The sequence below is a fragment of the Thalassophryne amazonica genome, chromosome 6, assembly GCF_902500255.1.
Source record: "Thalassophryne amazonica chromosome 6, fThaAma1.1, whole genome shotgun sequence".
Classification (NCBI taxonomy): Eukaryota; Metazoa; Chordata; class Actinopteri; order Batrachoidiformes; family Batrachoididae; genus Thalassophryne; species Thalassophryne amazonica.
Window position 1 is genome coordinate 123,410,863 of NC_047108.1, and position 72,089 is coordinate 123,482,951.

Genomic DNA, 72,089 nt, shown 5'->3' on the forward strand with positions numbered 1-72,089 from the left:
CAAAGAATTTGCTTCTGTTGAAAAGACCATTCCTCAGAGTGTGCTTGAGTTAATGAAGTGTGATCTAACGTATCAAAAGACTGAGATTCAAACACCTCTTATGATTGGGGGAGGATTGACATACTTGATAGAAAATGTTCATACATGTTAGGAATACACTTCAGAGCTATAACAAGATCCCCCAAAGGAAAATTCTTCTGGAATTCACAACTAGGTGATACAAATTGGCATAAATCATGATTGTGCCAAAACCCTTTACAGTTTTGCATTTCAAGTAAGAGAACTTCAGTTTAAAATACTATACATTTATCTTTGCAGTAACACAATTTCCAGGTTCACTGACTTGGATGATAAATGCATATTTTATGGGATTGAATCAAAGACAATCACATATGTATTTTGTATTTGCCCTGTGTCATCTAAGTTTTGGAGGGATTTTGAAAAATATATTATGAAAAAACTGGACATATAGTTGGATATCATTACAAGATTTGTATGTAATAAGCGTTTTTCCTTGTAATAGATCTTATGTTGCTTATTGCCAAATTTTACTTACACAAAATGAGAATCTCCAAATTTCTGCAGTTTTCAAATATTTCTGGCAATATTAATTTGTACAAATACTTTGGAACTAACACATAAGAAATGTGACTATACACTACAATACCGTGGTGACTTATTAATAGACCTCAGCTGAGTTTACTGTGCCTTACACCCTCTTACATCTTTTTGTTTTTACTGACAAGATGATATATCCATCACATTGATGTTTATGCATTATGTGCCAACTGTCTCCATTTATATGCTTGTATATTTTTTGTATATCAAAATCTCAAAGGTCTTGAAGGAAAAAAAATAGCCTCCCTAAACAAATAGAGTTGAAAAAAAATTCTAATTGGAATTAATAAACTTCCCTTTTGTGATGAAACTGAAACATTTGCAAGTAATGTAAAGGACATCAGTTTTATTTCAACTCAACTGTCAAAATCTTACATAGAAATAACTGCACATGAATTTACACCATTTCCATAAACATTTTCTTTTCCTATTTCTGCACTTCTTATCAACAAACTACTGTTCCCCAAATTGTCATGTGAAACTGAAGAACTCAAAATTTCAAACATCACAGAAATGTTGTGTTATTGGCAAATATTTATTTTGAACTTCTGAATGAAATTTCATTTGACACACATCATTACAACATGTTCACCTTAGGAATGCTGACTTCCTGAGATGACAAAATACAATTTTGGACAACATACAGTGCCCAAAATATTCATAAGATGAAAATACTAAAATTCTCTTTTTAATGTTACTATTAAATACAGAAGTGCCACCAGTTGGGGACACTTAATATACATCCTGTGCATCCACATCTGGAATTTTGGTTTTAGACACACAGAATCAAAGTGCTAAACATGGAAAACATGTTACAACATGAAGTCTGCAAACACATCGACAAAATGTATCAAATTCATAAATGTACAAACAATCTACGGTCACTCATGAGCAAGCGGGTCGTCTGAAACAGACGACCGTCCAACTGTGACCGAAACACTCAGTGGTGGAGGTTTTGGGCGTTTTACACTTTCTGATCTCATGTGACCAGAAAAAAAACTTACCAAAAAGGCAGAAAAAAAAAAAAAAAAAATCTCTTTGGCCAAAAAAATAAAACTACTTCACCTATCATTGCCTTTACTCCTGTACATCTTAATTTTCCTCTTAAAATATATAGATATATTTTGTCATTAATATGTCACCGCAACACAAGTCATGGCTACTTTGGAAATCTCTTCGAAACAAAAGCGTACAGGAAAACCTACAAAAGTCTTACAGATTCTCCTGCAGGGAAACACGTCTGGCGGCCGCACTGATGATTTAAAGCGACTTTCACAAAAAAATACACAGGGTGCGATTGAGTTTCATGTCAAGTAAGTTTTTATGAAAACAAATTGACGCTGCCGTCAAACCCTGTTTCCGGGTCCTGCAGGGCGCGATGATGTCCAAACCCCAGAGCACACTGGTGTGGTTTCACTCGCTGGACTCTTTCTGACACGTCTGATCTTGCGTAGCCGCTGCGTGGATGGCTTCTTCTCTCACCGTCTTTATGCAGCCTTTACTGATTGTGAGGAGGTCTCTCAGCTCCTTGTTCTCGATCTGAACAGGACGACCAAAACCGCACATTTAGTAGGAAGAAGAAAAAAAAAAATTCAGATTAAAAACGTGGGCATTAATTCACTGCAATCAAGATGGCAGCTGTGCAAAGTACGAGGCAGCAGCTTAAAACAGCCAAAATGGCTTTTCCAAAAACCATTTTAACTGCAGCTTCTCAGATTAAAAAAAACTTTTATTTGTTGGTAGGGGGCATTAGAACAGAGGAAAACCAGAGCAGCAGGCACTATACAGCATACCTCAACCAATCCAGTTACTTGCATGTATTACATGTCCATGGCAGTAAATTGTTTGTGATGAAATAAATTGTAAAAGGTGGTCAAACAGCCCAACATGTAACTGACAAATACGAAACATTAACAAAAACAAAAGTCAAATGTTCTTCCTTTGAAGAACCGGGCTCAAATTATTTTCCTTCATTCATGTCAGTGTGTGCCACCACTGTGTGTCGTTTTATTGAAATCCGTAAACCGGTTTAGGAGGAGTTGCACTTACAAGTCTCATGGACAGACAAATGGACAGGATGATCTCTGTATGTGTGTTTAGATACTTTGAGAACAAAGAACAGGCCTTGCATGGAGAAATGTTCATAACTCTATCTTGTTATGCTACCTATGTTATGTTAAATTTTATTTATATATATACATATATAAATAAAGAGCCCGACCGATACATATTTTGGCCAAAAACATCAGCCAATAAGAGGCTTTCATGAATATCAGCATCAACTTTTTGCCAATATGAAAACTGTTATTTTACTGAACAAACAATGCACAGAAACACTTTGGCTGTTCGAAATTGTCTCATTGTATAGTTTGTCCAGCAGAGGGCACTCCACCTGCACTGTTTACAATGCTGTCAAGGCAGGCACCCCCATCACCCAATGGTCACACTGGCTACAAGAGAGACACAAAGCGACCAGCTGCCAATCATTTTCAATCAGTGTGGGTGTTTTACAGCAACAAGAGACAAGCTAGGTGGGGCCAAATACACAAGATGCAAATGCTGAGCGATGCGACACGGACAATGCCGATCCGAATGAAGGCTGCAAGATGTCAACGTGATGTACGTTTGTTGGCTGTTGGTTATATTTACAGTTATTTAAAATAAAGTTTAGACTTAAACTGTAAAACATCAAGCCTCAATTACATTTCAGTCATAAGGGTTTGATAATAAAATGGTAAGAATCATTTTTTTATGTATATATCGGCAGATATAACTGGATCATAATTTTTTTACTCCCTAAAATCAGCATCCCCCCCAAAAAAAAATCTGTATCAGTCAGACTGTATTACCGTATTTTCCAGAGTATAAGTTGAGAGTATAAATTGCCTCTTGAAGAAGAAAAAACAAAAAAATATAAAAATTGCACTTTAGTGTAAGTTTTTTTCTGTATTATCAACTCCTTAATTTGGGATTTTTTTGTGCATTGTTGAAGTGTATTTTTTTTTTATTATTGGCATTTATTCTTTATTTTGTTAGAGGTGTTTTTTTGTTCTTTGGTTCCTGGGAAAGCCTTACATAGTTATTTGAATTACTGTACTATTAACAAAAAAAAAGAAAAAAAAAAGTGGTTTCCTCCCAAATTATACTCTGGAAAATACAGCATACACATACACACACACATATATACGAGGTCTGTTAGAAAAGTATCAGACCTTTTTATTTTTCAAAAACCATATGGATTTGAATCACGTGTGATTGCATCAGCCAAGCTTGAACCTTCGTGCGCATGCGTGAGTTTTTTCACGCCTGTCGGTTGCGTCATTCGCCTGTGAGCAGGCTTTGTGTGAGCACTGGTCCATCCCTCTCGCTCCAACACATCACTAGTATTTTGTTGAACCACCTCTGGCTTTTTATAACAGCTTGCAGTCTCTGAGGCATGGACTTAATGAGTGACAAACAGTACTCTTCATCAATCTGGCTCCAACTTTCTCTGATTGCTGTTGCCAGATCAGCTTTGCAGGTTGGAGCCTTGTCATGGACCATTTTTTCAACTTCCACCAAAGATTTTCAATTGGATTAAGATCCGGACTATTTGCAGGCCATGACATTGACCCTATGTGTCTTTTTGCAAGGAATGTTCTCACAGTTTTTGCTCTATGGCAAGATGCATTATCATCTTGAAAAATGATTTCATCATCCCCAAACATCCTTTCAATTGATGGGATAAGTGTCCAAAATATCAACGTAAACTTGTGCATTTATTGATGATGTAATGACAGCCATCTCCCCACTGCCTTTACCTGACATGCAGCCCCATATCATCAATGACTGTGGAAATTTACATGTTCTCTTCAGGCAGTCATCTTTATAAATCTCATTGGAACGACATCAAACAAACAAAGGTTCCAGCATCATCACCTTGCCCAATGCAGATTCGAGATTCATACTGAATATGACTTTCATCCAGTCATCCACAGTCCACGATTGCTTTTCCTTAGCCCATTGTTACCTTGTTTTTTTCTGTTTAAGTGTTAATGATGCTTTCATTTAACTTTTCTGTATGTAAATCCCATTTCCTTTAGGCGGTTTCTTACAGTTCGGTCACAGAGGTTGACTCCAGTTTCCTCCCATTCGTTCCTCATTTGTTTTGTTGTACATTTTTCGATTTTTGAGACATATTGCTTTAAGTTTTCTGTCTTGACGCTTTGATGTCTTCCTTGGTCTACCAGTATGTTTGCCTTTAACAACCTCCCATGTTGTTTGTATTTGGTCCAGAGTTTAGACACAGCTGACTGTGAACAACCAACATCTTTGCAACATTGCGTGATGATTTACCCTCTTTTAAGAGTTTGATAATCCTCTCCTTTGTTTCAATTGACATCTCTCGTGTCAGTCCACTTGGTGCAACAGCTCTCCAAGGTGTGATCACTCCTTTATAGATGCAGACTAACAAACAGATCTGATATGATGCAGGTGTTAGTTTTGGGGATGAAAATTTACAGGGTGATTCCATAATTTATTCCTCAGAATTGAGTGAGTCCATATTTTTTTCCCTCTGCTTGGTCTAAAAAAGTAACCGTTACTGACTGCCACAATTTTTTTTTCCTGATTTCTTATAGTGTTTCTTAAAGCCACAAAGTTGCCATTTGAAATGACTTTAGTTTTGTGTCATGTCTGTGATCTGCTTTTTTTTCTACAAAATTAAACAACTCAATGAACATCCTCCGAGGCCGGTGATTCCATAATTATTGCCAGGGGTTGTACATATATATGTGTGTGTGTGTGTGTGTATATATATATATATATATATATATAATTATTAATTATTTCTAAAAAAAAATAAAAAATCCAGAAATCACAATGTATGATTTTTTTTTTAAATAATTTATTTGTATGTTACTGCTGCAAATAAGTATTTCAACACCTGTGAAAATCAATGTTAATATTTGGTACAGTAGCCTTTAAAAGACTTTAAAAGAAAAACATCAACAAAAGTCCAATGAGCTCCCTTTGAGAATGTTGGAATGAAATTATTTTCTGTCATGCACATCTTCATACAGTGTGCTACCACTGCATGAAATTTTACTGAAGTCCATAAACCGGATTAAGAGGACTTGTGCTTAAAAGACTCAGATGGATGATTTCTACCACCTCCCCCTGAAAATCTTTGTTTGTTTGCCGGGGATATAATTATCATTTCTGGACAATAAGCCAGCCAATACAAACAGTGTTCAAATTTTGTGTCAAAACTCACTGTTACTGTGTTCAGGGTCTAACAACACAAATTCAATTACTTAAAAAAATATATTTTAGAGATACGGTGAGGAGCTCGGTCACTCTGGAGGAGCTCGGAGTCGAGCCGCTGCTCCTCCAAGTCGAAAGGAGCCAGCTGAGGTGGCTCGGGCATCTTTTTAGGATGCCCCTGGACACCTCGCTGGAGAGATGTTCTGGGCACGTCCATTGGGAGGAGGCCCCGGGGAAGACCCAGGACACGCTGGAGGGACTACGCCTCACAGCTGGCTTGGGAACGTTACCCCGGAGGAGCTGGGGAGGGTGTGTGGATCGGGAGGTCTGGGCGGCTTTGCTTGAGCTGCTCCCCGCGACCCGACCTCGGATGAAGCGGAAGAAAATGGATGGATGGATAGATATATTTTAAAAATGGCGCTTGCATATTTTATGAACAATAAACAGAGATACTGTATATAGGTCTTGTCATAATGCACAGACTTACAGACACGTCTGAGTCTGCCTACCTCTAGCTGGGCGGCCTCTCTCGCACAGAGCAGTAGTGCTCATCATCCACCTGAACGCTCTTCCACACCCGGCCCATCTCACATATCCGCTCCACCTGACTTTCCACTTCCTAGTTAAGAAACCAATTTAAGTTTTTACCTCACATTTGTCACAGGAGAATCCAATCCCAGCTTGAGTAGTATTTTCAAATGTGGAAGGGAAAAAAAAATGAGTTTACTCTGGCGTGGTCTTCATGGGGCTGAGCACTGGTTTGGTGTCCAGCTCCTTTTTTGGCCATCATGAGGTGAGCATCTGCCTGCGGTACCGACCCATGATCAGCTCTAACGTGTACTGGTGTTCTTCCAGAGACAGCCACAGCTCTGTACACAAGTCATGACAACACCTCAAAGGATGGATTAAAAACAAAACATACACCACAAACAGAATACAAACTTTTTTCAACCTTTATTCTCCTCTGTAGGTCTTTGATTTGAGTATTTTCCTGAGTTAAAGAACATGAGGTCTGTGTTTGGTCACACTCCTGGAACTCGGAAGCCTCTTCTGAGTTCTGACAATAGAGAGAGAAATAAACAAAAAACATACATTCAACACCTGAGTATTACCAAACACCCGTGTTACAGTTTTCGAAGAAATAAGAAAGAACTAAGATCTATACATACGATCTATACAGGCCTGAAGCCCACTGACACAATATGTCTGGTATCTTTGTGGCTTCTCTCAGTCTCCTTCCAGCATGGTCACTTAGGTTTTTGGGAACTACCGACTTGTCACAGATTTACCATAGTTTTTTGAATTTCTTAATATTTTATGTAAATGAAGTTGAAGACAGTCAGCAATTGGAAGTGTTCATGTATTCATCCATGACCTGCCTCAAGAAAACCTGCTTTTAAAGTGATGATTTAATTTTGAAAGTGGCTATTCGCATGGCCGCCATGTCCATAACTCTCATTTGGCTATTCCCACGGCAAGACTCTGGTGGTAAAACTTGGAAGTACTTGTATAAACAAACATACTGCATTAAATGAGAGTTATGGACACGGCCGTCATTCGAATAGGGTCGGCCTTTTGCCACCAGAGTCTTGCCGTGCAAATACTGAAATGAGAGTTATGGATACGGCTGAATTAAAAAAAAAATAAATAAAATAATCAAAATCGAAAAGACATCTTGAATGCAGTATGTTTGTTTATACAAGTAGTTCCAAGTTTTGCCACCAGTCTTGCCGTGCGAATAGTGAAATGTGGACACGGCTGAATAAAAAAAAAACCAAAACATCAAAATCGAAAAATATTAAAGGAGTTATGACATCTTGAATGCAGAATTTGTTTATACAAGTAGTTCCAAGTTTTGCCACCAGAGTCTTGCCATGTGAATAGCCACGGCCTTTAATTTTTATACTCCATAAGTAGATACTGTGTGCAGGTTGTGGCCGGTTGTAGCCACAGCCTCTATACACAGCTCGCAGCTAATAGGTCGACATCACTAGATGGCTGATATATCTGCTCTGTAGTCATATATAACCACTCTATTTTTCCAGTGCCAATCCAGTCTATGCTTGAATGTTGTCACATTTGCTGCGTTCACAACTTCTGCTGGTAGGCTATTCCATGTCTGTACCACCCAGTGCATAAAAATATATATTTTCTGAGATCCAGCTTAGCTCGCCGTTGTTCCAGTTTTGTAGTCGTGCCCTCTAGTCCAGGTGGTGGTACTCTTTGTCAACAATTTTTTAGCTACCTGTTTGTCATTGCCACAAGTGGGGCTTAAGATTTTAAAAACTTCTAACATATCCCCTCTTATCCGCCTGTAAGCAAGAGAAGGCATGTGAGTTTTCTAAGGGGTCCCTCATATGACAGTCCTAGTCCTGGTATTCGTTTGGTAGCTCCGCGTTGCACGTTTTCTATTAAAGCAATGTGTTTCTTAAGATGTGGTGCCCAAACTGGTTGGCATACTCTATATGAGGCCGTACTAATGATCTAAATAGCAAGCAGAGTGTTTCAGAGTCCAAATACTCAAAAGTTCTCCTTATCAGCCCCATAATCTTATTTGTTTTAACTTTCTCTGCTATATGCTTATCAAAAGTGAGATCATTATCTATAACCACCCCAATGTCTTTCTCTGCTTCAGTGCTGCTCAGTAAATATCCTCCTCGGGTCCCATGTGGTATGAAAAGTTCATGCTCTTGGCTTTTCCTATATGCATAGCCTTGCACTTATCGGGATGGAACAAGAGAAGCCACTCCTGGCTCCAGAGTTGTAGAGCACTCACATCTCTCTGCACTTTTTCACAGTCCTGTACTGAATTGATCTGGCGGTACACCTTGGTGTCATCTGCAAACAACCACACTCTACTTTGCCTGGTCCACTACATCTGGTCATTTTATATATACACCACAAATAACAGGGGACCCAAAACACTGTCTTGAGGTATCCCACTGGTGACCAGGGCTGATGTAGAGGCTGCATCATTGACAATAACCTTCTGTGAACGATCTGATAAGAATGAAGTAATCCAGCCATGGACATCTCCCTCGATATCATAACCTTTGAGCTTATATAGTAGCCTTTGGTGTGGGACTTTATCAAATGCTTTTTGAAAATCACAGTAGATTGCATCTATACCCCCACCACTGTCCAAGATTGATGTCCATTCATCCAGAACCCACAGAAGCTGCAAGGTAGTAGATCGACCAGATATAAATCCAAACTGTTTGTCAGAGAAGAGCTGGTTGCTTTGCATATACGATATGATGGGTCTCTAACACCAGACTCCATGACTTTGCAAATTACACTGGTCAGACTCACTGGCCGAGTTCCCGACTTGTTGTTTATCCCCTTTTTTGAAAATAGCTGTTATATTTCCTTGTTTCCAATCTGATGGGAGTTGCTTGCTATGAAGGGAATTTGAGAAGATCATGCTTAATAGTTCTGCCAGTACCTCGCTCAACTCCTTCAAACTCTTGGGTGAAACTGATCTGGCCCAGGGGATTTTGAGCTATCTAACTTTCTAGTTTCTTACATACTGTTTCCGTAGTTATTGTTAATTCATCTAAGCTATGTCCATGTGTCTCAATGTTGAAATCAGGTATCTTGTCATCCTCGTGTGTAAATACACTAGCGAAGTATTTGTTCAGCTCCTCTGCCTTTTTCATGTCAGATGTGGCGAGGACTGGTTCCTTGTCCGGTTTTGTCGCACCCGTGATGATCAAGTCTCCTATGGCTGAGGTGGTATTTAGCTTGGAGTGCAAATATCAATCAATCAATTTTTTTTATATAGCGCCAAATCACAACAAACAGTTGCCCCAAGGCGCTTTATATTGTAAGGCAAGGCCATACAATAATTATGTAAAACCCCAACGGTCAAAACGACCCCCTGTGAGCAAGCACTTGGCTACAGTGGGAAGGAAAAACTCCCTTTTAACAGGAAGAAACCTCCAGCAGAACCAGGCTCAGGGAGGGGCAGTCTTCTGCTGGGACTGGTTGGGGCTGAGGGAGAGAACCAGGAAAAAGACATGCTGTGGAGGGGAGCAGAGATCGATCACTAATGATTAATGCAGAGTGGTGCATACAGAGCAAAAAAGAGAAAGAAACAGTGCATCATGGGAACCCCCAGCAGTCTACGTCTATAGGCAGCATAACTAAGGGATGGTTCAGGGTCACCTGATCCCAGCCCTAACTATAAGCTTTAGCAAAAGGAAAGTTTTAAGCCTAATCTTAAAAGGTAGAGAGGGTGTCTGTCTCCCTGATCTGAATTGGGAGCTGGTTCCACAGGAGAGGAGCCTGAAAGCTGAAGGCTCTGCCTCCCATTCTACTCTTACAAACCCTAGGAACTACAGTAAGCCTGCAGTCTGAGAGCGAAGCGCTCTATTGGGGTGATATGGTACTACGAGGTCCCTAAGATAAGATGGGACCTGATTATTCAAAACCTTATAAGTAGAAGAAGAATTTTAAATTCTATTCTAGAATTAACAGGAAGCCAATGAAGAGAGGCCAATATGGGTGAGATATGCTCTCTCCTTCTAGTCCCCGTCAGTACTCTAGCTGCAGCATTTTGAATTAACTGAAGGCTTTTTAGGGAACTTTTAGGACAACCTGATAATAATGAATTACAACAGTCCAGCCTAGAGGAAAAATGCATGAATTAGTTTTTCAGCATCACTCTGAGACAAGACCTTTCTGATTTTAGAGATACTGCGTAAATGCAAAAAGCAGTCCTACATATTTGTTTAATATGCGCTTTGAATGACATATCCTGATCAAAATGACTCCAAGATTTCTCACAGTATTACTAGAGGTCAGGGTATGCCATCCAGAGTAAGGATCTGGTTAGACACCATGTATCTAAGATTTGTGGGGCCAAGTACAATAACTTCAGTTTATCTGAGTTTAAAAGCAGGAAATTAGAGGTCATCCATGTCTTTATCTCTGTAAGACAATCCTGCAGTTTAGCTAATTGGTGTTGTCCTCTGGCTTCATGGATAGATAAAGCTGGGTATCATCTGCGTAACATGAAAATTTAAGCAATACCGTCTAATAATACTGCCTAAGGGAAGCATGTATAAAGTGAATAAATTGGTCCTAGCACAGAACCTTGTGGAACTCCATAATTAACTTTAGTCTGTGAGAAGATTCCCCATTTACATGAACAAATTGTAATCTATTAGACAAATATGATTCAAAACCGCACCAGCGCAGTGCCTTTAATACCTATGCATGCTCTAATCTCTGTAATAAAATTTTATGGTCAACAGTATCAAAAGCAGCACTGAGGTCTAACAGAACAAGCACAGAGATGAGTCCACTGTCCGAGGCCATAAGAAGATCATTTGTAACCTTCACTAATGCTGTTTCTGTACTATGATGAATTCTAAAACCTGACTGAAACTCTTCAAATAGACCATTCCTCTGCAGATGATCAGTTAGCTGTTTACAACTACCCTTTCGAATTTTTGAGAGAAAAGGAAGGTTGGAGATTGGCCTATAATTAGCTAAGATAGCTGGGTCAAGTGATGGCTTTTTAAGTAATGGTTTAATTACTGCCACCTTAAAGCCTGTGGTACATAGCCAACTAACAAGATAGATTGATCATATTTAAGATCGAAGCATTAAATAATGGTAGGGCTTCCTTGAGCAGCCTGGTAGGAATGGGGTCTAATAACATGTTGATGGTTTGGATGAAGTAACTAATGAGATAACTCAGACAGAACAATCGGAGAGAAAGAGTCTAACCAAATAGGCATCACTGAAAGCAGCCAAAGATAACGATACTTCTTTGGATGGTTATGAGTAATTTTTTCTCTAATAGTTAAAATTTTGTTAGCAAAGAAAGTCATGAAGTCATTACTAGTTAAAGTTAATGGAATACTCAGCTCAATAGAGCTCTGACTCTTTGTCAGCCTAGCTACAGTGCTGAAAAGAAACCTGGGGTTGTTCTTATTTTCTTCAATTAGTGTGTAGAAAGATGTCCTAGCTTTACGGAGGGCTTTTTTTATAGAGCAACAGACTCTTTTCCAGGCTAAGTGAAGATCTTCTAAATTAGTGAGACGCCATTTCCTCTCCAACTTACGGGTTATCTGCTTTAAGCTACGAGTTTGTGAGTTATACCACGGAGTCAGACACTTCTGATTTAAAGCTCTCTTTTCAGAGGAGCTACAGCATCTAAAGTTGTCTTCAATGAGGATGTAAACTATTGACGAGATATCTATCCCTTACAGATTTAGGTAATACTCTGCACCTGTTGGTATATGGCATTAGAGAACATAAAGAAGGAATCATATCCTTAAACCTAGTTCAGCGCTTTCTGAAAGACTTCTAGTGTAATGAAACTTATTCCCCACTGCTGGGTAGTCCATCAGAGTAAATGTAAATGTTATTAAGAAATGATCAGACAGAAGGGAGTTTTCAGGGAATACTGTTAAGTCTTCTATTTCCATACCATAAGTCAGAACAAGATCTAAGATATGATTAAAGTGGTGGGTGGACTCTTACTTTTTGAGCAAAGCCAATAGAGTCTAATAATAGATTAAATGCAGTGTTGGCTGTCATTCTCAGCATCTGTGTGGATGTTAAAATCGCCCACTATAATGATCTCTGAGCTAAGCACTAAGTCAGACAAAAGGTCTGAAAATTCACAGAGAAACTCACAGTAACGACCAGGTGGACGATAGATAATAACAAATAAAACTGGTTTTTGGGACTTCCATTTGGATGGACAAGACTAAGAGACAAGCTTTCAAATGAATTAAAGCTCTGTCTGGGTTTTGGATTAATTAATAAGCTGGAATGGAAGATTGCTGCTAATCCTCCACCCCGGCCCGTGCTACGAGCATTCTGACAGTTAGTGTGACTCGGGGTGTTGACTCATTTAAACTAACATATTCACTGCTGTAACCAGGTTTCTGTTAGGCAGAATAAATCAATATGTGATCAATTATTATTATTTACCAACAGGACTTAGAGAAGAGAGACCTAATGTTTAATAGACCACATTTAACTGTTTTAGTCTGTGGTGCAGTTGAAGGTGCTATATTATTTTTTCTTTTTGAATTTTTAGCTTAAATAGATTTTTGCTGGTTATTGGTAGTCTGGGAGCAGGCACCGTCTCTACGGGGATGGGGTAATGAGGGGATGGCAGGGGGAGAGAAGCTGCAGAGAGGTGTGTACTACAACTCTGCTTCCTGGTCCCAACCCTGGATAGTCACGGTTGGAGGATTTAAGAAAATTGGCCAGATTTCTAGAAATGAGAGCTGCTCCATCCAAAGTGGGACGGATGCCGTCTCTCCTAACAAGACCAGGTTTTCCCCAGAAGCTTTGCCAATTATCTATGAAGCCCACCTCATTTTTTGGACACCACTCAGACAGCCAGCAATTCAGGAGAACATGCGGCTAAACATGTCACTCCGGTCCGATGGGGAGGGGCCAGAGAAAACTACAGAGTCTGACATTGTTTTTTGCAAAGTTACACACCGATTTAATGTTAATTTTAGTGACCTCCGATTGGCGTAACGGGTGTCATTACTGCCGACGTGAATTACAATCTTACCAAATTTACGCTATAGCCCTTAGCCAGCAGTATCTCCAAAACTTCTTGGGATTTGTTTTGGCTTCAGCCCAATCACCTTTTCATGTTCTTTTGTCGCTTTTCATGATACTCTGCGTACTTGGTTCCGGGTTCGACAGTACTCCAAATAAGTCTGTCCATTCCTTGTCTGCAGATATCTTTTCCAAGAGTATGTTATTTCTTAATTTTGCCTGGACCTTCTTGTCCAGTGGAGTTGGTGGTATTTCTTTTTCTTTGGTCCAGTCTTGCTGACTGGTATAAACTTTTCATTGCTGCTTCCACTTTGGTTTTTGAAAGATTCCACTGACTTCAATATCCTCTGTTGGGGTCCAGTGATCTGTCCACTGTGTGGCAAGGTCTACCTTCATAGCTGTATAATTGCCTTTGTTGTATAGAAACTTTTCCTGGGTCTCCTTCCTTTTTGGAGGGTGGCAGCGAAGACTGAAGGATAGAATGGAGTGATCACTCTTCCAAGCAGTGGTTCATCTCTAAGATCGTGACAAGTTCTTCAGAATCTGAAAAAATCAAGTCCAGACACTTGGCTAGTTACTCCCCCGACCTCTAGTTGGGAATGTGACATGCTGGTGCAAAAACAATCGCGGATGCACTCTACAAATCTGAATTCCAAGCTATTATCTCCCGCTGTGGTTGTCCATGATTCCAATCAATCCCTGGTATGTTGAAATCTTCACAGAGTAGGACATGCTCATAATTCAGAGTGTCAATGTGGCGCAGCATAGCCATTAGATTACTGTTTTTCTAACTCATTACTGTTACAGTGACAATAAATACAGCCCACCAATAATTTCTTACTGCTCTTCATCTTGACTTCGATAAACACACAGTCCCGCCCTTTGAATTGTGGAAAGGTAACTGGCATGTATGAGTCCTTTAGTGAGTGGTGTACATATAACATGTTCCTCTCTCCTCCTGTTGTAAAAAGTGTCATTAAAGACAGCTATGTAGTTTTCTTCTTTACAGTCTAGCTCCCTTCTCATGTCTTAGGTTTGGCCTCATTTATCCCTAATATCAAAGGTTGTGAATCTTTCATCTCACTTTCAATTCTGCGAGTTGTTTGTCAATGTGTCCGCATTAGTGAACATGCATCTCATGTCTGTTTTGCATGGGAGACATGTTCTGTATTGCTATTGTTCATATTGCAGCTTGATAAGTCACCTCTGCCCTTTTCATTGTCACATAGCAAAGCATGTTGTACATTCAAAATATAATTTATTACTTGATGTTTCCTTGCTTTTAGTTATGCGTTGCTCTTTCTTTGCTGGGTTAAACACTTTTCTAGTCTCAAACGCGTCCTCTATTTAGATGCATCCGGATCACACTGTAGCACTTCATACATATTATAACAAATCCCGCGAAATATAGCGAAGATTCGTCCCATCCGTTTATGGCTGATGCTGAGACCCTGATCCATGCATTTATCTCTTCTAGATTAGACTACTGCAATGTTCTATTTTCTGGTTTACCGCAGTCTAGCATTAGGGATCTCCAACTGGTTCAAAATTGCAGCCAGACTTTTGACACGAAGCAGAAAGTTCGACCACATTACACCCATTTTGGCATCCCTTCACTGGCTTCCTGTCCCAGTGAGATCAGATTTTAAGGTTCTGCTACTAACCTATAAATTACTCATGGACTGGCACCCTCCTACCTAGCTGACCTAATTAAACCTTATGTACCCGCCCAGGCTTTACATTCTCAGGTGCAGGACTACTTTGTGTCCCTAAGGTGAATAAGAAGTCTGCGGTCACAGAGCTTTCTCTTATCGTGCCCCTGTCTGTGAATGATCTCCCTGCGTCAATAAAACAGTAAGATTTCTGTGGAGACTTTCAAGTCCAGACTTAAGACGCACTTATTTCCCTTTCATATGGCTAGATAGTGGTACAGTTTTGTTTTTACGTTTTTTCTCTTAATTCATTTATTAGTAATTGGAGCGTGCTGCGGCCTCAACTTTACCTAAATTCTGGGTCTTTTAGTGAAGTTTAGGGCTAGTGGCCGGGATCACCTTAGTATTTCTCTGTTTTTCTTGTTGTTTAATGCGGCAAATTATGCAGTTCTTGTCTTCTGATGCCTGATTCTGTTTTTTTCTCTCTGTTTAAGGTGCAGCTCCATCCGAGATGGGAGTTGTGTTCGTGTTGGCGATCCCCTGTCCCTGTGCACCAATAGCATTTCTTGTATATTCATCCGTGAATTGTTCTGTGAATTGTTCTGTAATTTATGTTTTTAGCATGGCCCAAGCAGAGGGTCACCCCTTTGAGTCTGGTCTGCTTGAGGTTTCTTCTTCCTCAGAGGGGCTTTTTCCTTACCACTGTTTCTGGGGTTGGTAAGGTTAGGACCTTACCTGTGTGAAGTGCTTTGAGGCAACTCTGTTGTGATTTGGCACTATATAAATGAAATAATTGAAACTGAAATTAATCCGGTCCATTATAACTGTAGGGTGTGTTCATTTTTGCAGTTATCTGTGTTGATTCAGTGCTTATCTTGCTGTCGTTTATACTCAGGCCTTCAGCTTGATTATCCTCGGGTCCCAGTGAGGCTGCAACAGCTTCCGGCCTTTGTAGACGTATCCTTCGACTTGGAGTTTCATGACTTTTCCCTGGCCTCAGTTAGCATCTCCTTTAGTTCATATCTCTCTTGTTGGGTCAGATCATGGCATACACTGATATTCCTATATAGTTCGGTCGCCTCCTTTAGTTCCACAAGTTATCCATCGATTAGTCTTGTGGTAAAGCTGCTTCCTCGAAACCGGAGTGGGCAGCTCCTACCCCCTCTCGTTTTCCTAGACGGGTGACTTTCTCCATGTCCATCTGCCTAGTCTAGTTCTCCGCAGAGACCCTCGATGTATCTAGCGTCATCTACTCGTTTTTTCTACATCCTTCTCGGTTGATTCCGGTACCCTGTGTATAATAACGTTGTACAACCCGTCTTCTTTATCTTCCTTTCCTTAGTTTCTCTATAATTGCTTTTTTTTAATGTCCTTCATGCTGAGTCTGTGCAACCGTATTTCCCCGTTGGTGTCTCTCCATGGACTGAGCAATGAATGCTATCTCAGCAGGTCGAGACCCCTGCGGAATTCTCAATTTTGTAGTCACTGGCCAATGGCCCCCTCAATGCTCTTGACAGATGAGGCAATATCGCTTATCTTCTCTGTCAGTGCTTTGTCTCGCAGGGCTGACTGGAACTGAAGCCTACAATCTTTACCGCAGATCCACACAAAGTCTGGCCTGGCAGCCACAGTGTACTGGGGATTTGTACGTTTCAAACACTTAGCACAGGTGTGTCTATGGCACACTTCGCACTCCAGTATCCTGGAGTTCTCATCCATGAAATTGAGCTTACATAGTGTGCATACCCACTTGTCTTGATCGTAAATTCCGTCCTCTCCAACACAGCCGTCTACCGTCTTGTTTGCTTGGCCACCATCTTTGCACTGGTCTCCGGCAGACTGCTCAAACTTTCTGCTCAGGTTACAGACCCTATGTCTGGTTTGATTTTCCTCCTCTTCCGGATCTTTGTTGGATATGGCTTGTGCAGTAGCCATTTCACCCGTCTCTGCCGGGGTTTTCATGGCTGTTGGTGCGCTTCAGTCACTTTTCCCAGCCGGTGTTAACTTTGAACACTTGACTTGGCTAACTAGCGTGTAGCCCCGTTAGCCATGGCTCCGCTCCTTCCTCCGGGCTTCTTCTCAAACGGCCTCTCAGCGGGCGGCAAACTTCAACGGCGGTGGCGGAACAAAAAGATGAATAAACGTCAGCAACGTCTGAATAATTTAAAAATATCCTCTAAAAAACGTTTAAAAACGACTGTCTGCGCTCCCAGCTGCGCTCTGATAGACCCTCCTAGATAAATATCTCTTCTTCACCTGCAGGTGTCGTGCTTCATTATTTTATACAACCCCTGGCAAAAATTATGGAATCACCGGCCTCGGAGGATGTTCATTCAGTTGTTTAATTTTGAAAAAAAGCAGATCACAGACATGACACAAAACTGAAGTCATTTCAAATGGCAACTTTCTGGCTTTAAGAAACAAAGAAATCAGGAAAAAAAATGTGGCAGTCAGTAACGGTTACATTTTTAGACCAAGCAGAGGGAAAAAATATGGAATTACTCAATTTTGAGGAAAAAATTATGGAATCATGAAAAACAAAGACGCTCCAACACATCACTAGTATTTTGTTGCACCACCTCTGGCTTTTATAACAGCTTGCAGTCTCTGAGGCATGGACTTAATGAGTGACGACTTCCACCAAAGATTTTCAATTGGATTAAGATCCGGACTATTTGCAGGCCATGACATTGACCCTATGTGTCTTTTTGCAAGGAATGTTTTCAGTTTTTGCTCTATGGCAAGATGTATTATCATCTTGAAAAATGATTTCATCATCCCCAACATCCTTTCAATTGATGGGATAAGAAAATGTCCAAAATATCAACGTAAACTTGTGCATTTATTGATGACGTAATGACAGCCATCTCCCCAGTGCCTTTAGCTGACATGTAGTCCCATATCATCAATGACTGTGGAAATTTACATGTTCTCTTCAGGCAGTCATCTTTATAAATCTCATTGGAACGGCACCAAACAAAAGTTCCAGCATCATCACCTTGCCCAATGCAGATTCGAGATTCATCACTGAATATGACTTTCATCCAGTCATCCACAGTCCACGATTGCTTTTCCTTAGCCCATTGTAACCTTGTTTTTTTTGTTTAGGTGTTAATGATGGCTTTCGTTTAGCTTTTCTGTATGTAAATCCCATTTCCTTTAGGCGGTTTCTTACAGTTCGGTCACAGACGTTGACTCCAGTTTCCTCCCATTCGTTCCTCATTTGTTTTGTTGTGCATTTTCGATTTTTGAGACATATTGCTTTAAGTTTTCTGTCTTGACGCTTTGATGTCTTCCTTGGTCTACCAGTATGTTTGCCTTTAACAACCTTCCCATGTTGTTTGTATTTGGTCCAGAGTTTAGACACAGCTGACTGTGAACAACCAACATCTTTTGCAACATTGCGTGATGATTTACCCTCTTTTAAGAGTTTGATAATCCTCTCCTTTGTTTCAATTGACATCTCTCGTGTTGGAGCCATGATTCATGTCAGTCCACTTGGTGCAACAGCTCTCCAAGGTGTGTTCACTCCTTTTTAGATGCAGACTAACGAGCAGATCTGATTTGATGCAGATGTTAGTTTTGGGGATGAAAATTTACAGGGTGATTCCATCATTTATTCCTCAGAACTGAGTGATTCCATATTTTTTTCCCTCTGCTTGGTCTAAAAAGTAACCGTTACTGACTGCCACAATTTTTTTCCTGATTTCTTATAGTGTTTCTTAAAGCCAGAAAGTTGCCATTTGAAATGACTTTAGTTTTGTGTCATGTCTGTGATCTGCTTTTTTTCTACAAAATTAAACAGCTGAATGAACATCCTCCAAGGCCGGTGATTCCATAATTTTTGCCAGGGGTTGTATTTAGAATAAATTGCCCCAGTTTTGTGAAATAAGAAAGGCTGTACAGCTTTAAACAGAAGTTTTTGCAGACCCAGTGGCTGCATGTATCCTATGTTTAGGGCATATGCAGTCTGGTGTTGTTGCTGTTGTTTTTTGTTGTTGTCTGACCTTGTGCGGCAGAGCTCCGCCCACCTCCCTCATGCTGTGGACCCTCTGGCTGAGGGCCCCCGACTGTTCGATCAGCCCCTCCGCCGCCGTATCGTGCTCCTTCAGCCTTTCAACAAGGCTCCGAGCGTCGCCCAACACTTTCTCTAACGTGCAGGCCATATACCACAAACTCAACAAACGGCCCCACTCTGCTAGTTCAGCGAAAAGGAGGGAAAACCAAAAAAACACGGACTGCAAGCTAACGTTTCAGCAACACCAAACACATTTAACGCTTTTTTTTTTTTAAACTAACGCAACATCTGCCGGAACTTCAAACAAAAATACACGCGTTAGCCTTTAAATATAGCTTAAATACAATGCAAAATAAACGACGAAGTTTGTCATTGAAAGTGCAGAATCTCAACCAAAACCGATAATGTAACTTCCGCGTTTTTCTTCTTCGTCGGTATTTTTGTAAATGGCAGTTGTCGTTTATGTGCTTTACCGCCGCCTTTAGTATGGGAGTGTACATCGAAGTGACATCTTTTGGTAATAAAATTATATCCATCCATTTTCCATATCCTCTTACTCAATTAAAGGTCACGGGAGCCTATTATATTTTATACACTCATACAGCCGAAGGTATTTTAGAATTGCTTTCATTTACATTAAATATAATGCAATGTGAAAATACCCTCAGCCATATGAGCATAAAAATAGGAAACAGAATGTGACCTTTTGACCTCTTGTCCAAGGTCTGTGTCCCAAGAATGCTCCCTGTGAATTTGAAGACCCTGGCAGTAACAGGACTGAACTTATGCTGAGCACAGACAGACTGACGGACCATATTTTAGCCTCGGGTAAAAAGCCCTTTTGATCTATATTTTATTATAGTTTAGCTTATGAAAAACCACTTCTCACAGGACTTTGACCTTAAAATTTATTTCCAAGGTAACAAGTTGTGGCATTGGAAACTAGTGTTTGCGTTCTATGAGTGCGGTACTCTAGTTTTAACTTGACATCACTGACAATAAGTTTTTGACATTAATCAATCAATCAATCAATTTTATTTATATAGCGCCAAATCACAACAAACAGTTGCCCCAAGGCGCTTTATATTGTAAGGCAAAGGCCATACAATAATTACGGAAAAACCCCAACTGTCAAAACGACCCCCTGTGAGCAAGCACTTGGCGACAGCGGTAAGGAAAAACTCTCTTTTAACAGGAAGAAACCTCCAGCAAAACCAGGCTCAGGGAGGGGCAGTCTTCTGCTGGGACTGGTTGGGGCTGAGGGAGAGAACCAGGAAAAAGACATGCTGTGGAGGGGAGCAGAGATCAATCACTAGTGATTAAATGCAGAGTGGTGCATACAGAGCAAAAAGAGAAAGAAACACTCAGTGCATCATGGGAACCCCCCAGCAGTCTAAGTCTATAGCAGCATAACTAAGGGATGGTTCAGGGTCACCTGATCCAGCCCTAACTATAAGCTTTAGCAAAAAGGAAAGTTTTAAGCCTAATCTTAAAAGTAGAGAGGGTGTCTGTCTCCCTGATCTGAATTGGGAGCTGGTTCCACAGGAGAGGAGCCTGAAAGCTGAAGGCTCTGCCTCCCATTCTACTCTTACAAACCCTAGGAACTACAAGTAAGCCTGCAGTCTGAGAGCGAAGCGCTCTATTGGGGTGATATGGTACTACGAGGTCCCTAAGATAAGATGGGACCTGATTATTCAAAACCTTATAAGTAAGAAGAAGAATTTTAAATTATATTCTAGAATTAACAGGAAGCCAATGAAGAGAGGCCAATATGGGTGAGATATGCTCTCTCCTTCTAGTCCCTGTCAGTACTCTAGCTGCAGCATTTTGAATTAACTGAACGCTTTTCAGGGAACTTTTAGGACAACCTGATAATAATGAATTACAATAGTCCAGCCTAGAGGAAATAAATGCATGAATTAGTTTTTCAGCATCAATCTGAGACAAGACCTTTCTGATTTTAGAGATATTGCACAAATGCAAAAAGCAGTCCTACATATTGTTTAATATGCGTATTGAATGACATATCCTGATCAAAAATGACTCCAAGATTTCTCACAGTATTACTAGAGGTCAGGGTAATGCCATCCAGAGTAAGGATCTGGTTAGACACCATGTTTCTAAGATTTGTGGGGCCAAGTACAATAACTTCAGTTTTATATGAGTTTAAAAGCAGGAAATTAGAGGTCATCCATGTCTTTATGTCTGTAAGACAATCCTGCAGTTTAGCTAATTGGTGTGTGTCCTCTGGCTTCATGGATAGATAAAGCTGGGTATCATCTGCGTAACAATGAAAATTTAAGCAATGCCGTCTAATAATACTGCCTAAGGGAAGCATGTATAAAGTGAATAAAGTTGAAAAAGATTAAATGGTTGAATGAATGACTGAATGAACCCTAATCAGTTATCCCATCTCTAATTTTTGTGTAATTTTTGAGTGCTGGAGGACTTTTGAAATCTGTGCAGCAAACCTTTTTTCATGTTTCGTAACAACTTACTTTATCGAGATTATTCTTCCCATAGCAACAAATGTTCCCATTATGATCCAAATCTACATAATTAAGTCCGATGTAGGCTTTACTTATTTATTGACAGCATTTGTTAAAATATATTCGTTTTAACGGCATGATTTAAATCTACCTCACAGATTTTGAATAATCATGCCGAGACAAACAGTCAATGCTGAAAACATGTTTTCAGTGTTTTCACAAAAAAAAAAACCCCAAATAAAACACAAACAGTCTGAATCCACTATATTGTGGAAAATTGAGGAGAAAATAAAAACTGTATTTGTTTGCTGTGAATTAAATACTCTGACTGAGGCAGAAGCAGCTCAGGAACTAAACTTTGACTGCAGATGACAAATTCTCTTCAGTACTGGATCAGTGCTGATTTATCCAGACGGACGAACATTTGAAATTCAAATATTTTCTTTCTGAAGAACTTTAAATATAATGTAACTACTACAAAACACATTAAGAATGAGATTCAGAATAAAACTTGTGCATTGTGTAGGAAAAGAAATGTCCAAGCAGCTGTGAATGCAATTAATAACCAACTGACCAAAATGTCAACTTGGTCCATGACCTCAGCTTTTAACCAATTTTCATCAAAATCAAAACATGTCATTTATTACACCAAGTTGGGACTAAATCTGATTTTATTTGTTTATTTATTTATTGTGGGGTTACGGTCAGGTGACTGAACATTAAGCCCTGCCTTTCCCGCCTTTGATTATTTCTTCTTTCGGCTTCCATTACGGGTCGTCACAGCAGATCCTCTCCATCTCACCCTGTCCTCTGCATCGTCCTCTGTCACAACAACCGCCTGCATGTCCTCCTTCACCACATTTGTAAACCTCCTCTGTGACCTCCCTCTTCTCCTCTTGCCTGTTGCCTTCATCCTCAGCATCCTTCTCCCTGTATACCCCGAGTGCTTCGTCTGGACATGTCCAAACCATCTCAATCTGACTTATCTGACTTTGCCTCCAAATGTCCTACCTGTGCCGTCCCTTTGATACGTATGTTCAGTACTGTTCTTGTCCGTCCTCTTCACTCCCAATGAAAATTGCGGCGTCTTCACCAAAAACATACCAGAGTCCAGTGGAACGAGACTTTTCACAGACACTGGGTAGATGATACATTTATTCTCTTACAGGACAAATTCAGATGTTGCATTGTTTTCAGTCAAGAGATGGATGCTGTTTGTCTGAGACAGATTTGCTTGAAATCTATAATCATATTTTTCAGACCAGCTCTTCTTCTCATGCTTGTTGTGTACTGATAAGAGAACTCCTGTGTTTAGACAGAACCAAGAGAGTCCTCAGTCTCTGTCCAAGCCTAAGAACTAAATAAATGACCTGTTAACTCTAAGAAAAAGCCACAAAACAATGAATATTTAACCATTTATTTTAGAAATATTAATGAATGTGGATTCCAAGATATTCACATTTACATGGTAAAAAAAGTTCTGTGTTTTGGACTTCCAACGTGGCTCAAACACACTCAGGACCTTTTTCTCTGTGAAAAATAAAAGAAAAAACATTCAGATTTTAGGTGTTCAAAACAAAGGTCACGTGAGAGGGATGTGAACATACAGCATGTTGATCTAACTGTTGTCTCACCTTTTTGTTGTTGGGCACCCAGTCGGGATGGAGCTCGTGGTGCCGTTTTGCCTCCATCCTTGAGAGAACAAAATACTTTTCTTTCTCTTCAGATGCCAAACAATTCCACTGCAAACAGACAACAACACACAGTCAGTTAACACATTCACTGACACAAATACAAGCCTGTGCACGTGCAGGAGCGTGCACACCCACGACTCTCCCAGGATCTTATTTACGTTACCTGACGCTGCGCCACAACGTTGGGCCGCTGCTCCTTCCTAAAAATCATGAATGCATTTGTTTTTTTGTTTTTTATGTATGGAGGTTTGGTTACAGTTTTCAAAGATACTGGAAAACTTTACAACAGCAGACTGGATAAATTTATAGATCAACACAACTTGCTTGATGAAAGTCAATATAGTTTTAGAGCAAAAAGGTCCACGACACTGGCATTGCTCGATTCCATAGAAGAGATCAATAAACATGTGGACCAAAGGGTAATAGTTGCAGGTTTATTTATTGACCTAAGAAAGGCTTTTGACACAATTGATCACAATATATTATTTCAAAAGTTGGAACTGTATGGGATCAGAGGAGTTGCTCTGAGTTGGATTAAAAGCTACTTACAAAACCAAAAGCAGTTTGTTAAACTCGGGGAATACTCTTCTTCATATCTGGACATCATTTGTGGGCTACCACAGGGTTCTGTGTTGGGCCCAAAATTATTTATTTTATACATTAATGATTTATGTAAAGTCTCAGATATGGTTAAAACTGTACTCTTTGCAGATGACACAAACCTGTTTTGCTCAGGGGAAAATCTGCAACAATTATTATCTGATTTAGGAACAGAAATGATAGAGATGGTTTGATATTAACAAATTATCATTAAATTTGTCTAAAACTAAATTGATGTTATTTGGAAATTATTAAAAAGACATACAAATTCAGTTAAATATACATGGGGTAAACATGGAACATGTCAAAGAGAATAAGTTTGACCTAAGCCAGTCAAAATCTGCAAACACTGTAGGCAAGTGATTGGCAAAGGAATCCAACATCCACAACCTTGTGGTATTTCTGATAGGAGGGAGAATCTGCAACATGTCATGCTTCAAGATCCAAGAGGTGCAGAAATGGCTACTTCTGCTCTCATTAGACAAAAAATAGATGCTGCGCCTAAAGACTCTTCCTCCATTAAGCTTGCCACAAGTGGCTTGCCAACAAATATCCCCATATCTGGTCCGTCCCGAGCCAGAAAATCCCTTTTTCAGGATGAAAGTGTTCCAGTTTCAGAGCTCCAGAGTTTGGTGACTTTGAACAATATGTCACAGAAGCAAACTGAGCAAACTGCGAAGATGATTCGATCTTGGAAAGGGAGAAATTTCTTTGAACCTGGAGCTATGGACACGCTCAGAGCAGCAGACAAGTCCCTAGAGCAGTATTTCACTTTGGGGACATGTGAAATGGATTCCTCATTAAAGGAGGAGAGGGCTGGAGGCAGAAAGGTCAATAGAACTGTTGTCTATTGTAACAACCTTATTGGTCTTATTGCCCATCTCTGCCAAATTAGAGGTTGCCATCCCCTGACTAGATATTTTGTCAAGGTTGGCAATGATGGCGGAGGGTCATTCCTCAAGGTTTGTCTCAACCTTGAGAGACAAGAAGATAGTTGTCCAGCCCAGCTAGCCAAAAGACCAAGTGGTCCTATGCAGCAGGAGCTTGCTCTGAAAAGTTTAAAGACTCCACCCGGTGTGACAGCTAAGGAGGAGGTTAAAGTCCCCCCAATCTGTCAGCGGTGCCTGAGGAGTACCATGATCTTGCTGACGTCTTCAGCAAAGATCTGGCACTCACTCTTCCCCCGCACCGTCCGTACGATGGTGCCATTGATTTGATCCCAGGCGCTGAGTACCCGTCCAGCAGGCTGTACAACCTCTCTCGTCCTGAGCGCAAATCAATGGAGACCTACATCCGGGACTCCTTAGCTGCCGGGTTGATCCAGAACTCCACCTCCCCGATGGGTGCAGGTTTCTTTTTTGTGGGCAAAAAGGACGGCGGACTCCGTCCATGCATAGACTACAGAGGGCTGAACGAAGTCACGGTTCGTAATCGATACCCGCTGCCTCTGTTAGATTCTATGTTCACGCCCCTGCATGGAGCCCAAATTTTCACCAAATTGGATCTTAGGAATGTGTATCACCTGGTTCGGATCCGGAAGGGAGACGAGTGGAAGACGGCATTCAACACCCCGTTAGGTCACTTTGAGTACCTGGTCATGCCGTTCGGCCTCACTAATGCGCCCGCGACGTTCCAGGCAATTGGTTAATGACGTCTTGCGGACTTCCGGCACCGTTCCTCTTCGTATATCTGGATGACATCCTCATCTTCCTCCCCGGATCCTGAGACCCATGTCCAGCATGTACGTCAGGTCCTGGCACGGTTGTTGGAGAACCGGCTGTTTGTGAAGGCGAGAAGTGCGAGTTCCACCGCACTTCTTTGTCCTTCCTGGGGTTCATCATCTCCTCCAACTCCGTCGCACCCGATCCGGACAAGGTTGCGGCGGTGAGGGATTGTCCCCAACCGACAAGCCGTAGGAAGCTGCAACAGTTCCTTGGCTTCGCAAAATTCTACAGGGGGTTCATTAAGGGCTATAGCCAGGTAGTTAGCCCCCTGACAGCCCTGACCTCCCACTAAAGTCCCCTTCACCTGGTCGGATCGGTGCGAAAGGCCGCGTTTAGGGAGGTTGAAAATGTCGGTTCTCGTCTGCACCCGTTCTGGTGCAGCCCAGATCCCAATCGCCAGTTTGTTGTTGAAGTGGATGCCTCTGACTCAGGGATAGGAGCCGTGCTGTCCCAGAGTGGGAGTCCGATAAGGTTCTCCCATCCTTGTGCCTATTTTTCCCGTAGGTTGACCCCGGCAGAGCGGAACTATGACGTCGGCAATCGGGAACTCCTAGTGGTGAAAGAGGCTCTTGAGGAGTGGAGACACCTGTTTGGAGGGAGCTACGGAGCCCTTCACGGTTTTCACGGACCATCGGAACCTGGAGTACATCCGGACCGCGAAGCGTCTGAACCCCAGGCCAAGCCCGCTGGTCACTGTTCTTCGGGCGGTTTTGACTTCCGGATTACCTACCGCCGCGGGACCAAAAAACCAACGATCTGACGCCCTGTCCCCGGGTCCATGAAGAGGAGGTCAAAGTTGAACTGTCAGATCCACTGGAACCCATCATCCCCGACATTCCGGGAGGGCCCTGGCACGGAACCCAGACCTGGGGACCGGCCCGAGGAACAGACTCTACGTCCACCAGAAGCCAGAGCTGCGGTCCTGGACTTCTGTCACGGTTCCAAGCTCTCCTGTCACCCAGGGCCGGGGTTTCCAGTATCTGGTGGACTGGGAGGGTTTGGACCCGAAGAGCGCTCCTGGGGTGAAGAGGAGCTTCATCCTGGACCCGGCCCTCCTGGCACCCGTCAATCCGGACAAGCCTGGTCAGGCGCAGGAGGCCCGTCCGTTGAGGGGGGGGTTCTGTTGTGTGGGCCGCTGAAGAGGAGGTACTGCTGGCCCATCACAGAGGCGCCCTGCCTGAAGTGCAGGCTTCAGGCACGAGGGGCCCCGGAGCAACCGGGAGGGGCAGCTGTCACCCATCAACAACACCAGCTGTCACTCATCATCATCAGTCACATCTCCATAAGAGCCGGGGCAGCATCTTCACCTCACTTGCCGAGAAATCGGCTACCGATCAGGTAACCGCTCAGCCTGTGTAAACAACAGTAGTAACGTATTTGCTTCTGAGTGTAACATTGCTTTTGCAGACAAACCCTGTTTGTTACGTAAGGAGTATCGTGTGTTTGGGGAGTGGCGTACTTCCGCCCCTCGGTTAGGACTACTAAGTCTACCAACAGGATCTGCACGTAATCTGGAACATTGTGATTAAGAGTGGAGGTGCTTTCCACCATTGTACTGACTGTTTGCTGGGTGTTCACACACCCACCATCACCTGTCTGTTCTTCCTGCCAGCAGTACCCGATCTGACAGCCGGAGGCAGTGGCCACCTGGGGACCCAGCGCTTGGTGGCTCCAGGGTTGCTTCAGGTCCGGTGGAAGTGGAAGGCGTGTGGGATCCGGCTCTTTTCTGGACGGGCGTCTTCTATCCTCGAGCCTGCCCACACATCACTGTGACTAATTTGACTGTTGATCTCAATTGTGTTGTCTGTTGCTCTGTTGTGCACATTCACAACATTAAATTGTTATATTTTGTCTTATTCCAAAGTCCGTTCATTTGCGCCCCCTGTTGTGGGTCCGTGTCCCTACACTTTCACAACACTCAGGGGTCCTAAGCTCATGACTGATTTTTCATTAGCTGTTAGATGTTTGTTCTTGTTTCTTTTCATATTTCAGAATTAATACCATATATGAAATATTAAAAAAAAAAAAACCTGTCTGTGATTGGTGCCTTGATGTGGTAGATAGGCTTAAGGAGGTATGTAACTCCTCTGAACTAAATCCAGTCAAAAACGAGAATATTTACACTAAGTTGTCCTTGAAACATCCACTTTCATGTCTTAAATGCCTATTTTGGGTCCAACATTTACAATACTGTGCCTTTGCGAAACCCTCAAAACCGCATTATTTGGATGAAAATAAGCATAATTTTCAAAATGCAATTTCTTGAGAATCCCTCATCAAAAAATTTATTTTTTTTACATTTTTTTTAATCCTCAGATTCTGAACTTTAATTTGGTACTAATCTTTTTTTCTGCACTTTTTTACTACCTTAACAGTACTTCGCAAGACCTGTGTGTTGTCAGGCTGTGATCACAAATGTTTCTTCCTTCTACCTTTGATACTCCGTGTGCTTCTTACCCTGTGTGCTACTGTCCAATGCTGCTTGAACCTTAGTTTCCCTGAGGGAGTCTTCCCAAGGGATCATTAATGTTCTATCTAATCTACACTCAACAAAAATATAAACGCAACACTTTTGGTTTTGCTCCCATTTTGTATGAGATGAACTCAAAGATCTAAAACTTTTTCCACATACACAATATCACCATTTCCCTCAAATATTGTTCGCAAACTAGTCTAAATCTGTGATAGTGAGCACTTCTCCTTTGCTGAGATAATCCATCCCACCTCACAGGTGTGCCATACCAAGATGCTGATTAGACACCATGATTAGTGCACAGGTGTGCCTTAGACTGCCCACAATAAAAGGCCACTCTGAAAGGTGCAGTTTTGTTTCATTGGGGGGGGATACCAGTCAGTATCTGGTATGACCACCATTTGCCTCATGTAGTGCAACACATCTCCTTTTGCATCATCCATGAAGCGAACACCTCTCCAACGTGCCAAACGCCAGTGAATGTGAGCGTTTGCCCACTCAGTCGGATACAACGACGAACTGGAGTCAGGTCGAGACCCGTATGAGGACGACGAGCATGCAGATGAGCTTCCCTGAGACGGTTTCTGACAGTTTGTGCAGAAATTCTTTGGTTATGCAAACCGATTGTTTCAGCAGCTGTCCGAGTGGTTGGTCTCAGACGATCTTGGAAGTGAACATGCTGGATGTGGAGGTCCTGGGCTGGTGTGATTACACGTGGTCTGCGGTTGTGAGGCTGGTTCGATGTACTGCCAAATTCTCTGAAACACCTTTGGAGACGGCTTATGGTAGAGAAATGAACATTCAATACACGAGCAACAGCTCTGGTTGACATCCTGCTGTCAGCATGCCAATTGCACGCTCCCTCAAATCTGGCACATCTGTGGCATTGTGCTGTGTGATAAAACTGCACCTTCAGAGTTGCCTTTTATTGTGGGCAGTCCTAAGGCACACCTGTGCACTAATCATGTGTCTAATCACATCTTGTATGCACACCTGTGAGGTGGGATGGATTATCTCAGCAAAGGAGAAGTGCTCACTATCACAGATTTAGACTGGTTTGTGAACATATTTGAGGGAAATGGTGATATTGTGTATGTGGAAAAAGTTTTAGATCTTTGAGTTCCTCTCATACAAAATGGGAGCAAAACCAAAAGTGTTGCGTTTATATTTTTGTTGAGTATATTTTAAATGGTTGGTTTACTAAGTTGCCATTTTTACTGTCACTAAATTACCAGTTAAACTTTCAAAGTTTTATCAGCAGGCCTTTTGTTTGATTTATTTGTAGGCAATGGCAATCTTTATAGTTATGAAAATTTCTTAAAAACAAAATCCTTTCCAGTCAAATGCAAAGAATTTGCTTCTGTTGAAAAGACCATTCCTCAGAGTGTGCTTGAGTTAATGAAGTGTGATCTAACGTATCAAAAGACTGAGATTCAAACACCTCTTATGATTGGGGGAGGATTGACATACTTGATAGAAAATGTTCATACATGTTAGGAATACACTTCAGAGCTATAACAAGATCCCCCAAAGGAAAATTCTTCTGGAATTCACAACTAGGTGATACAAATTGGCATAAATCATGATTGTGCCAAAACCCTTTACAGTTTTGCATTTCAAGTAAGAGAACTTCAGTTTAAAATACTATACATTTATCTTTGCAGTAACACAATTTCCAGGTTCACTGACTTGGATGATAAATGCATATTTTATGGGATTGAATCAAAGACAATCACATATGTATTTTGTATTTGCCCTGTGTCATCTAAGTTTTGGAGGGATTTTGAAAAATATATTATGAAAAAAACTGGACATATAGTTGGATATCATTACAAGATTTGTATGTAATAAGCGTTTTTCCTTGTAATAGATCTTATGTTGCTTATTGCCAAATTTTACTTACACAAAATGAGAATCTCCAAATTTCTGCAGTTTTCAAATATTTCTGGCAATATTTAATTTGTACAAATACTTTGGAACTAACACATAAGAAATGTGACTATACACTACAATACCGTGGTGACTTATTAATAGACCTCAGCTGAGTTTACTGTGCCTTACACCCTCTTACATCTTTTTGTTTTTACTGACAAGATGATATATCCATCACATTGATGTTTATGCATTATGTGCCAACTGTCTCCATTTATATGCTTGTATATTTTTTGTATATCAAAATCTCAAAGGTCTTGAAGGAAAAAAAATAGCCTCCCTAAACAAATAGAGTTGAAAAAAATTCTAATTGGAATTAATAAACTTCCCTTTTGTGATGAAACTGAAACATTTGCAAGTAATGTAAAGGACATCAGTTTTATTTCAACTCAACTGTCAAAATCTTACATAGAAATAACTGCACATGAATTTACAACCATTTCCATAAACATTTTCTTTTCCTATTTCTGCACTTCTTATCAACAAACTACTGTTCCCCAAATTGTCATGTGAAACTGAAGAACTCAAAATTTCAAACATCACAGAAATGTTGTGTTATTGGCAAATATTTATTTGAACTTCTGAATGAAATTTCATTTGACACACATCATTACAACATGTTCACCTTAGGAATGCTGACTTCCTGAGATGACAAAATACAATTTTGGACAACATACAGTGCCCAAAATATTCTAAGATGAAATACTAAATTCTCTTTTTAATGTTACTATTAAATACAGAAGTGCCACCAGTTGGGGACACTTAATATACCATCCTGTGCATCCACATCTGGAATTTTGGTTTTAGACACACAGAATCAAAGTGCTAAACATGGAAAACATGTTACAACATGAAGTCTGCAAACACATCGACAAATGTTATCAATTCATAAATGTTACAAACAATCTACGGTCACTCATGAGCAAGCGGGTCGTCTGAAACAGACGACCGTCCACGGTGACCGAAACACTCAGTGGTGGAGTTTTGGGCGTTTTTACACTTTCTGATCTCATGTGACCAGAAAAAAAACTTACCAAAAATGCAGAAAAAAAAAAAAAAAAAATCTCTTTGGCCAAAAAAAGTAAACTACTTCACCTATCATTGCCTTTATCTCCTGTACATCTTAATTTTCCTCTTAAAATATATAGATATATTTTGGTCATTAATATGTCCCGCAACACAAGTCATGGCTACTTTGGAATCTCTTCGAAACAAAAGCGTACAGGAAAACCTACAAAGTCTTACAGATTCTCCTGCAGGGAAACACGTCTGGCGGCCGCACTGATGATTTAAGCGACTTTCACAAAAAAATACACAGGGTGCGATTGAGTTTCATGTCAAGTAAGTTTTTATGAAAACAAATTGACGCTGCCGTCAAACCCTGTTTACCGGGTCCTGCAGGGCGCGATGATGTCCAAACCCCAGAGCACACTGGTGTGGTTTCACTCGCTGGACTCTTTTCTGACACGTCTGATCTTGCGTAGCCGCTGCGTGGATGGCTTCTTCTCTCACCGTCTTTATGCAGCCTTTACTGATTGTGAGGAGGTCTCTCAGCTCCTTGTTCTCGATCTGAACAGGACGACCAAAACCGCACATTTAGTAGGAAGAAGAAAAAAAAAAAAAATTCAGATTAAAAACGTGGGCATTAATTCACTGCAATCAAGATGGCAGCTGTGCAAAGTACGAGGCAGCAGCTTAAAACAGCCAAAATGGCTTTTCCAAAAACCATTTTAACTGCAGCTTCTCAGATTAAAAAAACTTTTATTTGTTGGTAGGGGGCATTAGAACAGAGGAAAACAAGAGCAGCAGGCACTATACAGCATACCTCAACCAATCCAGTTACTTGCATGTATTACATGTCCATGGCAGTAATTGTTTGTGATGAAATAAATTGTAAAAGGTGGTCAAACAGCCCAACATGTAACTGACAAATACGAAACATTAACAAAAACAAAAGTCAAATGTTCTTCCTTGAAGAACCGGGCTCAAATTATTTTCCTTCATTCATGTCAGTGTGTGCCACCACTGTGTGTCGTTTTATTGAAATCCGTAAACCGGTTTAGGAGGAGTTGCACTTACAAGTCTCATGGACAGACAAATGGACAGGATGATCTCTGTATGTGTGTTTAGATACTTTGAGAACAAAGAACAGGCCTTGCATGGAGAAATGTTCATAACTCTATCTTGTTATGCTACCTATGTTATGTTAAATTTTATTTATATATATACATATATAAATAAAGAGCCCGACCGATACATATTTTGGCCAAAAACATCAGCCAATAAGAGGCTTTCATGAATATCAGCATCAACTTTTTGCCAATATGAAAACTGTTATTTTACTGAACAAACAATGCACAGAAACACTTTGGCTGTTCGAAATTGTCTCATTGTATAGTTTGTCCAGCAGAGGGCACTCCACCTGCACTGTTTACAATGCTGTCAAGGCAGGCACCCCATCACCCAATGGTCACACTGGCTACAAGAGAGACACAAAGCGACCAGCTGCCAATCATTTTCAATCAGTGTGGGTGTTTTACAGCAACAAGAGACAAGCTAGGTGGGGCCAAATACACAAGATGCAAATGCTGAGCGATGCGACACGGACAATGCCGATCCGAATGAAGGCTGCAAGATGTCAACGTGATGTACGTTTGTTGGCTGTGGTTATATTTACAGTTATTTAAAATAAAGTTTAGACTTAAACTGTAAAACATCAAGCCTCAATTACATTTCAGTCATAAGGGTTTGATAATAAAATGGTAAGAATCATTTTTTTATGTATATATCGGCAGATATAACTGGATCATAATTTTTTTACTCCCTAAAATCAGCATCCCCCCCAAAAAAAAAATCTGTATCAGTCAGACTGTATTACCGTATTTTCCAGAGTATAAGTTGAGAGTATAAATGCCTCTTGAAGAAGAAAAAACAAAAAAATATAAAAATTGCACTTTAGTGTAAGTTTTTTTCTGTATTATCAACTCCTTAATTTGGGATTTTTTTGTGCATTGTTGAAGTGTATTTTTTTTTATTATTGGCATTTATTCTTTATTTTGTTAGAGGTGTTTTTTTTGTTCTTTGGTTCCTGGGAAAGCCTTACATAGTTATTTGAATTACTGTACTATTAACAAAAAAAAAGAAAAAAAAAAGTGGTTTCCTCCCAAATTATACTCTGGAAAATACAGCATACACATACACACACACATATATACGAGGTCTGTTAGAAAAGTATCAGACCTTTTTATTTTTTCAAAAACCATATGGATTTGAATCACGTGTGATTGCATCAGCCAAGCTTGAACCTTCGTGCGCATGCGTGAGTTTTTTCACGCCTGTCGGTTGCGTCATTCGCCTGTGAGCAGGCTTTGTGTGAGCACTGGTCCATCCCTCTCGCTCCAACACATCACTAGTATTTTGTTGAACCACCTCTGGCTTTTATAACAGCTTGCAGTCTCTGAGGCATGGACTTAATGAGTGACAAACAGTACTCTTCATCAATCTGGCTCCAACTTTCTCTGATTGCTGTTGCCAGATCAGCTTTGCAGGTTGGAGCCTTGTCATGGACCATTTTTTTCAACTTCCACCAAAGATTTTCAATTGGATTAAGATCCGGACTATTTGCAGGCCATGACATTGACCCTATGTGTCTTTTTGCAAGGAATGTTCTCACAGTTTTTGCTCTATGGCAAGATGCATTATCATCTTGAAAAATGATTTCATCATCCCCAAACATCCTTTCAATTGATGGGATAAGTGTCCAAAATATCAACGTAAACTTGTGCATTTATTGATGATGTAATGACAGCCATCTCCCCACTGCCTTTACCTGACATGCAGCCCCATATCATCAATGACTGTGGAAATTTACATGTTCTCTTCAGGCAGTCATCTTTATAAATCTCATTGGAACGACATCAAACAAACAAAGGTTCCAGCATCATCACCTTGCCCAATGCAGATTCGAGATTCATCACTGAATATGACTTTCATCCAGTCATCCACAGTCCACGATTGCTTTTCCTTAGCCCATTGTTACCTTGTTTTTTTCTGTTTAAGTGTTAATGATGGCTTTCATTTAACTTTTCTGTATGTAAATCCCATTTCCTTTAGGCGGTTTCTTACAGTTCGGTCACAGATGTTGACTCCAGTTTCCTCCCATTCGTTCCTCATTTGTTTTGTTGTACATTTTTCGATTTTTGAGACATATTGCTTTAAGTTTTCTGTCTTGACGCTTTGATGTCTTCCTTGGTCTACCAGTATGTTTGCCTTTAACAACCTTCCCATGTTGTTTGTATTTGTTCCAGAGTTTAGACACAGCTGACTGTGAACAACCAACATCTTTTGCAACATTGCGTGATGATTACCCTCTTTTAAGAGTTTGATAATCCTCTCCTTTGTTTCAATTGACATCTCTCGTGTCAGTCCACTTGGTGCAACAGCTCTCCAAGGTGTGATCACTCCTTTATAGATGCAGACTAACAAACAGATCTGATATGATGCAGGTGTTAGTTTTGGGGATGAAAAGTTACAGGGTGATTCCATAATTTATTCCTCAGAATTGAGTGAGTCCATATTTTTTTCCCTCTGCTTGGTCTAAAAAAGTAACCGTTACTGACTGCCACAATTTTTTTTTCCTGATTTCTTATAGTGTTCTTAAAGCCAGAAAGTTGCCATTTGAAATGACTTTAGTTTTGTGTCATGTCTGTGATCTGCTTTTTTTTCTACAAAATTAAACAACTCAATGAACATCCTCCGAGGCCGGTGATTCCATAATTATTGCCAGGGGTTGTACATATATATGTGTGTGTGTGTGTGTATATATATATATATATATATATATAATTATTAATTATTTCTAAAAAAAAATAAAAAATCCAGAAATCACAATGTATGATTTTTTTTTAAATAATTTATTTGTATGTTACTGCTGCAAATAAGTATTTCAACACCTGTGAAAATCAATGTTAATATTTGGTACAGTAGCCTTTAAAAGACTTTAAAAGAAAAACATCAACAAAAGTCCAATGAGCTCCCTTTGAGAATGTTGGAATGAAATTATTTTCTGTCATGCACATCTTCATACAGTGTGCTACCACTGCATGAAATTTTACTGAAGTCCATAAACCGGATTAAGAGGACTTGTGCTTAAAAGACTCAGATGGATGATTTCTACCACCTCCCCCTGAAAATCTTTGTTTGTTGCCGGGGATATAATTATCATTTCTGGACAATAAGCCAGCCAATACAAACAGTGTTCAATTTTGTGTCAAAACTCACTGTTACTGTGTTCAGGGTCTAACAACACAAATTCATTACTTAAAAAAATATATTTTAGAGATACGGTGAGGAGCTCGGTCACTCTGGAGGAGCTCGGAGTCGAGCCGCTGCTCCTCCAAGTCGAAAGGAGCCAGCTGAGGTGGCTCGGGCATCTTTTTAGGATGCCCCCTGGACACCTCGCTGGAGAGATGTTCTGGGCACGTCCCATTGGGAGGAGGCCCCGGGGAAGACCCAGGACACGCTGGAGGGACTACGCCTCACAGCTGGCTTGGGAACGTTACCCCGGAGGAGCTGGGAGAGGTGTGTGTGGATCGGGAGGTCTGGGCGGCTTTGCTTGAGCTGCTGCCCCCGCGACCCGACCTCGGATGAAGCGGAAGAAAATGGATGGATGGATAGATATATTTTTAAAAATGGCAGCTTGCATATTTTTATGAACAATAAACAGAGATACTGTATATATGGTCTTGTCATATAATGCACAGACTTACAGACACGTCTGAGTCTGCCTACCTCTAGCTGGGCGAGCCTCTCTCGCACAGAGCAGTAGTGCTCATCATCCACCTGAACAGCTCTTCTCATCACCCGGCCCATCTCACATATCCGCTCCACCTGACTTTCCACTTCCTAGTTAAGAAACCAATTTAAGTTTTTACCTCACATTTGTCACAGGAGAATCCAATCCCAGCTATGATTGAGTATTTTCAAATGTGGAAGGGAAAAAAAAAAAATTGAGTTTACTCTGGCGTGGTCTTCATGGAGGCTGAGCACTGGTTTGGTGTCCAGCTCCTTTTTGGCCATCATGAGGTGAAGCATCTGCCTGCGGTACCGACCCATGATCAGCTCTAACGTGTACTGGTGTTCTTCCAGAGACAGCCACAGCTCTGTACACAAAGTCATGACAACACCTCAAAGGATGGATTAAAAACAAAACATACACCACAACAGAATACAAACTTTTTTCAACCTTTATTCTCCTGCTGTAGGTCTTTGATTTGAGTATTTTCCTGAGTTAAAAGAACATGAGGTCTGTGTTTGGTCAACTCCTGGAACTCGGAAGCCTCTTCTGAGTTCTGACAATAGAGAGAGAAATAAACAAAAAACATACATTCAACACCTGAGTATTACCAGAACAACCCGTGGTTACAGTTTTCGAAGAAATCAAGAAAGAACTAAGATCTATACATACGATCTATACAGGCCCTGAAGCCCACTGACACAATATGGTCTGTGTATCTTTGTGGCTTCTCTCAGTCTCCTTCCAGCATGGTCACTTAGGTTTTTGGGAACTACCGACTTGTCACAGATTTACCATAGTTTTTGAATTTCTTAATATTTTATGTAAATGAAGTTGAAGACAGTCAGCAACTTGGAAGTGTTCATGTATTCATCCACTGACCTGCCTCAAGAAAACCTGCTTTTAAAGTGATGATTTAATTTTGAAAGTGGCTATTCGCATGGCCGCCATGTCCATAACTCTCATTTGGCTATTCCCACGGCAAGACTCTGGTGGTAAAACTTGGAAGTACTTGTATAAACAAACATACTGCATTAAATGAGAGTTATGGACACGGCCGTCATTCGAATAGGGTCGGCCTTTTGCCACCAGAGTCTTGCCGTGCAAATACTGAAATGAGAGTTATGGATACGGCTGAATTAAAAAAAAAAATAAAATAAAATAATCAAAATCGAAAAGACATCTTGAATGCAGTATGTTTGTTTATACAAGTAGTTCCAAGTTTTGCCACCAGTCTTGCCGTGCGAATAGTGAAATGTGGACACGGCTGAATAAAAAAAAAACCAAAACATCAAAATCGAAAAATATTAAAGGAGTTATGACATCTTGAATGCAGAATTTGTTTATACAAGTAGTTCCAAGTTTTGCCACCAGAGTCTTGCCATGTGAATAGCCACGGCCTTTAATTTTTATACTCCATAAGTAGATACTGTGTGCAGGTTGTGGCCGGTTGTAGCCACAGCCTCTATACACAGCTCGCAGCTAATAGGTCGACATCACTAGATGGCTGATATATCTGCTCTGTAGTCATATATAACCACTCTATTTTTCCAGTGCCAATCCAGTCTATGCTTGAATGTTGTCACATTTGCTGCGTTCACAACTTCTGCTGGTAGGCTATTCCATGTCTGTACCACCCAGTGCATAAAAATATATATTTTCTGAGATCCAGCTTAGCTCGCCGTTGTTCCAGTTTGTAGTCGTGCCCTCTAGTCCAGGTGGTGGTACTCTTTGTCAACAATTTTTTAGCTACCTGTTTGTCATTGCCACAAGTGGGGCTTAAGATTTTAAAAACTTCTAACATATCCCCTCTTATCCGCCTGTAAGCAAGAGAAGGCATGTTGAGTTTTCTAAGGGGTCCCTCATATGACAGTCCTAGTCCTGGTATTCGTTTGGTAGCTCCGCGTTGCACGTTTTCTATTAAAGCAATGTGTTTCTTAAGATGTGGTGCCCAAACTGGGTTGGCATACTCTATATGAGGCCGTACTAATGATCTAAATAGCAAGCAGAGTGTTTCAGAGTCCAAATACTCAAAAGTTCTCCTTATCAGCCCCATAATCTTATTTGCTTTATTAACTTTCTCTGCTATATGCTTATCAAAAGTGAGATCATTATCTATAACCACCCCAATGTCTTTCTCTGCTTCAGTGCTGCTCAGTAAAATATCCTCCTCGGGTCCCATGTGGTATGAAAAGTTCATGCTCTTGGCTTTTCCTATATGCATAGCCTTGCACTTATCGGGATGGAACAAGAGAAGCCACTCCTGGCTCCAGAGTTGTAGAGCACTCACATCTCTCTGCACTTTTTCACAGTCCTGTACTGAATTGATCTGGCGGTACACCTTGGTGTCATCTGCAAACAACCACACTCTACTTGCCTGGTCCACTACATCTGGCATATCATTTATATATACACCACAAATAACAGGGGACCCAAAACACTGTCTTGAGGTATCCCACTGGTGACCAGGGCTGATGTAGAGGCTGCATCATTGACAATAACCTTCTGTGAACGATCTGATAAGAATGAAGTAATCCAGCCATGGACATCTCCCTCGATATCATAACCTTTGAGCTTATATAGTAGCCTTTGGTGTGGGACTTTATCAAATGCTTTTTGAAAATCACAGTAGATTGCATCTATACCCCCACCACTGTCCAAGATTGATGTCCATTCATCCAGAACCCACAGAAGCTGCAAGGTAGTAGATCGACCAGATATAAATCCAAACTGTTTGTCAGAGAAGAGCTGGTTGCTTTGCATATACGATATGATGTGGTCTCTAACACCAGACTCCATGACTTTGCAAATTACACTGGTCAGACTCACTGGCCGACAGTTCCCGACTTGTTGTTTATCCCCTTTTTTGAAAATAGCTGTTATATTTCCTTGTTTCCAATCTGATGGGAGTTGCTTGCTATGAAGGGAATTTGAGAAGATCATGCTTAATAGTTCTGCCAGTACCTCGCTCAACTCCTTCAAAACTCTTGGGTGAAACTGATCTGGCCCAGGGGATTTTGAGCTATCTAACTTTCTAGTTTCTTACATACTGTTTCCGTAGTTATTGTTAATTCATCTAAGCTATGTCCATGTGTCTCAATGTTGAAATCAGGTATCTTGTCATCCTCGTGTGTAAATACACTAGCGAAGTATTTGTTCAGCTCCTCTGCCTTTTTCATGTCAGATGTGGCGAGGACTGGTTCCTTGTCCGGTTTTGTCGCACCCGTGATGATCAAGTCTCCTATGGCTGAGGTGGTATTTAGCTTGGAGTGCACATATCAATCAATCAATCAATTTTTTTATATAGCGCCAAATCACAACAAACAGTTGCCCCAAGGCGCTTTATATTGTAAGGCAAGGCCATACAATAATTATGTAAAACCCCAACGGTCAAAACGACCCCCTGTGAGCAAGCACTTGGCTACAGTGGGAAGGAAAAACTCCCTTTTAACAGGAAGAAACCTCCAGCAGAACCAGGCTCAGGGAGGGGCAGTCTTCTGCTGGGACTGGTTGGGGCTGAGGGAGAGAACCAGGAAAAAGACATGCTGTGGAGGGGAGCAGAGATCGATCACTAATGATTAAATGCAGAGTGGTGCATACAGAGCAAAAAGAGAAAGAAACAGTGCATCATGGGAACCCCCCAGCAGTCTACGTCTATAGCAGCATAACTAAGGGATGGTTCAGGGTCACCTGATCCAGCCCTAACTATAAGCTTTAGCAAAAAGGAAAGTTTTAAGCCTAATCTTAAAAGTAGAGAGGGTGTCTGTCTCCCTGATCTGAATTGGGAGCTGGTTCCACAGGAGAGGAGCCTGAAAGCTGAAGGCTCTGCCTCCCATTCTACTCTTACAAACCCTAGGAACTACAAGTAAGCCTGCAGTCTGAGAGCGAAGCGCTCTATTGGGGTGATATGGTACTACGAGGTCCCTAAGATAAGATGGGACCTGATTATTCAAAACCTTATAAGTAAGAAGAAGAATTTTAAATTCTATTCTAGAATTAACAGGAAGCCAATGAAGAGAGGCCAATATGGGTGAGATATGCTCTCTCCTTCTAGTCCCCGTCAGTACTCTAGCTGCAGCATTTTGAATTAACTGAAGGCTTTTTAGGGAACTTTTAGGACAACCTGATAATAATGAATTACAACAGTCCAGCCTAGAGGAAATAAATGCATGAATTAGTTTTTCAGCATCACTCTGAGACAAGACCTTTCTGATTTTAGAGATACTGCGTAAATGCAAAAAGCAGTCCTACATATTTGTTTAATATGCGCTTTGAATGACATATCCTGATCAAAAATGACTCCAAGATTTCTCACAGTATTACTAGAGGTCAGGGTAATGCCATCCAGAGTAAGGATCTGGTTAGACACCATGTATCTAAGATTTGTGGGGCCAAGTACAATAACTTCAGTTTTATCTGAGTTTAAAAGCAGGAAATTAGAGGTCATCCATGTCTTTATCTCTGTAAGACAATCCTGCAGTTTAGCTAATTGGTGTGTGTCCTCTGGCTTCATGGATAGATAAAGCTGGGTATCATCTGCGTAACAATGAAAATTTAAGCAATACCGTCTAATAATACTGCCTAAGGGAAGCATGTATAAAGTGAATAAAATTGGTCCTAGCACAGAACCTTGTGGAACTCCATAATTAACTTTAGTCTGTGAAGAAGATTCCCCATTTACATGAACAAATTGTAATCTATTAGACAAATATGATTCAAACCACCGCAGCGCAGTGCCTTTAATACCTATGGCATGCTCTAATCTCTGTAATAAAATTTTATGGTCAACAGTATCAAAAGCAGCACTGAGGTCTAACAGAACAAGCACAGAGATGAGTCCACTGTCCGAGGCCATAAGAAGATCATTTGTAACCTTCACTAATGCTGTTTCTGTACTATGATGAATTCTAAAACCTGACTGAAACTCTTCAAATAGACCATTCCTCTGCAGATGATCAGTTAGCTGTTTTACAACTACCCTTTCAAGAATTTTTGAGAGAAAAGGAAGGTTGGAGATTGGCCTATAATTAGCTAAGATAGCTGGGTCAAGTGATGGCTTTTTAAGTAATGGTTTAATTACTGCCACCTTAAAAGCCTGTGGTACATAGCCAACTAACAAAGATAGATTGATCATATTTAAGATCGAAGCATTAAATAATGGTAGGGCTTCCTTGAGCAGCCTGGTAGGAATGGGGTCTAATAAACATGTTGATGGTTTGGATGAAGTAACTAATGAGAATAACTCAGACAGAACAATCGGAGAGAAAGAGTCTAACCAAATACCGGCATCACTGAAAGCAGCCAAAGATAACGATACGTCTTTGGGATGGTTATGAGTAATTTTTTCTCTAATAGTTAAAATTTTGTTAGCAAAGAAAGTCATGAAGTCATTACTAGTTAAAGTTAATGGAATACTCAGCTCAATAGAGCTCTGACTCTTTGTCAGCCTAGCTACAGTGCTGAAAAGAAACCTGGGGTTGTTCTTATTTTCTTCAATTAGTGATGAGTAGAAAGATGTCCTAGCTTTACGGAGGGCTTTTTTTATAGAGCAACAGACTCTTTTTCCAGGCTAAGTGAAGATCTTCTAAATTAGTGAGACGCCATTTCCTCTCCAACTTACGGGTTATCTGCTTTAAGCTACGAGTTTGTGAGTTATACCACGGAGTCAGACACTTCTGATTTAAAGCTCTCTTTTTCAGAGGAGCTACAGCATCTAAAGTTGTCTTCAATGAGGATGTAAAACTATTGACGAGATACTCTATCTCCCTTACAGAGTTTAGGTAACTACTCTGCACTGTGTTGGTATATGGCATTAGAGAACATAAAGAAGGAATCATATCCTTAAACCTAGTTACAGCGCTTTCTGAAAGACTTCTAGTGTAATGAAACTTATTCCCCACTGCTGGGTAGTCCATCAGAGTAAATGTAAATGTTATTAAGAAATGATCAGACAGAAGGGAGTTTTCAGGGAATACTGTTAAGTCTTCTATTTCCATACCATAAGTCAGAACAAGATCTAAGATATGATTAAAGTGGTGGGTGGACTCATTTACTTTTTGAGCAAAGCCAATAGAGTCTAATAATAGATTAAATGCAGTGTTGAGGCTGTCATTCTCAGCATCTGTGTGGATGTTAAAATCGCCCACTATAATGATCTTATCTGAGCTAAGCACTAAGTCAGACAAAAGGTCTGAAAATTCACAGAGAAACTCACAGTAACGACCAGGTGGACGATAGATAATAACAAATAAAACTGGTTTTTGGGACTTCCAATTTGGATGGACAAGACTAAGAGACAAGCTTTCAAATGAATTAAAGCTCTGTCTGGGTTTTGGATTAATTAATAAGCTGGAATGGAAGATTGCTGCTAATCCTCCACCCCGGCCCGTGCTACGAGCATTCTGACAGTTAGTGTGACTCGGGGGTGTTGACTCATTTAAACTAACATATTCATCCTGCTGTAACCAGGTTTCTGTTAGGCAGAATAAATCAATATGTTGATCAATTATTATATTATTTACCAACAGGGACTTAGAAGAGAGAGACCTAATGTTTAATAGACCACATTTAACTGTTTTAGTCTGTGGTGCAGTTGAAGGTGCTATATTATTTTTTCTTTTTGAATTTTTATGCTTAAATAGATTTTTGCTGGTTATTGGTAGTCTGGGAGCAGGCACCGTCTCTACGGGGATGGGGTAATGAGGGGATGGCAGGGGGAGAGAAGCTGCAGAGAGGTGTGTAAGACTACAACTCTGCTTCCTGGTCCCAACCCTGGATAGTCACGGTTTGGAGGATTTAAGAAAATTGGCCAGATTTCTAGAAATGAGAGCTGCTCCATCCAAAGTGGGACGGATGCCGTCTCTCCTAACAAGACCAGGTTTTCCCCAGAAGCTTTGCCAATTATCTATGAAGCCCACCTCATTTTTTGGACACCACTCAGACAGCCAGCAATTCAAGGAGAACATGCGGCTAAACATGTCACTCCCGGTCCGATTGGGGAGGGGCCCAGAGAAAACTACAGAGTCTGACATTGTTTTTGCAAAGTTACACACCGATTTAATGTTAATTTTAGTGACCTCCGATTGGCGTAACCGGGTGTCATTACTGCCGACGTGAATTACAATCTTACCAAATTTACGCTTAGCCTTAGCCAGCAGTATCTCCAAAACTTCTTGGGATTTGTTTTGGCTTCAGCCACAATCACCTTTTCATGTTCTTTTGTCGCTTTTCATGATACTCTGCGTACTTGGTTCCGGGTTCGACAGTACTCCAAATAAGTCTGTCCATTCCTTGTCTGCAGATATCTTTTCCAAAGAGTATGTTTATTTCTTAATTTTGCCTAGGACCTTCTTGTCCAGTGGAGTATGGTGGTATTTCTTTTTCTTTGGTCCAGTCTTGCTGACTGGTATAAACTTTTTCATTGCTGCTTCCACTTTGGTTTTGAAAAGATTCCACTGAACTTCAATATCCTCTGTTGGGGTCCAGTGATCTGTCCACTGTGTGGCAAGGTCTACCTTCATAGCTGTATAATTGCCTTTGTTGTATAGAAACTTTTCCTGGGTCTCCTTCCTTTTTGGAGGGTGGCAGCGAAGACTGAAGGATAGAATGGAGTGATCACTCTTCCCAAGCAGTGGTTCATCTCTAAGATCCGTGACAAGTTCTTCAGAATCTGAAAAAAATCAAGTCCAGGACACTTGGCTAGTTACTCCCCCGACCTCTAGTTGGGAATGTGACATGCTGGTGCAAAAAACAATCGCGGATGCACTCTACAAATCTGAATTCCAAGCTATTATCTCCCGCTGTGGTTGTCCATGATTCCCAATCAATCCCTGGTATGTTGAAATCTTCACAGAGTAGGACATGCTCATAATTCAGAGTGTCAATGTGGCGCAGCATAGCCATTAGATTACTGTTTTCTAACTCATTACTGTTACAGTGACAATAAATACAGCCCACCAATAATTTCTTACTGCTCTTCATCTTGACTTCGATAAACACACAGTCCCGCCCTTTGAATTGTGGAAAGGTAACTGGCATGTATGAGTCCTTTAGTGAGTGGTGTACATATAACATTGTTCCTCTCTCCTCCTGTTGTAAAAAAGTGTCATTAAAGACAGCTATGTAGTTTTCTTCTTTACAGTCTAGCTCCCTTCTCATGTTCTTAGGTTTGGCCTCATTTATCCCTAATATCAAAGGTTGTGAATCTTTCATTCTCACTTTCAATTCTGCGAGTTTGTTTGTCAATGTGTCCGCATTAGTGAACATGCATCTCATGTCTGTTTTGCATGGGGAGACATGTTCTGTATTGCTATTGTTCATATTGCAGCTTGATAAGTCACCTCTGCCCTTTTCATTGTCACATAGCAAAGCATGTTGTACATTATCAAAATATAATTTATTACTTGATGTTTCCTTGCTTTTAGTTATGCGTTGCTCTTTCTTTGCTGGGTTAAACACTTTTCTAGTCTCAAACGCGTCCTCTATTTCAGATGCATCCGGATCACACTGTAGCACTTCATACATATTATAATCAATAATCCGCGAAATATAGCGAAGATTCGTCCCATCCTGTTTATGGCTGATGCTGAGACCCTGATCCATGCATTTATCTCTTCTAGATTAGACTACTGCAATGTTCTATTTTCTGGTTTACCGCAGTCTAGCATTAGGGATCTCCAACTGGTTCAAAATGCTGCAGCCAGACTTTTGACACGAAGCAGAAAGTTCGACCACATTACACCCATTTTGGCATCCCTTCACTGGCTTCCTGTCCCAGTGAGATCAGATTTTAAGGTTCTGCTACTAACCTATAAAATTACTCATGGACTGGCACCCTCCTACCTAGCTGACCTAATTAAACCTTATGTACCGGCCCAGGCTTTACATTCTCAGGGTGCAGGACTACTTTGTGTCCCTAAGGTGAATAAGAAGTCTGCGGGTCACAGAGCTTTCTCTTATCGTGCCCCTGTTCTGTGGAATGATCTCCCTGCGTCAATAAAACAGTAAGATTCTGTGGAGACTTTCAAGTCCAGACTTAAGACGCACTTATTTTCCCTTTCATATGGCTAGCATAGTGGTACAGTTTTGTTTTACGTTTTTTACTCTTAATTCATTTATTAGTAATTGGAGCGTGCTGCGGCCTCAACTTTACCTAAATTCTGGGTCTTTTAGTGAAGTTTAGGGCTAGTGGCCGGCGATCACCTTAGTATTTCTCTGTTTTTCTTGTTGTTTAATGCTGGCAAATTATGCAGTATTTCTTGTCTTTCTGATGCCTGATTCTGTTTTTTCTCTCTGTTTAAGGTGCAGCTCCATCCAGAGATGGGAGTTGTGTTCGTGTTGGCGATCCTCCTGTCCTGTGCACCAATAGCATTTCTTGTATATTCATCCGTGAATTGTTCTGTGAATTGTTCTGTAATTTATGTTTTGTAGCATGGCCCAAGCAGAGGGTCACCCCTTTGAGTCTGGTCTGCTTGAGGTTTCTTCCTCAGAGGGGCTTTTTCCTTACCACTGTTGCTCTGGGGGTTGGTAAGGTTAGACCTTACCTGTGTGAAGTGCTTTGAGGCAACTCTGTTGTGATTTGGCACTATATAAATGAAAATAAATTGAAACTGAAATTAATCCGGTCCATTATAACTGTAGGTGTGTGTTCATTTTTTGCAGTTATCTTGTGTTGTGATTCAGTGCTTATCCTTGCTTGTTCGTTTATACTCAGGCCTTCAGCTTGATTATCCTCGGGTCCCAGTGAGGGCTGCAACAGCTCCGGCCTTTGTAGACGTATCCTTCTGACTTGGAGTTTCATGACTTTTCCCTGGCCTCAGTTAGCATCTCCTTTAGTTCATATCTCTCTTGTTGGGTCAGATCATGGCATACACTGATATTCCTATATAGTTCGGTCGCCTCCTTTAGTTTCCACAAGTTATCCATCAGATTAGTCTTGTGGTAAAGCTGCTTCACTCGAAACCGGAGTGGGCAGCTCCTACCCTCCTCTCGTTTTCCTAGACGGGTGACTTTCTCCATGTCCATCCTGCCTATGTCTAGTTCTCCGCAGAGACCCTCGATGTATCTAGCGTCATCTTCTACTCGTTTTTCTACATCCTTCTCGGTTGATTCCGGTACCCTGTGTATAATAACGTTGTACACCCGGTCTTCTTTATCTTCCTTTTCCTTAGTTGTCTCTATAATTGCTTGTTTTATAATGTCCTTCATGCTGAGTCTGTTGCCAACCGTATTTTCCCCGTTGGTTGTCTCTCCATGGATGGACTGACAGAATGATGCTATCTCAGCATAGGTCGAGACCCCTGCGGAATTCTCAATTTTGTAGTTCAGCTGGCCAATGGCCCCCTCAATGCTCTTGACAGATGAGGCAATATCGCTTATCTTCTCTGTCAGTGCTTTGTCTCGCAGGGCTGACTGGAACTGAAGCCTACAATCTTTACCGCAGATCCACACAAAGTCTGGCCTGGCAGCCACAGTGTACTGGGGATTTGTACGTTTCAAACACTTAGCACAGGTGTGTCTATGGCACACTTCGCACTCCAGTATCCTGGAGTTCTCATCCATGAAATTGAGCTTACATAGTGTGCATACCCACTTGTCTTGATCGTAAATTCCGTCCTCTCCAACACAGCCGTCTACCGTCTTGTTTGCTTGGCCACCATCTTTGCACTGGTCTCCGGCAGACTGCTCAAACTTTCTGCTCAGGTTACAGACCCTATGTCTGGTTTGATTTTCCTCCTCTTCCGGATCTTTGTTGGATATGGCTTGTGCAGTAGCCATTTCACCCGTCTCTGCCGGGGTTTTCATGGCTGTTGGTGCGCTTCAGTCACTTTTCCCAGCCGGTGTTAACTTTGAACACTTGACTTGGCTAACTAGCGTGTAGCCCCGTTAGCCATGGCTCCGCTCCTTCCTCCGGGCTTCTTCTCAAACGGCCTCTCAGCGGGCGGCAAACTTCAACGGCGGTGGCGGAACAAAAAGATGAATAAACGTCAGCAACGTCTGAATAATTATAAAAATATCCTCTAAAAAACGTTTAAAAACGACTGTCTGCGCTCCCAGCTGCGCTCTGATAGACCCTCCTAGATAAATATCTCTTCTTCACCTGCAGGTAGTCGTGCTTCAGTATATATTTTATACAACCCCTGGCAAAAATTATGGAATCACCGGCCTCGGAGGATGTTCATTCAGTTGTTTAATTTTGTAGAAAAAAAGCAGATCACAGACATGACACAAAACTGAAGTCATTTCAAATGGCAACTTTCTGGCTTTAAGAAACACTATAAGAAATCAGGAAAAAAAATGTGGCAGTCAGTAACGGTTACATTTTTAGACCAAGCAGAGGGAAAAAAATATGGAATTACTCAATTTTGAGGAAAAAATTATGGAATCATGAAAAACAAAAGAACGCTCCAACACATCACTAGTATTTTGTTGCACCACCTCTGGCTTTTATAACAGCTTGCAGTCTCTGAGGCATGGACTTAATGAGTGACGACTTCCACCAAAGATTTTCAATTGGATTAAGATCCGGACTATTTGCAGGCCATGACATTGACCCTATGTGTCTTTTTGCAAGGAATGTTTTCAGTTTTTGCTCTATGGCAAGATGTATTATCATCTTGAAAAATGATTTCATCATCCCCAACATCCTTTCAATTGATGGGATAAGAAAAGTGTCCAAAATATCAACGTAAACTTGTGCATTTATTGATGACGTAATGACAGCCATCTCCCCAGTGCCTTTAGCTGACATGTAGTCCCATATCATCAATGACTGTGGAAATTTACATGTTCTCTTCAGGCAGTCATCTTTATAAATCTCATTGGAACGGCACCAAACAAAAGTTCCAGCATCATCACCTTGCCCAATGCAGATTCGAGATTCATCACTGAATATGACTTTCATCCAGTCATCCACAGTCCACGATTGCTTTTCCTTAGCCCATTGTAACCTTGTTTTTTTCTGTTTAGGTGTTAATGATGGCTTTCGTTTAGCTTTTCTGTATGTAAATCCCATTTCCTTTAGGCGGTTTCTTACAGTTCGGTCACAGACGTTGACTCCAGTTTCCTCCCATTCGTTCCTCATTTGTTTTGTTGTGCATTTTCGATTTTTGAGACATATTGCTTTAAGTTTTCTGTCTTGACGCTTTGATGTCTTCCTTGGTCTACCAGTATGTTTGCCTTTAACAACCTTCCCATGTTGTTTGTATTTGGTCCAGAGTTTAGACACAGCTGACTGTGAACAACCAACATCTTTTGCAACATTGCGTGATGATTTACCCTCTTTTAAGAGTTTGATAATCCTCTCCTTTGTTTCAATTGACATCTCTCGTGTTGGAGCCATGATTCATGTCAGTCCACTTGGTGCAACAGCTCTCCAAGGTGTGTTCACTCCTTTTTAGATGCAGACTAACGAGCAGATCTGATTTGATGCAGATGTTAGTTTTGGGGATGAAAATTTACAGGGTGATTCCATCATTTATTCCTCAGAACTGAGTGATTCCATATTTTTTTCCCTCTGCTTGGTCTAAAAAGTAACCGTTACTGACTGCCACAATTTTTTTTCCTGATTTCTTATAGTGTTTCTTAAAGCCAGAAAGTTGCCATTTGAAATGACTTTAGTTTTGTGTCATGTCTGTGATCTGCTTTTTTTCTACAAAATTAAACAGCTGAATGAACATCCTCCAAGGCCGGTGATTCCATAATTTTTGCCAGGGGTTGTATTTAGAATAAATTGCCCCAGTTTTGTGAAATAAGAAAGGCTGTACAGCTTTAAACAGAAGTTTTTGCAGACCCAGTGGCTGCATGTATCCTATGTTTAGGGCATATGCAGTCTGGTGTTGTTGCTGTTGTTTGTTTGTTGTTGTCTGACCTTGTGCGGCAGAGCTCCGCCCACCTCCCTCATGCTGTGGACCCTCTGGCTGAGGGCCCCCGACTGTTCGATCAGCCCCTCCGCCGCCGTATCGTGCTCCTTCAGCCTTTCAACAAGGCTCCGAGCGTCGCCCAACACTTTCTCTAACGTGCAGGCCATATACCACAAACTCAACAAACGGCCCCACTCTGCTAGTTCAGCGAAAAGGAGGGAAAACCAAAAAAACACGGACTGCAAGCTAACGTTTCAGCAACACCAAACACATTTAACGCTTTTTTTTTTTTTAAACTAACGCAACATCTGCCGGAACTTCAAACAAAAATACACGCGTTAGCCTTTAAATATAGCTTAAATACAATGCAAAATAAACGACGAAGTTTGTCATTGAAAGTGCAGAATCTCAACCAAAACCGATAATGTAACTTCCGCGTTTTCTTCTTCGTCGGTATTTTTGTAAATGGCAGTTGTCGTTTATGTGCTTTACCGCCGCCTTTAGTATGGGAGTGTACATCGAAGTGACATCTTTTGGTAATAAAATTATATCCATCCATTTTCCATATCCTCTTACTCCAATTAAAGGTCACGGGAGCCTATTATATTTTATACACTCATACAGCCGAAGGTATTTTAGAATTGCTTTTCATTTACATTAAATATAATGCAATGTGAAAATACCCTCAGCCATATGAGCATAAAAATAGGAAACAGAATGTGACCTTTTGACCTCTTGTCCAAGGTCTGTGTCCCAAGAATGCTCCCTGTGAATTTGAAGACCCTGGCAGTAACAGGACTGAACTTATGCTGAGCACAGACAGACTGACGGACCATATTTTAGCCTCGGGTAAAAAGCCCTTTTGATCTATATTTTGTATTATAGTTTAGCTTATGAAAAACCACTTCTCACAGGACTTTGACCTTAAAATTTATTTCCAAGGTAACAAGTTGTGGCATTGGAAACTAGTGTTTGCGTTCTATGAGTGCGGTACTCTAGTTTTAACTTGACATCACTGACAATAAGTTTTTGACATTAATCAATCAATCAATCAATTTTATTTATATAGCGCCAAATCACAACAAACAGTTGCCCCAAGGCGCTTTATATTGTAAGGCAAAGGCCATACAATAATTACGGAAAAACCCCAACTGTCAAAACGACCCCCTGTGAGCAAGCACTTGGCGACAGCGGTAAGGAAAAACTCTCTTTTAACAGGAAGAAACCTCCAGCAAAACCAGGCTCAGGGAGGGGCAGTCTTCTGCTGGGACTGGTTGGGGCTGAGGGAGAGAACCAGGAAAAAGACATGCTGTGGAGGGGAGCAGAGATCAATCACTAGTGATTAAATGCAGAGTGGTGCATACAGAGCAAAAAGAGAAAGAAACACTCAGTGCATCATGGGAACCCCCCAGCAGTCTAAGTCTATAGCAGCATAACTAAGGGATGGTTCAGGGTCACCTGATCCAGCCCTAACTATAAGCTTTAGCAAAAAGGAAAGTTTTAAGCCTAATCTTAAAAGTAGAGAGGGTGTCTGTCTCCCTGATCTGAATTGGGAGCTGGTTCCACAGGAGAGGAGCCTGAAAGCTGAAGGCTCTGCCTCCCATTCTACTCTTACAAACCCTAGGAACTACAAGTAAGCCTGCAGTCTGAGAGCGAAGCGCTCTATTGGGGTGATATGGTACTACGAGGTCCCTAAGATAAGATGGGACCTGATTATTCAAAACCTTATAAGTAAGAAGAAGAATTTTAAATTATATTCTAGAATTAACAGGAAGCCAATGAAGAGAGGCCAATATGGGTGAGATATGCTCTCTCCTTCTAGTCCCTGTCAGTACTCTAGCTGCAGCATTTTGAATTAACTGAACGCTTTTCAGGGAACTTTTAGGACAACCTGATAATAATGAATTACAATAGTCCAGCCTAGAGGAAATAAATGCATGAATTAGTTTTTCAGCATCAATCTGAGACAAGACCTTTCTGATTTTAGAGATATTGCACAAATGCAAAAAAGCAGTCCTACATATTTGTTTAATATGCGTATTGAATGACATATCCTGATCAAAAATGACTCCAAGATTTCTCACAGTATTACTAGAGGTCAGGGTAATGCCATCCAGAGTAAGGATCTGGTTAGACACCATGTTTCTAAGATTTGTGGGGCCAAGTACAATAACTTCAGTTTTATATGAGTTTAAAAGCAGGAAATTAGAGGTCATCCATGTCTTTATGTCTGTAAGACAATCCTGCAGTTTAGCTAATTGGTGTGTGTCCTCTGGCTTCATGGATAGATAAAGCTGGGTATCATCTGCGTAACAATGAAAATTTAAGCAATGCCGTCTAATAATACTGCCTAAGGGAAGCATGTATAAAGTGAATAAAGTTGAAAAAGATTAAATGGTTGAATGAATGACTGAATGAACCCTAATCAGTTATCCCATCTCTAATTTTGTGTGTAATTTTTGAGTGCTGGAGGACTTTTGAAATCTGTGCAGCAAACCTTTTTTCATGTTTCGTAACAACTTACTTTATCGAGATTATTCTTCCCATAGCAACAAATGTTCCCATTATGATCCAAATCTACATAATTAAGTCCGATGTAGGCTTTACTTATTTATTGACAGCATTTGTTAAAATATATTCGTTTTAACGGCATGATTTAAATCTACCTCACAGATTTTGAATAATCATGCCGAGACAAACAGTCAATGCTGAAAACATGTTTTCAGTGTTTTCACAAAAAAAAAAAACCCACAAATAAAACACAAACAGTCTGAATCCACTATATTGTGGAAAATTGAGGAGAAAATAAAAACTGTATTTGTTTGCTGTGAATTAAATACTCTGACTGAGGCAGAAGCAGCTCAGGAACTAAACTTTGACTGCAGATGACAAATTCTCTTCAGTACTGGATCAGTGCTGATTTATCCAGACGGACGAACATTTGAAATTCAAATATTTTCTTTCTGAAGAACTTTAAATATAATGTAACTACTACAAAACACATTAAGAATGAGATTCAGAATAAAACTTGTGCATTGTGTAGGAAAAGAAATGTCCAAGCAGCTGTGAATGCAATTAATAACCAACTGACCAAAATGTCAACTTGGTCCATGACCTCAGCTTTTAACCAATTTTCATCAAAATCAAAACATGTCATTTATTACACCAAGTTGGGACTAAATCTGATTTTATTTGTTTATTTATTTATTGTGGGGTTACGGTCAGGTGACTGAACATTAAGCCCTGCCTTTCCCGCCTTTGATTATTTCTTCTTTCGGCTTCCATTACGGGTCGTCACAGCAGATCCTCAGTCTCCATCTCACCCTGTCCTCTGCATCGTCCTCTGTCACAACAACCGCCTGCATGTCCTCCTTCACCACATTTGTAAACCTCCTCTGTGACCTCCCTCTTCTTCTCCTCTTGCCTGTTGCCTTCATCCTCAGCATCCTTCTCCCTGTATACCCCGAGTGCTTCGTCTGGACATGTCCAAACCATCTCAATCTGACTTATCTGACTTTGCCTCCAAATTGTCCTACCTGTGCCGTCCCTTTGATACGTATGTTCAGTACTGTTCTTGTCCGTCCTCTTCACTCCCAATGAAAATTGCGGCGTCTTCACCAAAAACATACCAGAGTCCAGTGGAACGAGACTTTTCACAGACACTGGGTAGATGATACATTTATTCTCTTACAGGACAAATTCAGATGTTGCATTGTTTTCAGTCAAGAGATGGATGCTGTTTGTCTGAGACAGATTTGCTTGAAAATCTATAATCATATTTTTCAGACCAGCTCTTCTTCTCATGCTTGTTGTGTACTGATAAGAGAACTCCTGTGTTTAGACAGAACCAAGAGAGTCCTCAGTCTCTGTCCAAGCCTAAGAACTAAATAAATGACCTGTTAACTCTAAGAAAAAGCCACAAAACAATGAATATATTTAACCATTTATTTTAGAAATATTAATGAATGTGGATTCCAAGATATTCACATATTTACATGGTAAAAAAAAGTTCTGTGTTTTGGACTTCCAACGTGGCTCAAACACACTCAGGACCTTTTTCTCTGTGAAAAAATAAAAGAAAAAACATTCAGATTTTAGGTGTTCAAAACAAAGGTCACGTGAGAGGGATGTGAACATACAGCATGTTGATCTAACTGTTGTCTCACCTTTTTGTTGTTGGGCACCCAGTCGGGATGGAGCTCGTGGTGCCGTTTTGCCTCCATCCTTGAGAGAACAAAATACTTTTCTTTCTCTTCAGATGCCAAACAATTCCACTGCAAACAGACAACAACACACAGTCAGTTAACACATTCACTGACACAAATACAAGCCTGTGCACGTGCAGGAGCGTGCACACCCACAGACTCTCCCAGGATCTTATTTACGTTACCTGACGCTGCGCCACAACGTTGGGCCGCTGCTCCTTCCTAAAAATCATGAATGCATTTGTTTTTTTGTTTTTTATGTATGGAGGTTTGTCCTGAGCAGCAGCCTGAGGGATGGCAGAGACAGAGGTAACAGGGGTCGCAGAGGTCACTGGGGTTACTGGAGGGTTTGTGTGGTTTGGGATCAGTGACATCACAGGACTCAGAGTGACATATTTCACTGTCACAGCGGAACTGGGTGTCAGGAGAGCAGGTGAAGGGAATAATATGAGGGAGATGAGGTGCAACAGGTGCAAAAGGTGCAGGAGTGACTGGAGGGAGAGGAGGTGTAGAAGGTGCAGCAGGAACCGCAGGAGGAGAAGGAGTAGTGTGCTCCTCTCTTCTCCCCATCTCCTCGAAGGTATTGGAAATGTTCTTCTCCTGATTGAGCACCTCAAAGGCTTGTTGAATCGCCTCAAGAAAATCCATCTTCAAAAAAGTCAAAGTGATCGTGAAACAACATGAATAAAAAATATTTTATTCATGTAGAACTCGAGGTTAGAGAATTACAAAGTGCTCAACAGTATAAAATCACCAAACACACACACACAAAAAAAGCAAAACCAGATTAGAAACCATATATATGTGTTCTCCACCACACGACGCCTATGAGACTGCAGCTGTAGATAATCTCTCTTTGATTCTGAGAGTGATGAGGGAATGGTTTCATATCAGCCAAGTTCTGAGAGCAAACGCATCATTGGTTACGAAATTATTATTTTATATAGCGTGGCATCAAGCGGGACGCAATGGAATGACGAATTGCGCGGCAGTACGGGAATCAAATTTATGCAAGTGTCAAGGTGCCTTTAGTAAAAGACGCATGGCAGCCTCTGCTTGGAGTTTGCCAAAAGGCACCTGAATGACCAGAAACAAAATTCTCTGGTCTGATGAGACAAAGATCAAATGCTTTGGTGTGAATGCCAGGCGTCGTGTTTGGAGGAAACCAGGCACCATCCCGACAGTGAAGCATGTTGGTGACAGCATCATGCTGTGGGATGTGTTTTTCAGTGGCAGGAGTATCTGTACATCCGTTTTTACTTGCTTTGTTGTTTTTGTTTGCTGATTTTAAATGTATCTGATCAAGTGAACTAATTGACTACTACTCACTTGTATAATATTTATTATCATCATGCACCGACTTATTTGTCTGAAACAAGCATTTACCAGATCTAGGGTTGTAATAGTAATAGGCAGTGTTGTGAAAGTAACTTTGACAAGTTACTTTTTTAGTTAATTTTTTAGTTGCTTTATACAGTTTCTTTATACTGTTGCTTCATTAGCAGCTTTATGCAATTACTTTTTTAGAATCTGCCAAAAACTTGCAACTAATAAGTAATGTAACTAATAAGGTAACTCGTAATCTAACTTGGTTACTCTTAAGATTGAGCAATCAGCAAAGTAACTAATAGTTATTTTTCTGAGTACTAAATCTTAAAAATAGCCAAGTTAGATTATGAGTTACTTTATTAATTATATTCAGCAGCTGCCGTCAAGTTGTCTGCAGCTGCTAATGAAGTAACTGTACAAAGTAACTGTAAAATATGACTGTATAAAGTAACTAATGAAGTAACTTTTCAAAGTTACTTTGCCAACACCAGTAATAGGGATGTAATAGTAATAGGAATGTAATAGTTGAATAGTAAGGAAGAAGAAAAAGACTTGTACCGATTGGCCAAACAAAGGGACAGCAGTGGAAAGGACGTGCAGCAGGTTAGGGTAGTAAAAGATGCACGTGGTAATGTGCTGACAAGCAAGGAGTGTGTGTTGAGAAGGTGGAGGGAATATTTTGAGGAGCCGATGAATGAAGAAAATGAGAGAGAGAAAAGGCTGGATGATGTGGTTAGAGTAAGTCAGGAAGTAAGTGAGGGCAGCTATGAAGAGGATGAAGAGTGGATTGGCAGTTGGTCCAGATGATAGTGGAGGCATGGAAATGTCTAGGAGAGATGGCAGTGGAAATTTTAACCAGAGTGTTTAATAAAATCTTGGAAAGTGATCAGATGAAGTACTGTGAGGAAAATAAGTATTTGAAGAACCTGCGATTTTGCAAGTTCTAAAAAGTCCACCTCCACTCCTTATTATTCCAAATTAGACGCACCTATTTGAGGTCGTTAGCTGCATAAAGACACCTGTCCACCCCACACAATCAGTAAGACTCCAACTACTAACATGGCTAAGACCAAAGAGCTGTCCAAAGACACCAGAGACAAAATTGTAGACCTCCACAAGGCTGGAAAGGGCTACGGGGCAACTGCCAAGCAGCTTGGTGAAAAAAGATCAACTGTTGGAGCAATTATTAGAAAATGGAAGAAGCTAAACATGACTGTCAGTCTCCCTCGGACTGGGGCTCCATGCAAGATCCCACCTCGTGGCATATCAATGATCCTAAGAAAGGTGAGGAATCAGCCCAGAACTGCACGGGAGAAGCTGGTCAATGACCGGAAGAGAGCTGGCACCACTGTTTCCAAGGTTACTGTGGGTAATACACTAAGACATCATGGATTAAAATCATGCATGGCACGGAAGGTTCCCCTACTTAAATCAGCACATGTCCAGGCCCGTCTTAAGTTTGACCATGACCATTTGGATGATCCAGAGGAGTCATGGGAGAAAGTTATGTGGTCAGATGAGACCAAAATAGAACTTTTTGGTCATAATTCCACTCGCCATGTTTGGAGGAAGAAGAATGCTGAGTACCATCCCAAAAACACCATCCCTACTGTGAAGCATGGGGTTGGAAGCATCATGCTTTAGGGGTGGACATGCACCTAAGATGAAAATTTCAGACCCCTCCATGATTTCTAAGTGGAAGAACTTGCAAAATCGCAGGGTGTTCAAATACTTATTTTCCTCACTGTATGCTGGTTAATATTTTTAAGAACAATGGTGATGTGCAGAGCTGCAGTACCTACAGAGGCATAAAGTTGATCGGCCACAGCATGAAGTTATGGGAAAGAGTAGTAGAAGCTAGGCTTAGAAAACAGGTGAAGATCTGTGAGCAGCAATATGGTTTCATGTCAAGAAAGAGCACTACGGATGCATTGCTTGCTCTGAGAATATTGTTGAGGAAGTATAGAGAAGGCCAGAAAGAGTTACATTGTGTGTTTGTGGACTTAGAAAAAGCTTATGACAGGGTGCCAAGAGAAGAGTTGTGGTAAATAAATGGTAAATGAACTGCATTTATATAACGCTTTTCCATCTGCATCAGATGCTCAAAGCGCTCTACAATAATGCCTCACATTCACACCGATGTGAGGGTGCTGCCATACAAGGTACTCACTACACACCGGGAGCAATAGGGGATTAAAGACCTTGCCCTGATTTTCCAGTAAGGCTGGGATTTGAACTGAGGATCTTCTAGTCTCATGTCCAATGCCTTAATCACTAGACCATCACCTCCCCTATTGGTATTGTATGAGGAAGTCTGGAGCGGCAGAGAAGTATGTTAGGATAGTGCATGACGTACAAGAATAGTATGACAGCGGTGAGATGCGCGGTGGGAATGACAAACTCATTCAAAGTGGAGGTGGGATTACACCAAGGACCAGCTCTGAGTCCTTTCTTGTTCGCAATAGTGATGAACAGGTTGACGCATGAGATCAGACAGAAGTCCCCATGGACTATGAAGTTTGCAGATGACACTGTGATCTGTAGTGAGAGTAGAGAGCAAGTTGAGTCTAGTCTGGAGAGGTGGAGATAAGATCTGGAGAGCAGGGGAATGAAATTCAGTAGGAGTAAGACTGAGTATGTGTGTGAATGAGAGGGAGCCCAGTAATAGTGTGGTTACAAGGAGCAGAGGTGGTGAAAGTAGATGAGTTTAAATACTTGGGGTCAACTGTTCAAAGTAATGGAAAGTGTGGTAGAGAGGTGAAGAAGAGAGTGCAGGCAGGGTGGAGTGGGTGTTGAAAGGTGGCAGGAGTGATTTGTGACCGGAGAATATTAGCAAGAGTGAAGGAGAAAGTTTACAAGACAGTAGTGAGACCAACTATGTTGTACAGCTAAGAGACGGTGGAACTAACAAAAAGACAGGAGGCAGAGCTGGAGGTGGCAGAGCTGAAGACGCGATTCTTTTTGGGAGTGACGAGGATGGACAGGATTATGAATGAACATATCAGATGGACAGATCAGGTAGGACAGTTTGGAGACAAAATCAGAGAGGCGAGATTGAGATGATTTGGACATGTGCAGAGGAGGGACCCAGGGTATATAGGGAGAAGGATGCTGAGGATGGAGCCACCAGGCTGGAGGAGAAGAGGGAGGCCAAGGAGGAGGTTTATGGATGTACTGAGGGAGGACATGTAGGTGGTTGGTGAGACAGAGGAAGATACAGAGGACAGGGTGAGATGGAGATGATTGATCTGCTGTGGCGCCCTCTAATGGGAACAGCCAAAAGAAGAAGTAGACCAGATCTAGGGATGTACTCCAGTACCATCTATGTACCTCAGAACACAACTTTGTCTTGCCTAGAGTTCAGGGTTCTGGCCATGAATATTTTTAACAATGATAGTGCTAAAATCAGGAATGATATCCCCAACTCAGTCAAATGTCTGGCAAGTAAATGTGGCTTTAAACAAGGCATCTAGCATGTATTATTGTGATTTTTTAAAAGATATTTTATTACTACTGTAATATTTTCAAGAGTCAGTTTTAATATGCATTTGATTTTTATAACCTTGGTTATAAATTTTAAATTGGTCCATGTAATAAATCGATCCACCTTCTTGTCAATTTCAAATGGACAACACTGGAAACAAGGGTGAGTAACTGTTTTCCAGGATTTGAGATGGTAGGTCTTTATTATTATGTGCATGACTTGTAATTTATATCTGTATCTATTTCTGTATGTATTTATTTTGTATATGTACATGATGCCACCGCCATCTTGAACTGAAATAAATCAAATTAAAATTCCTTTCCGGCTATGATATTTATGGCAACATGACCAGTTATGTATGAGTTATTCCTAGGCATTAAAAAAACCTTGGCATGTATCTTGCAAAATGCAGTAATAATGCGTTCATCCCCTCCAGTTTGTGAACTTGGTGACTCAAATCAATAAATGCTTGTTGGGAAAGTGTAGTGACACGGACCCACAACAGGGGGCGCAAATGAACGGACAATGAAAGAGTCGAATATGAACACTTTACTGTTGTGAAATGAGCACAACCACAATACAGACTACAGAATTTTGCAAACAGTCAATCCACAAAGATGACGTGTGGGCAGGCTCGAGGATAGAAGACGTCTGTCCTGAGAAGAACCGGAACCACACGATTTCCTCCGCCACCGAACCGGGAGAATACTGGAGCCGCCAAGTCCCGAGTCCCCAGGTGGCCACCGTCTCCGAGTGTCGGATCTGGTACTGATGGCGAGGAGCAGAAACAATAAGATGTGGGTGTGTGTACACCCAGTAACAACAACGGTGGAAATTCCACCTCCACCTCAAATCACACACTCGTGCAGCTCCTGTTTAACCACTTATCTGGTTGGGGTGTGAGGCGAAGCCGTCGCTTATCACACCAAACGCCAATCCAGCAGATAAGGAAACACCACAGGAAAACAGCTGCAAAAAGAGCTCAGATTATTTGTCAGAGTTGACTACAGCTGAGAAGTTACCTTAACAGGTCGAAGATATCTCGGCAACGAGGTGGAGATGACGTCCGGGTTTTATGGAGTAGTATGATGAAGTGAAGATGGGTGACAGCTGTCATGTGTCCGTGGCGGCAGCGCCCTCTCGTGCCTGAAGCCCGCACTTCAGGCAGGGCGCCCTCTGGTGGTGGGCCAGCAGTACCTCCTCTTCTGGCGGCCCACACAACAATGCTATCATCTTGAGGACCACAACAGAGATGTTCAATGCTTGACTGTGTTATCCTCTGCAATTTTATGTACTGTATTGTTTTTTGCATACGTGTATTTTATTGTCAAATGAACCAAATCAAAGTCATTATTTGGAAATTAGATGAAGTTGTGTGTTGCTTGAAATGATCTTGTCAGTTTCTTTCATTGTTATGAGAAGAAAAAGCAAGTCCTATGTAGTCCCTGAGCCCCATCAGTGCAGGTGCTAATCTCCAGATTCCGTAGCATGAAGTGGACAAGAGTCTCTGATTTCACCTGGCTGGGACGTCACTCCAACACAGGTTCCTTCCCCAGTGAAGGTTGGGACGCTTTTACCGCTTGGTGGACTGAGACAATGTAGATTAATACCTATCTCTGTCGGACAAGACACATAATGTGTCTTGTCTGACAGAGATAGGTAGTGTGAGTGGGATTCAATCAATCAATCAATCAATTTTATTTATATAGCACCAAATCACAACAAACAGTTGCCCCAAGGCGCTTTATATTGTAAGGCAAGGCCATACAATAATTACGTAAAAACCCCAACGGTCAAAACGACCCCCTGTGAGCAAGCACTTGGCGACAGTGGGAAGGAAAAACTCCCTTTTAACAGGAAGAAACCTCCAGCAGAACCAGGCTCAGGGAGGGGCAGTCTTCTGCGTGGACTGGTTGGGGCTGAGGGAGAGAACCAGGAAAAAGACATGCTGTGGAGGGAAGCAGAGATCAATCACTAATGATTAAATGCAGAGTGGTGCATACAGAGCAAAAAGAGAAAGAAACACTCAGTGCATCATGGGAACCCCCCAGCAGTCTAAGTCTATAGCAGCATAACTAAGGGATGGTTCAGGGTCACCTGATCCAGCCCTAACTATAAGCTTTAGCAAAAAGGAAAGTTTTAAGCCTAATCTTAAAAGTAGAGAGGGTGTCTGTCTCCCTGATCCGAATTGGGAGCTGGTTCCACAGGAGAGGAGCCTGAAAGCTGAAGGCTCTGCCTCCCATTCTACTCTTACAAACCCTAGGAACTACAAGTAAGCCTGCAGTCTGAGAGCGAAGCGCTCTATTGGGGTGATATGGTACTATGAGGTCCCTAAAATAAGATGGGACCTGATTATTCAAAACCTTATAAGTAAGAAGAAGAATTTTAAATTCTATTCTAGAATTAACAGGAAGCCAATGAAGAGAGGCCAATATGGGTGAGATATGCTCTCTCCTTCTAGTCCCCGTTAGTACTCTAGCTGCAGCATTTTGAATTAACTGAAGGCTTTTCAGGGAACTTTTAGGACAACCTGATAATAATGAATTACAATAGTCCAGCCTAGAGGAAATAAATGCATGAATTAGTTTTTCAGCATCACTCTGAGACAAGACCTTTCTAATTTTAGAGATATTGCGTAAATGCAAAAAAGCAGTCCTACATACAACCCCTGGCAAAAATTATGGAATCACCGGCCTCAGAGGATGTTCATTCAGTTGTTTAATTTTGTAGAAAAAAAGCAGATCACAGACATGACACAAAACTAAAGTCATTTCAAATGGCAACTTTCTGGCTTTAAGAAACACTATAAGAAATCAAGAAAAAAAGATTGTGGCAGTAACGGTTACTTTTTTAGACCAAGCAGAGGAAAAAAAAATATGGAATCACTCAATTCTGAGGAATAAATTATGGAATCACCCTGTAAATTTTCATCCCCCAAATTAACACCTGCATCAAATCAGATCTGCTCATTGACATTGACCCTATGTGTCTTTTTGCAAGGAATGTTTTTGCAGTTTTTGCTCTATGGCAAGATGCATTATCATCTTGAAAAATGATTTCATCATCCCCAAACATCCTTTCAATTGTCCAAAATATCAACGTAAACTTGTGCATTTATTGATGATGTAATGACAGCCATCTCCCCAGTGCCTTTACCTGACATGCAGCCCCATATCATCAATGAATGTGGAAATTTACATGTTCTCTTCAGGCAGTCATCTTTATAAATCTCATTGGAAAGGCACCAAACAAAAGTTCCAGCATCATCACCTTGCCCAATGCAGATTCGAGATTCATCACTGAATATGACTTTCATCCAGTCATCCACAGTCCACAATTGCTTTTCCTTAGCCCATTGTAACCTTGTTTTTTTTCTGTTTAGGTGTTAATGATGGCTTTCATTTAGCTTTTCTGTATGTAAATCCCATTTCCTTTAAGCGGTTTCTTACAGTTCGGTCACAGATGTTGACTCCAGTTTCCTCCCATTCGTTCATTTGTTTTGTTGTACATTTTTCGATTTTTGAGACATATTGCTTTAAGTTTTCTGTCTTGATGCTTTGATGTCTTCCTTGGTCTACCAGTATGTTTGCCTTTAACAACCTTCCCATGTTGTTTGTATTTGGTCCAGAGTTTAGACACAACTGACTGTGAACAACCAACATCTTTTGCAACATTACGTGATGATTTACCCTCTTTTAAGAGTTTGATAATCCTCTCCTTTGTTTCAATTGACATCTCTCATGTTGGAGTCATGATTCATGTCAGTCCACTTGGTGCAACAGCTCTCCAAGGTGTGATCACTCCTTTTTAGATGCAGACTAACGAGCAGATCTGATATGATGCAGGTGTTAGTTTTGGGGATGAAATTTACAGGGTGATTCCATAATTTTTTCCTCAGAATTGAGTGATTCCATATTTTTTTCCTCTGCTTGGTCTAAAAAAGTAACCGTTACTGACTGCCACAATCTTTTTTTCTTGATTTCTTATAGTGTTTCTTAAAGCCAGAAAGTTGCCATTTGAAATGACTTTAGTTTTGTGTCATGTCTGTGATCTGCTTTTTTTCTACAAAATTAAACAACTGAATGAACATCCTCCGAGGCCGGTGATTCCATAATTTTTGCCAGGGGTTGTATTTTTTTAATATGCGCTTTGAATGACATATCCTGATCAAAAATGACTCCAAGATTTCTCACAGTATTACTGTACTAGAGGTCAGGGTAATGCCATCCAGAGTAAGGATCTGGTTAGACACCATGTTTCTAAGATTTGTGGGGCCAAGTACAATAACTTCAGTTTTATATGAGTTTAAAAGCAGGAAATTAGAGGTCATCCATGTCTTTATGTCTGTAAGACAATCCTGCAGTTTAGCTAATTGGTGTGTGTCCAGGGCTTCATGGATAGATAAAGCTGGGTATCATCTGCGTAACAATGAAAATTTAAGCAATGCCGTCTAATAATACTGCCTAAGGGAAGCGTGTATAAAGTGAATAAAATTGGTCCTAGCACAGAACCTTGTGGAACTCTATAATTAACCTTAGTCTGTGAAGAAGATTCCCCATTTACATGAACAAATTGTAATCTATTAGATAAATATGATTCAAACCACCGCAGCGCAGTGCCTTTAATACCTATGGCATGGCATTCAAACCCAGGTTCATATACTGGCAGGCCATCTCGTTATCCACTCAACTACCCACTCCACCTCAGACTAATGCCCCAATTACACCGGACTGAGACCTATATAAGACCTACAAGATCATGACATTTTGTCAGCTCTCACAAGTCTTGGCTGGTCTCCATTGTGATCTGTTATTTGCGTTTACACCAAGCTGGCATTGCAATTGAATTGTGAGTGAAAAATATGTTAATATCGGTGATCACTGATGCAACCCCATGTAGAGTCAACTGATCATCTATTATTACCCACAGGGTCACGTTAAGAGTGAGCTGAGACCTGAGAGTTTATCAAGACCGATTATGAAACCCATGTGTACGTTAACTGGTTGCACAACTTGTGCGAGTGATTTAAACAGTTCAATACGTTCACACACTTGTTGGAGACCGATGGGGAGTGATGGAGACCAACCCCAGTGAGAGTCAATGAGAGTGACAGTGAGCAGAGGCCATTTTTTGATCGCAACTCATTCGTGGATTCTGTGTAAACGGGGTGTAACCAAGTCAAGTCACATCTGGGAGCATGTGCTGGTGACCCACATCAACACAGAACCACCTTGGGTCCTGGATGGCATCCATCCAGGCAGACAACCAATCCATTCTCACATCTCTAACCCATAGACTGTATGTTTAACTCTTACCCAGTATCCATCAACACTTATTTAACTTCTTGGAGCTTTAACAGATTTCCAACCCTTTGGTTTTAACTTAATGAAGTGGCACTTTTGTGTGTGCCGTTACTTCAGGCATAGTACTCGAAGTAACCTTGTTTATATTATTAATCAGAATAGGTATTGCTCCACATTTTATGTCGTAAAATCTGATTGCGCAACACGTGTATGAAAATCAACCCAGGAAGGTGTAGAGAGTGAGCGCTCTTGTTTCTCGTCAGAGCTCTTCGATTGTCCTGTGACTGTCAAATATCGCGGTAGTCTCCTCCCTAATCACTACGTAATGTGCCGTGCTGCTTCTAGCGGCGCTGGTGACAGTGCTGAAAGCTGTTGGGGTGAGTTTTGAGTCATATTAATATTTATTTTAAGTGTTCGAAAATTAGTTTAACACGTAGGAGTGTAAGATTTCCTTACTTGTTTGTTGGCTTGTTAGAGTTTAACGGGTTACCGGGCGCTTTTTGTCAGACGCATAGCTCATGCCTGGGTGGGGGCAGCCTTTTTTTTTCCCCTCCTCTCTCTCTTCCCATAAATCAGCACACACAACGAGCACCACCATGCTAACGAGGTGTAGCAGGTGCTAGCATAGACAACAGGGCCTAGCCTGATAACTGTACATGGATAGCTCAGTAAGATAACAGTTTTAGATGGTTCATCTTCTAATCTACACTGATGACACTTGTGTGGCAACACTGAGTTAATTAATCGATATTTGACCGGAAGGAACACGAGTCTTAAGCTTTGCCGCAGCTCCTTTTGTTGTCCCGTCCTCGTGTCTCCTCAGATTCGATAACTTTGGCTGTCGTTTGTTGACGAACAGAACACTAAAAATAACTCATGGAAACAACGCGGCCTTAATTACTAGGACGTATATACAGTTATACTAAGATGTTTTAAAATTTAGTGTTGCCCTTTGTTTCACGTTGACCCTTCGAAACTGCGCTACTGTCCGTACAGTTTTTACAGTCCACATCGCAAGCCGTCGTATCGTGTGATGCACTTTAACAAACATGAATCTATTTAAATAAACTGTTTTTCTTCATACTGGCTTCGTCAGATTACACTTTATACACGAGTGACTTGTAAATTTGCGCAGATCCTGGTTCATCATGTAATGAACCTTTTGTGACCCCATCAAAGAATAAAAAAAAAGACATTTTTTGAATGGAGTTTGGTATGATAGCGTTACGTAGAAACTCACTGATGTCAACTTCTGGATTATAGACTGTCACATGGTGGTCGTTGCCTGTGCTGGACTTGTTATTCAACAGCCACCAAATAATTGGTTAATGTTGGTGAGTGCCAGTGGTATTGCATAAGATTTCCGGAAGTGTCTGAGTATTCCCTGTAGCCGTTTTAGTATTTGTAACGTGGTGCCAATTTATATGCTTCTATTTACTGCTCACATATGGTCATAAAGATCGCTGTTGTTGTTATTACTGCACATTTTCTTAAACAACAAGCTGTATCTGTGAAATATTCCTGATTGTGTGAAAACCCGTTTTGTAACTTGATATGTTTGAGCCTCGATGTGACGTTTCCCATAATGCTGCGTGTAGCGGCGTGTTGTGAACAAGTAATTCTACAGCTGAGGGCGACTGAATGTCAGACCCGGACCAGGGTGCCATATTGTGTTGACCCTGACTGAATTAGAGCCTTGTGGGTTAATGTTTTTCTGCCCTTTCCGTACCCATAAGAATGCTCTCAATTTTTATGTCTAAACTGTCAACATGCTAAATTGCGCTTTAGTACTTATTTTGAAGTATTGAAACAACCAGTCAGTGTTTGTGTTTTCGTGGGTAGACCGTTTCCACTCTGCGTCACCAGCAGCTGAAAGGGGGCGGAGTTGAGGAGATCATGTCCTTCAAGTTTGTTTTCACTAAATGGCTGTCCCTGTTCACTGTTTACAACCTTTAACCCACTTAAGTAGTTCATCCTGTCAAACTGATTTTGTTGTTTGTCACCACTGGGACATGCAAATGGTCTGTTTACCCCAGTAATTGTTTGCTTTTAAAAGAATGATTTGACATTTTAATCAATCAATCAATCAATCAACTTTTTTCTTATATAGCGCCAAATCACAGCAAACAGTTGCCCCAAGGCGCTCCATATTGCAAGGCAAGGCCATACAATAACCATGAAAAACCAATAATAAAACAATAAAACAAACAAGTCAGTCCAGACTCTCCACTGTAGTGCCTTGTAATGGATGATTTTCAAGTTGCGATAGAGCAGTGCATGCATGATGATGTCACAACTAGGGATGGGTATTGATAAGATTTTATCTGTCGATGCCATTATCGATTCTGCCTATCGATCCGATTCCTTATCGATACCTCTTGTGAATTTTCTGTGTACTAAAAGTAGGCTTTACAGGTTTTCTATGTCAAGAACATTTTATTGAGTCATAAATAAATATGAAATTGGTCACTGGATCCTTGATCTCTGGACATAAATAAAAATAAACAATTTGTAGTTTTTGTCAAAAGCATTTCCTTTCAGACATTTTGGCATGAATGTCTTTCCATACCTCAGAGCTGAGCTCAGCCAGCTGCTGCATGTCAGCGCAGGACGTCTCATTTTGGGAGGAAAAAAACGTTTTGATCGATTGCGGTTTGTTTGTATTACAACATTTGGGAAGAGGTGTCAATTGATTTAAACGGCGCTTCGCTTCGAAGTTATTAATTCCAACTGGACTCATTTGTTCTAACTTGACTTGGCAGAGAGCCACGCAGCGTTTGGAGCTGTGTGAACAGAACGGAGGACGATTCTCTTTTTTTGCGACAAGACAGGTGTCCCAATTAGTGACTTTAATCCACACATAAGTGACTCACGATTGATATTCAAGGATGAGAAGTGGCAAAAAACTGTAACCCAAAATTACCCCCCAACATCACCCGCACGAAAATGTTTGAATTCTCGAAGCTCTGAAATGCAATCTGGGACTATTCCAGACAATAAACTGCAGTGAGTGCAGCATCCATTTTGGTGAGGAAAAAACCCAACTTTCCTTATTCATATTCATTCTAATAGTATTCTGCTCTTACTAGGATGCAGCAGTTTTCCAGCTTGGCAGATAGTTCTGGAGTAAATCACTGAAGAAATTAACAAATTGAAAATATGGTTTGACTGAAACAAATTGTCATTAATATAACACAGGGCTGAAGTGGAGGTGCAGGAGTCACTAGCTGTATTACAATTTGTAATACATTCGACTCTTTTACAACAACACATGCTGAGCCATTAATTATACAGAAAACAAATGCACACGAATGTGCTCAGATGCGAACAGTTTAATGCTAACTTTAACATTGAAAATGCCATAGACATGCTAACATGTTAGCATTGGCCCCATTTTTAAGTTCTAAAATACATCAACTGTTTCAGAAGACCATAACAGGTCGGTTTAACATAAAAAAAGGTAAATATTACTCACAGTCATATGCTCTTTGGGGTTTTAGCGGGGAAAAATTAAGATAAAACAAAGAATCATGAAGCAGCGGGTCGGATCAATGTTTTATTGCTTCAAAGAAGAGCCGCGCTGCAGAAACATTTGATTACAGTTGTTGCAGGGGTTCTGCAATGGACGTAGAGTCATGATCATTTTCCTGACAAACACCCACAAAAACAACAGCCGCTCTGAATTACCAATAAGGGAATCCTTAAGCAAAAAGGCTATTGATGTCGGTGGATCGAATAATTTCTTAATGATACCTGATAAGAACCGGTTCTTGATACCCAACCATAATCACAACTCTGTCCGGTTAGGAAGACGTGGTTTCTTTCAACAAGAACTGTCAAGAAACTTTGAGAGGTGATGGTCTAGTGGTTAAGCGGTGGGCTTGAGACCAGAGGATCCTCGGTTCAAATCCTAGCCTGACTGGAAAAACACTAAGGGCCCTTGGGCAAGGCCCTTAATGCCAGAGTTGCTCCCAGTGTGTAGTGGGCGCCTTGCATGGCAGCAGCCTGACATCGGGGTAAATGTGAGGCATTATTGTAAAGCACTTTGAGTGTCTGATGCAGGTGGAAAAGCACTATATAAATGCAGTCCATTCTTGTGTGTGGTTCGAGTTGTGTGGAGGTAGGAATAGTCTTTTGAATGCTTAAATAACGATGTCAGTCGCACAAAGAAATCAAATAATAGTGAAAACATGTTCATTGCGCCCAAAATGTTGGTATTTTGGTCGTTGAACTTTCCTAGCAACAAATGTAAAGCCCCGGTAACGCGGCACCACCGAAAGACGCCAAAACGAAACAAGAAATCTGGACTTGTGTTGACTTTCGGAGACATAACACCCGATCGGTGAGGCGTCATAACTGTTGTTTCTAGGGCTGCACGATATGACCTAAAATTCATATCACGGTATAAATTGAATCCCTTCACAGTAACTGTATATATCGTGATATAAATGTAAGTGTAATAATTATGTTTCTGAATGGGTCCTTTAGCAAAGGTAAATTGATCAAAATAAATAAATGTCAAAAAAAAAAGGATATAATGTAATTTTGAAAACATTTATTGTGCAGATCTCAAAACTATTGGTACAATTTGCTGGAAGGTACATCTAAGATGCAAGCCTAGAGTTAATGTTTTGGTGAAAGAATTAAATAAATATATGGTCAGCGGCTGAAGTTTCATCTCTTAAACACTAGATGACACATCCGCTCTGAATACATGAAGCACTTTCAGGGTGGTCATGTCTTCATTTACAAAACTCAACGCGAAGCCACCAAAACATTTTATAAAAAATACTTGATTTACTCATATTTGAAGTCAGTCTGGGTAAATTGATGTTACCTGGCTGATTTTGTCTTTCTAATCCAGTTTAAAAAAAAAACTTTCATCATTTAACATGGCGCTTTCTCAAATGTTTGATTCAGGTTGTGACGGAGCCTCCGCTTTCCCCCACTGTGCTGAAATACATAAAAAACGCATTTTCAAATATCGGCAACAAAACAGGCATCTCACAAACTTACATGAACAGCAGTGAGAGTCGGTCACCTCAGCTCAGAACACCCCTCCTCCTGCAGCAAACTTGTTGACACACATAGCTGCTTCACAGAGTAGTTTTCCTGGATCTAAAAACTCTGTGGCCGTTAAAGCGATTAGACAGTGGAGTCCAAATCGCTACCGTTGGCCAAAATTGTACCGGCTAAACCGCGCAGGCCTAGTTATTTCTAATGACACCAAACACATAAGCGAGAGGCTCCCTAACCGGAAGTCTTGGTTTCAAGATGCATTGGCAATCTCTTCTTTGTAACTGATGCAAGACATTAAATGATTATTAACCTCACTTACTTGGTCTGTATGGGAATATTTCCCATACAGACCGAGCAAGCGAGGTTAGTAATTTATTATATGGCTCCTTGGAGTTGTTTTCATCTTGTTGGTCTTCATTTTGCATGTCCACTTAAAGCTCATTTGCTGTTAATTCCTCCAATTCAGACTCGTCAGTGTAATAAAATTCACTCGGAGAATGGTCCTCTTCGTTGCTCATAATTTCTTTGTTCAATTTTTGTTTTGTTTTATTTCATTCTGTGAAAATTGTAAACAAAGTTGCAAATCTGCTATGCAATCCGGACCGATTGTCATGGTAATAGTCTGATATGGGAAAATATCAGACCGGAAATCAGCCTGTCAGTGTGCGCATGCTGTCGTAGCCATATAATACAACAGGATATTAAATACTTAAATTGTCACCCCTTTTTTAAAAACCATATGTCAGAGTTATTTATTTATTTTGCACCATTATTTTGTTCCTTGTTCTTCAAAGAAAGTACTGCAATTCTAAACTAGGCATGAAACGACATGCAACCTTTTACTTAAATGCCATTTTAGCCTGAGATGTCATTCTTGATCACTGTTGGACAAGTTGCTTCCAAAATGTAATACATTATAGATTACTAGTTATTTCAGAGTATTTAGTTACATTACAGTATTACTGTCTCAGAATGTTAATTTGTTACATGCTTCTGCATTACTTTTAAGTTACTTTCACCAAAATAATTTCAGGAGTACAACTTTATATTCTTAAATGCTAAAATCTAGTTATGACTGGAGGCTCTTAAGGCTATTAACAACAATATAATTGAGTTTCTTAAAGTGAATGCTCAAGGTGCAATACAAGTAACACAGCCAGAATCCCAAAGGATCAAAGCCTGGTAACAGTATGATTGGGAAGGTGTGAATATTTAAAGTCTTGGCCAATTCATATTAAACACAATAGAGCTAGTGCTCACTATCTAACCTATAGCCTAATGATATGACAAGATGCATAATCTTTTTATTTACATTCTTTTATTCTTTCTATTCAAGAACTTCACAGCACAGAGCTGGTATGATGGACATAACGTGTGCTTCAAGAATTATAAAGTGCACTTGGAGGATTAGCCCTGGTCATGTGTCGTAAAAAGGTGGATTTGTCACACCTGAGAATTTTTGGGGGCCAGAAAAAATTAAAAATTCATAACCAAAAACCAGGCCTATAATGGCAAATAAGGTGTCATTTTATAGCTTTGAATCTTTCCTTTCAGATGGTGTTAAACTCATTTGCCTTCAGTTTATGTCACAGCTCCAGGCTGATGAAGCAAAAAAAGTCAGGGGTGGAGTTTTCGTGGCAGAGGTGGTGGACAAAATTCTGAACTAGGGATGTGAATCTTAGAACAACTCACGATTCGATTCCGATTCTTGGGGTGATGATTCGATTCAGAATCGATTTTCATGTCCAGCTCTCCACAATTTCACTGATACTTACTGGACTGGTAAGCATTGAAAGCCGAGATAAACATGTCCAAACTTGTCCTCTGACACGCCGAAACGGAGGTGTTCCTTTGTCTCGCTTCCAAAGCGAATCGGTTGTGACGCGTGACGCCTCCATGCGGCTTTCCATGACAAAATCTCTTGTTAAAAGTGAAATCTGCCAGAAAATGGCTGATGTCCAGCTCTTGTGATAACCAGAGAAAGAGCACACGACGGTCTCGTATCCACAGAGCATCAGCTCAGAAATGGTCCGGTGGCTTGTGCCATGTCGTCGGAGCGCGGCGCGCTGAGCGCCCTTAAAGGGGTCCATAAAGCTGTACTAACAGACCTTATTCTCTGTGAAGCCCGTAAAATTTTCACCGAAAGCCAGATAAATTTTTCGAATAGTTTCCAGGTGCCAGTCTCTAACAGCTTCTGAAAAAATTCTGATGGAAAAAAACCCCCAAATCATTCCGCCATTTCCAGACAATGAAAATCCGACAACGGGGCGGGATCACTCCTTCCACAAGGCGTGCTCACAGGCAAATGATGTCACCAACAGGCGTGGAAAAACTCACGCATGCGCACAAGGGTTCAAAAAAAAATTAAAAGGTACGATACTCTATGGACAGACCTCGTATTTCTCAATGTAAAACCAGAAATGACTGACATTTGTGGGAACATTTTTACCCCGAGTGACCCTTTGCAGAGGGTGCTGGAGGCACAAAATTACAAAAAAAAAAAAAAAAAATTAGGGGCAGGGCACAAGGTGCCCCCTGGAGGGCACGTAGGCACCCCTGGTGGAGGTTGGGGCACTGCACCCCTCTAAAATAGCGTAGCTAGGGGTCTGATGAGCAATTCTTAACATTCAAAAAGCATTTGTAATTTTGATGCAGGCAGCATCCATATTTGATGAGAAAGATCGCTTTGTCAAAAAAATGGCATCTTCCCATAAAAAAAATTCCTGTATTTGTCAGTTTTGAATACATGGTATAAATCAAACTAAATTCTGTTACAGTTTATTGAATAAAATGTTATCTGGGGATCATTTTGGTCCAAACCAGGTCTTGTTTCGACCAAAACTAATGATTGGTAATTGGTTTGGTTTTGTCAGAAATCAGCATTTTTAGTGATACCCTCCCATGTTCTGCAGACAATTAAGCCACGGTCCCACCGAATAATGAAAGATGAAGGAGCCACGCACCCTGTTTTTTTTTTTTTTTTTCTTTTTCTTTTTTTGTTTCGTGAGCTATCATGGCAGTATAATGGCTCAGAGTGGCTCTTAGAGGCGTTATCTTCAGTTAACGAGGCTCCTCTCTGAGTGTGGCGCTAATTTCAAGTTTCATTTCATGTTTAAAATTTAGCAACAACAGCGTGGCGCAATTTGTGTTCGAGTTACTGCAATGGCTTAGAGGCATTTGCGTGGTGCTTACGAGTCTGCAGAAAGTCCATTATCCGTGCGCCTGGCACCTTCGCAGGACCTGAGAGGCTATTTTTGGAACAGCTCTCCTCTTGCGCACACAATTCCACCTGCCCTGTGCACTGGACTCTATATAAAATAATTATTTTGTAGTGGATTAATCATTTTCTGCCAAACCTTGGATGCTGAAAACACCTCTTCTAGAATCAGAGGACTGTTTCATCTGTATGCTTTTTTTTTTTTCTCCTCTTTCCTGCTCTATGTGGGATGTATTTTGAACAGCTTAAGGTAATTATTTTTAATGTTTTTTATAGCTTGATAAAACAGTTCCTTGCTGTAAAAGTATGTCTGTTGTACGTAAAAGTATGTTGATTTAATATCTTGTTAATGGATCACATGAGCTCCGCTGTGTCTGCGCACTGACACAGTGACTCATCATCACGCTTCAAACGAGCATTTAGGCAGAACGCCAGATCACAAAAGAGTGATATGTCAGTCAATATTGGACGAACACAAAGTTAAAATTTGGGTGACTGCGTGAAAGTGGATGTGTGTTTAAAGCCATGGAAGATAACTCCAGTGGAGCAGCTAAGAGCAGAAGCTGTGCGGCAGCACAGGTGGAGAGCGCGCAAAAGGCCGATTTTGAAGACATAACACAAAGTTAAAAGTTGTATCATTATAACTTGTAAGTTGCGGAAGAAGTAAAGAAATATATATTTATTTATTTATTTTGGGGGGGGTTGGGAAATGATCCACAGGTGTATATAATAACACGGCCACCTCATTCTGTATGCAGAACGGCACCGCGCACAAAAGAGCGCTTTTGCAGAAATAAATGGACGAACACAAAGTTAAAAGTGGATTCACGTTGTAAAAATGATTGTGTTTAAAGCCAACAAGCCACGGATGGAAAGTAAGCCACTTAGAGCACAG

The 72,089-nt window shown here is 40.9% G+C and overlaps 2 protein-coding genes and 1 pseudogene across 10 annotated transcripts in view; 1 reads left to right on the forward strand and 2 right to left on the reverse strand.

The window, feature by feature from the left end:
* Positions 1-1,134: 1,134 nt before the first annotated feature.
* LOC117513034 lies at positions 1,135-19,467 on the reverse strand (annotated as a pseudogene).
* A 3,608-nt stretch (positions 19,468-23,075) lies between these two features.
* On the reverse strand, positions 23,076-48,969 carry sike1 (suppressor of IKBKE 1). The gene is made up of 7 exons (XM_034171549.1): positions 48,646-48,969; positions 36,228-36,333; positions 36,002-36,144; positions 35,774-35,887; positions 31,373-31,552; positions 23,195-23,302; positions 23,076-23,090 (listed from the first exon to the last, which is right to left on the reverse strand). The coding sequence occupies exons 1-7, from the start codon at positions 48,802-48,804 to the stop codon at positions 23,076-23,078; spliced, it is 825 nt and encodes a 274-aa protein (XP_034027440.1). The 5' UTR covers positions 48,805-48,969.
* A 14,234-nt stretch (positions 48,970-63,203) lies between these two features.
* Positions 63,204-72,089, forward strand: part of csde1 (cold shock domain containing E1, RNA-binding) — a 62,142-nt gene continuing 53,256 nt past the window's right edge. For all 9 annotated transcript variants that reach the window (XM_034173335.1, XM_034173330.1, XM_034173333.1 and 6 more), the window contains exon 1: positions 63,204-63,335. The gene's annotated coding sequence lies outside the window, so the exon portion shown is untranslated. The remainder of the gene's footprint in view (positions 63,336-72,089) is intronic.

Coding starts and splice junctions, on each gene's coding strand:
- sike1 (XM_034171549.1), bottom strand. CDS start 48,804: ATGGCCTGCACGTTAGAGAAAGTGTTGGGCGACGCTCGGAGCCTTGTT. Junction 36,145..36,227: donor CCTACAGCAGGAGAATAAAG/GTTGAAAAAAGT, acceptor CTTTGTGTACAG/AGCTGTGGCTGTCTCTGGAA. Junction 35,888..36,001: donor TCCATGAAGACCACGCCAGA/GTAAACTCAATT, acceptor TTTCTTAACTAG/GAAGTGGAAAGTCAGGTGGA.